The following is a 72089-nucleotide window of genomic DNA, read 5'->3' on the forward strand; positions in this document are numbered from 1 at the left end:
TATGAGGCATTTCCAAGGAGAGCTCTTTTGTCGGAAGTCCCGAGAATTTTCCTACATACCAATTTTGTTGTTATTTCCGAGGAATTTCCTAGGAAATATATTTCCGAGGAATTTCCTAGTACAATACTTTTCTGAGGAATTTCCTAGGAATATATTTCCGAGGAATTTCCTACTACAATACTTTTCCGAGAAATTTCCTAGGAAGTATTTGTTTTGACAGTTTTCGCGACAGTTTTTAGTGACACTATTAGAATAAATTTTCCTAGGCATTTCCGAGGAAATCTAATTTAAAAAAAAAAAAAATCAAAATAAACACAAACAAACCAGATTCTTTTCTGTCCAAAATGTAGAAAAAAAATCTAATACAAATGACCAGATTATGTTTGAAGTTTATGTACAAACACAATAAACATAAATCCAAAATATTCTTCATTACAACATAACTTCTAAACAGAGGTTTGAAAACAAACATAATATAAATGTTGAAACACAAAAATAAGATAATGGTTTTGAAAGGTACTAGCTAGTGTTTACAACAATAATATAAGGATCATTAGGTAGATTGTAAGCTTGTTGCATGGACCAGCCTTGATGTTGGTATAAGTTACAGAACAGCTCCACCAAGAAGTCTATTGCCCTTCAAAACCAAAAAAGAGTTGAAATGGAATGGAATTGGAAAAAAGAGTTGAAATGGAATGGAATTGGATTCCATTCCTTTGTACATTCCTGTTTGGTGGATGTGGAATGTAAATAAAGACAAATGATACCTTGTCAACTAAAGAAGACCATTGCTGCAACTTGATGAATTTGTTGTAGTATTTGTTTCAACTTCAGCTTGTACCTGAGCATATTATAAACAGTTGAATGTTAAAAATGACTGTTTTACCCTTTCGTATCCTATGATTCTTTTCTCCCATGTTTTTTGATCAATTCATTACTAACAACCAACACTACACACTCTTTTGAGCATCTTTCCTGCAAAATTTATTCCTGGATGCTATAAGAAAACACACCTTAAAGAGGTAATTTTTACATTTGCATAAACTATATACAGAAAACTAAATGGATGAAGTTTGGACTGACATCTATACCAATAACACTTCAAGCATAAAAGCAATCCATCCCTTGCTTGGTTGCTGCAACATAAATGGTAGCTTAAGTCATTCACTACCAAATCATTCCTTGATTTAATTTTTACGGCCCATCAGGCAACCAAACTGCTTCAGGTAGTTGATTTTCTATGGGGTTAGAGGTTCTCCATTGAAACTACAAGACAAACCGAGATAAATCAAACTCTTAATTTCCCCCAAATAACATTTCCATACTTAGACAATAAGATAAATGAATATATGAGCTTACAGACCTTACACCGCATCAACTGCAAAAGAAAAAAGAACAAAAAAAAAAAGTCAAAGACCTCAAAAAGTGTTAATGATCATCTCATAAGTGTTTATATATATAATCTCCAAAAGTGGGAATTGATTTTGTGATTCATGTAGTAATCGATTGCTCAAACCTACTGACAGTAAGAAGATGCAGAAAATTGAAGAAGGAAAAGACGCTGCAGAAAATTGAAGGACTTTACCTTCCATGAAGTCCGACAATTCTTAGAGGCGATGATTCCAGTTCAATGCGAAGGAAATATTGGTCAAAATTGAAAACAAAAAACCACAAGAGCAAGAGCTCCTTGTATTATATGCAGAGGGAGGCGACAAGGGCGTTGGCGGACGGAGGCGTCGAGGCGGTGACACGCAGAAAGACGAAGTCACATAAGAAGAGATTGAACATATTGGTGAAGGGTTTGAATGTGGAAGAGTAAAAGTTACTCTTATAGTTGTTGCATCAAGGGTAATTCGGTAAATGGATGGACTGAATATGATATTCCAATATTAAATGTAAAAAACGATGATTCAAGAACAGATGAAAGGCTTACATAAGTTACAATTGATACTAAAGAGCCAACACGTTGGTCTCTTGCAATCAATAAGAAAAAATAGAAGATTTTCGACTAAAAGGTACCACTGTTTTCAATTTTTTTGACTAAAATGACCTTTTGCCCTTGCCCCTTTTTGACATTGTTCTTTCAGATGGTGAAAGTGGGGAAGAATTGATACAAAGTGGGACGAAAAGTAGTGCACATGGATGGCATATTATTGAGTATACCGAAGGGAAGAATGCTTCTAGAAGATTTGGTTTGACACTTTATTGGGGTAAAAATGGAACCCAGGTGCAAAATGGTGACGATGATCTTTTGTTGAAATTAAGGACAGATGTTGATAGATTGACTCCAAAAGTCATTTCTTACATCTACATAAACAATTACAGCAGAAGTGACGGTTTTACCCTTCCTTAATGGCATTTGAATCAAACTTATTGGACTTTGAAGGATGTACATCAAAATTTATGAATTCTGAGAATTCATATCAAGTGAAACATCAAATGGGTTTCTACTAAACTCTTACCAAATTTATCAATGGAGTAGCAGTCAAGATGCAAGAGATCGTAGTTTGTGTTTGGTTGAAGCAGTTCCGGTTGTGTGAAAGACCCACCAGCGACGAAATAGCATGTTCTCCGACCAACAAAGCTCTATTTCGACAAGTGTTAATAGTTAAGGGAAGAACAGAATAGCAAATTGAAAAACAGAGGTCACGATAGGAAGAAATGGAAATAGGGTTTAAGCCATTACCTGAACCGATTCCAGAACTTCAATCAATCAATCTGTGGGCATCCGTTCTAGGTTTTGATGATGTTAGATGAAATCGAGGTGGGTATTTGGAAAAAAGGCAAAGCGTCTCTCTGAAAGTGGTGATGGCCGGTGGAACCCTTAATCATAATTCCATATCAATTAAAACCCAAATGAACGCAACTGATAAGATAAAAAAACCGAATAAAAAAGAAGAGGTGGTGCGGTGGGAAAAGGGGAAATAGAGAAATTACATACTATGGTTCTGTCATTCTTGAAGATTATCGATATCAGTAAAGAAATTATTGACTTCATGCTGAATTGATTCGTTCTTTTTTACCATCTCCCTTCAATAAAAGTTACAACAATAGGATGTTAATCCTTAAACAGAATTCATACATATAATCATCTTTAACTTTAGATTCAGTTGTGTACCTTACCAGTGAGCCACAACCGATCTTCAAAGAAGCTAGGGAACGAAGCACATACCAGCGGACAAGGCCAATTTATAGTCGACAAAGGCTCGTCTAAACGATGGTGAGAGAGTAAAGCAAGGAACGGTGGACATCTGTAAGCAGCTTCAATTGATTTCCCTACAGTGGAGACGATGATGGAGCAGGTAGCAAATGGCGACACTTGTCGGTCGGGATAACCTAGGATAGTGGTGATGAGGTCACAGACGGGTTTAACTAAGCAAAGACTTCTCTAAATCAACGGGAAACACCGGAGACAGCACCACGGACAACACCCAAATATTGAGGTGTCGACGAAGTGGCAGTGACGGAGAGTATTCATACCATCTCTCTTTCTCCATCCATCGACCACCAATTTCATCTGCAGGGAAGAAAAACACCGGTTAAAAACACACACAACAAATTTTGCCCTTTGCTGATGTGGTGCGACAGCTAAGACAGCCAGCTGGTGTATGGAGAAGAACTTTCATCCAAGACGTCGCCGGTGGAGAAAAGCCGAAGGTGACGACAGGAAATCGAGTAGTTGTAGAAGAGACGGGTCTATCAAACGAAAAACGGAGCAGACGGAAAGCGTCTGATTGGCGGACGATGGCGGTGAAAATAGGACCAAAAACGCAGCCACGGAACAGGAAGGAAGAGTGAAGAAGAAAGAGTAAATAAGGAAAAAAAAAAGCTAAAGAAATAGTATTGGAGGAGGAAGGCGGCAAGGTGGAAATCGGTGGATAAGAATGGAAGAGAACAATTGTAAAAGAGAAGTAGTAGTGTGGCGTGAAAATGAAAATAAAAAGGTCTGTGATGAAGTATGGTGTACAAAATAAGAAAAAAAAAAACTTCCGTGTGAATTGATGAAAGAGAAAAAAAGATACTGTTCCCAAGTTTTTAAGCTATGTATATATAAATTATTATCACAAACACTTTTTAGAATTTTATCAATAGATTTAATTAAAATTATTTACATAGTTATTTAAAATGTTATTTTTCGGGGCTTAAACACCCTTTTCGTTTATTTAAATAACACCATTATTAGGATTATTTTTAGTATATATATATATATATATATATATATATATATATATATATATATATATATATATATAATAATAATAATTTTATATCTAAATATGTGTTGAAAGATGTAGATTACAGTATAAAATAGTTAGAAAAATACTAAATAATATTTATTTTCCTCGGAAATGCGTAGGAACTTCCGAGGGATTTCCTAGGAAAATAATTTCTTTTTACATCTTTCAGGGTTCAAACGCCATTTTTTTAGTTTCTTTTTTTTGTACAACTTTGTTACACACATACGCACACAAATATAAATATAGAATAAAAATGAATGTTTTGAGTAATGAATTATGAAGGTGCAAGCGCATGCATGTATGTATGTATCCGATTTAAATGAATAAGATAAAAGTATTTAATGTATAACAAAGTTGTATGAAATATGGAACGAAAAAAAAAAAACAACGTTTAAACCCCGAAAAAACAAAAAATGACTTTTAGTCCTTGGAAATCTCTTAGAAATACCTATGTATTTCCAAGGGACTAGTGACAAATTTTGTATTGTGTAGGAAATTCATCGGTATTTCCTACGCATTTCCAAGCGATTTCCTATTAACATAATCCATTTTTCATTTTGTTATGTTCAAACACCGTTTATTCGTTCTATATTTTATTAAACTTCATTATACATGAATTACTTTTATTCCAACAAGCTATACACGACATATAAATACATACATGTGTGTACACTATCAGAACCCAGTACTCAAAACATTCCTTTACCATTATAAATCGATATGTGTGTATATGTGTATACTATGTATAACTTTGTAAGATGAAAGTATATAATGTATAACAAAGTTGTACAAAATATGAAACAAAAAAAACAACGTTTGAACCTCGAAAAAGTAAAAAACGGGTTTTGGTCTTAGGAAATCCCTTGGAAATATCTATGCATTTCCAATGGATTAGTGACAAAATTTATGTTGTGTAGGAAATCTCTCGGTATTTCTTACATATTTCCAAGAGATTTCCTAGGAACATAATCTATTTTTCATTTTTTTGATGTTTTAACGGTGTTTTTTTCGTTCTATAGTTTTTCCGACTTCATTATACATGAATTACTTTATTTCACCAATTTATACACAATATACACATACATACATATGTGTGCACCATCAGAACCCATTACTTAAAATATTTGTTTACCATTCTAAATCTATATGTATGTGTTCATATGTATGGCTATATATGTGTATAATACGTATGACTCTGTAAGATAAAAGTATTTAGTGTGTAATAAAAGTTGTACATAATATGGAACGAAAAAACACTACGTTGGAACTTTGAAAAAATGAAAAACAAATATTAGTCCTAGGAAATCCCTCGGAAGTACCTACACATTTCCAACGGATTAGTTTTGTTATTTTTAACATTAGGATTATTTTTAGTATGTATGTATGTATATAATAATAATAATAACAACAACAACAATAATAATAATAATAATAATATGAAAATAAAAATAATGATAATATTAATAATAATAATATAAAATGACGGTATTTCCAATTGCCATAAGATTGTTTATATTATCACTTTTAATTATAAATGTAATAATGATAAAAATATGACAATATTAAATATAATTGACGAAAATCGTAATAAAAAACTAAACGGTTTCATATAATTAAAATATAATAGTTATAATATACATAATATTAATAATAATCTTGTTAATAATAACAATAATAATAATAGTAATGGTAAGAATTCTTATGATAACAATTAATAATAATATGATAATAATAATAATTAATAAATATTTTTTATTTGTTTCCTCGGTATTTTCGAGAAATCACCTAGGAATTGTTTAATTGTGTTAACTTTATAAGTTTTTTTTTTTGTGTATTAAATTAATGACTTGGTCCCTAGGATAATTGGTAAAAGTTTGACATGTTTGGTGAGAAATCTTTGTTTGAAAATTCCCTAGAAAATCCCTCAGAATTTCTGAGAAGTTTCCTAGGAACCACTTAAATGAAATACTTCTAACATAAATGTGAGGCTTTTTGCCATATAAAAAAAATGATATCATTTGTTTATAATAATAAAATGGTAAAAAATAAACTACCGAGGAACTACCTAGGAACGTTAAATATACATTTATTTCGTAGGAAAAGCGTAGGAACTTCCGAGAGACTTCCGAGGACGGATAATTCCTCGGTATTTCCTACCAATTACCGAGGAACTTCAAAGAAAATATCAGAAGCACGTTTTCCTCGGAATTTCCTCAGTAATGTTATGAAGTAGCGAGAAATTTTTGGTCCTAGGAAACTTTTGTAGGAAACCCCACCTTTTTCTAATAGCGTGTCCATAGATCGATTTTGCAGTTGCAGAATCAGAAATGAATAAACAAAATCGCAGTCCACTGCAGTATACATCCAACATATTTTTAATTAAAAAACGAAATCAAGTCCACGGATTTAGAAATTACAAACTTACACAAATAGAAACTTTCGATTCTGAAAGATTGAAAAAAATCCAATTGGTTTTGCAGTTAATCTCGAGTCTCGAGTCTCAACTATCAAAAGAAATCCAATTTCCACTAATCTCGATTGCAGCTACTGCTGTTTCAGAAAAATGAAATCATAGATTAGAAGAGAAAGAAAGAGTATTGAGTATTGGGCGGCGACTTCAAAGAATCAGAAAGAGGAGAAGAACTGATTAACTTGAACTGGAAATTGAAGAATATGAACTAACCGTTAGGGCATTGGCATTGGGAGAGATGGACGATGGTGTCGTTTGGGTTTTCCATGGAAGCGGTTCAAGCGAAAGCCAAAAATTGAAGAGATTAAAATGGCCTTGGAAGTCGGAACCGAAGTAGGTCAGTAGGCACGCCGCACACTTACTCCCGCTTTTTCAATTGGATTTGGATCGGCGCTTCATAACTGATAATATTTGGCCCAAACTAGTACATAAGGCTTAAAAAATTTGGGCTGCCACCGATATAACCCAAAAACATGTATAAATATGGGGCCATTTACCATTTGTGGGCCCGGGGCGGTTGCTCAGCTTGCCCAGGCCCATGGGTCGGCCCTGAATAAGTCCTCTAATGCCTAAGTTTTTTTAATAACTTTTTATGAATTTTATTTATTGACCCTTTTCTATTTTAAATGTTCATAAAAATTTTCTTATTTGATTAATTATCTTTAAACATATTATACTTTAACATTAAATATTTTAAATTAAGGTTATCATTAGTAATTAATACATAAATATTTCATAAATTAAAAACTATGATAGAAATAATTAAGTAGTTAAATAAATGAAAAAGGTTTAAAACTAGAATATAATTAAGGGGTAAACATAAAATATGTTAAAAATAGAAGGGGTTAAATGTTTAATGTTTGATACTATATTGACCATTCAATATATATTGAGTGATCAATATAAATACACAAAAAGCAATTCATTCCAATGATGTTAAATGCAAATAAGTCATAAATCAATACAAAAAAGCTATAAAATATGTCTCCATTGGAGATGCTCTTGGTGAATGATATAACCAATGGTCAAATATTATTGCAAGTCAAGGTTAACAAATTTTCAAGAGATTGAGAAATATGTAATTTTTTTTTTTGCTTTATTTTCTTTATTTAACATCAAATATTTTCGTTCTTCAGATTAGTAACTCTATCAATGATCAATACTATTGCCATTTGATAACCATTAGTTTATTTTTTTGGATGTCTGGATTGAGTTTGATTGATGTAATGGTTTTTCATGGGGTGAGAAGATGAAAAGAAACGAAAGACTTATTCGTCTAATTAATAGTGAAATGTTTACTTGCGCCAACCATCTTTTTATTAGGATAAACAAATTGGTTAATTAAACAAATTGGTTGGCTATTGCTAATTGTTTGCCTCTTTGGGAACAAGTGTGGGTCCATCATTGATTCCAAACTTGTAGCTTTAGCAAGAGTGGGTACATCACGTAATTGAATACTAATTAATTTGAGTAATGTTTTTAACGTTTTAGTTTGTTTCCTTTTACTATTTAAGGATTCAAGTAGGAAATGCTACAATGAATTTGAAACCAAACTTCAAAATGAATGATATAAAGTCACCATGTATGATCTCCATTTGAAGAGGAGGTCAAGAAAGAAAAGCTAACATGACACCATCAAATATGGATGCCATACCACGATTGAAGATATGGAAATGGATTTTTGTATACTAGTCAAATGGGTGTTGTTATTGGCACCGGATTTACCTTGATCAAAACTATTTTACAAAGTAAAAACAAGTTTTGACTTGATTTCAACCCCAAATTGAAGTGACGTCTGCTATCACCCTACTACCTTCCCACTTTCTTCACGCACCTTTTTATTTTTGGAAATTATAACGTACTTACTTTCTACAATTATTGATATTAATGCTCCTATGTCATATTTTCTTCGATTAACTAATACTTTTTGGAAATCTATTATTTAGCATTTTTTTTCATTTTCTAATATATATATATATATATATATATATATATATATATATATATATATATATATATATATATATATATATATATATATAGAGAGAGAGAGAGAGAGAGAGAGCTAGGTTCAAATGTTTTTAGCAACTATTGTGTGCATGTGGGTTTATGTTCTTGCATTTATACCACCTAATGTAATTAATTTCACCAAAAAGTCTGGGTTTATTAGTATCGAATACCAATCAGTGGGATAATATATGTGTAAAGTGGGTGAGGTGAGTGCCTGAGTGGGATAAACATCATCACAAGAAATTTATAAAATTCATTTGGTGTGGTGTTTGTGATTTTTTTTGTTTTATTGGTTCTTTTTCTTTTTTAATCCATTTAGGAACAAATGTCAATGATGGTCAACGAACAAAGCGATTTATGATCATCCTAATTGATTTTTCTTTTACTAAGCTACAAATTAAATGAACCATGAAAGCATTCCATGATCATCATGGTGCTTTCATAGATCATCATTTTTCACAACAAAAAACTTGTGAGCCGAAGATGTTTTATATATTTCAAATGTTTTGTTCCTTGGGTATATTCTTGATAATATAAATTCTTTAAGAATATTCAAAACCATTCTGCAAGAATAGTTTATTCTGTAAGAATATTATTGTTGTATTCTGATAGAATTGTAGTTAATTATTTATATGTTTAATGTGCAGTTGTTACAAGTGTATCACTACAAAATATTTGGCAATGAATTTGTGATAGAAATGGCTTGAAGAATGGCTTGAAGACCTGATGGAAAAGGCTTGAAGAATGAATCAAAGAAGAATCACACTCACTGTTTAAGAATGTTGTTATTTTTTAAGAATTACACTTGTTATTCTTTTGGAATGTTGTTATTATTCAATGAATCACAATCATACAGTGTAATTATTTGGTATATTATTAGTTCAATTTTGCGTATTCTTTTAGAATGTATTTAGTAGTTTATGATTGGCATTCTGTCATTCTGACAGAATTAAATCGAAAATATATTTACTAGTTCATGGTTGGCATTCTATCATTCTGATAGAATAAAATCGGATTTTTAAATTTGAATTAATTTAAAATATTCAGATTTTTAAAAATAAAAGAATTAATTATCCCTAAAAATTCGAAAAATTCCTTTTTTAATATAGGTTAATCGACTAAAATGCCCTTATGCTGAAATTAGTATGATTATATGGTACATGTTATCCTATTCTAATATCATAGACCCTCAGATCATAACATTTGATTATATTCCATCCGGTGGTCCAGATCTGTGCATTCTGGCACACAATAATTAGTAAAAACAAAATAACCTAAGCCTATATATATATATATATATATATATATATATATATATATATATATATATATATTATAAAGCATATTAGTCATATCTTGAATTTTAAGAGGTGTAAGTTACAAAGCTTTTTGTACAAATCAGTTATGTATAAATAAATCATTAATACTTGCTACAAGTTTAAAATTTTAAATTATGGAAGGTTATTAAGAAATTCAATTTGAAGCAAAATAGAAATTTTAAAATATTAAATTTATATATATAATTTAATTTACATTTCTTAAACAAGACACTGATATTAATTAATTTAAATCAAAAGTATAAACAGACAATATAAATATAAAATCAAAACATATGTAACGACCCAAAAATTCAGGGTAAAAATTTCATTTTTTTCATTATAGTCAAACACAAATGTTAAACGCGATTTCCCAGAGTTCTACAACTCGAAGAATTAAACTGTTTGGGTTTTTCGAATCCTTGAACTCTACTCTATCATACAACACTTTTGAAAAAAAAATATGTCGAGATTAGGGCACACAAAACTAGAAAGCTTTTTGGGACTTTTTACTAAATGTGACATCACCATTGTCCACCATACTTGCAAAAGATGATAAAAAATCAGCCATGAAACCTCCTACCCCCTGCCCACGTGGGATACCTCATTCCCTTCCCTTCCCTTACTTCTTTGGAGTATTCTCTTCCCTCTAAAGTACAATCATGGTTGTATGTGGAGTGTTAGACTTTCTATGGAAGCATGGGTTGCATGGTGCATGTGAGAGATTGCTAACATTATAAATTGAGCCCTTTGGATCTTCATTTTCACCACCAAAATCAACCAACACCTCTCAAAATCTCCCCTCCCCTCTCTTGTTCTCTTTCTCTGTTTGGAACCCACCACCAAGAACCACCATAAACCGCCACCCTCCTCCCTTGTTCCTCCCATTTCTAATGACCAACTACCACCACCTTGCTGTCCAAGTTTTTGTGTGCTGATTTATGTGGTATTCCAAGTTCTATGTGTAAGTGTTTGGTGTGTGTTTTGTGGGTTTGAATCAAGTACGAACCGGGTAGAAGTCGTTGCTATTTTGGTATCATTTCACGATGCTTCCCGGAAATCACATTATAAACTGAATTCTCGTAACTAAGATGAGTGTTTACGACCCATTTTTATAGTTTTTTATATATTTCGGGGAGGGGGGGGGGGAATACATGTGCTCACATATTTCGTTTATACAAAAACATTCTTGAAAAATATACTACAAAATGGTATGATTTTAAGTGAAAATTTATGGTCCATTCAAGACCTGTTTGCCCATCCTAAACCCTATGGTTTGCAAAACTGCTTTGTATGAAAGTAGTTCATATCGATACATTTTTAGGAACTACACGCACACGTTCATACGATCTTTATAAAATTTATTATGATTTTTTTAAAAAACTGCATCATTGCAATCCTTTTCAAACCAATATGTAAAAACAATCATTTTCACCTTAATTAGGTTTTATATCAGGTCATGGAAAAAATTAGGGACAAAGTAAACTCTATTTCCAAAACCTTGAGAGTTTACCGATCCTAATTTTGGGTCCTGATGATTTTTCTAGAATTTTTTTAAAATAGAGACAAAATCGACATTCAAGATTAATTTTCCTGTTTTGTCTTTCAAATACACATATATATGATATGTGACATTGCCACCTTTGTAATATTTCAAAGACCAAATTTACTTCATGCATGTATATATATATATATATATATATATATATATATATATATATATATATATATATATGTTTAAATACATATGTATATAATTTATAAAGATTATAACTTAGAACATATACATGTACTTATAATCACTACTTTGAAACATACATCTTTATAAAAGCGAATACATTACACTTTTACGTATATGCCAAACAAACTCAGCTTTTATAAACTTTATGCAATTCATTATGCCTAGTGACTTATCGATATATAAGTTATGGTTGAGAGCTATTCACATACCTTAGTTAAGGACTTTATAGTGAGACACTATTCATTTTTTTTGAACAACTAAAAGATGAACTTTATTAAAAAAAACTAGCAAGAAGCTAGAGGAGAAAAATTACAAAACATTACAAAGCAATGGGTTCTGTAACCACATTATCCAAATGAGTCTACTTTTAGAATTCCTATTCGAAAACCAATCAAAAGAATACATTGCAATTTTTTCAAAAATACTACTTCTTTTAATTTTGGACGATTGAAATATTTGATTATTTCGATAAGTCCAAAGCATCCAGATAGCGGTCAATATAATCACCTCCAAAACCTTCCTCTTAAGAGACACTATTCATTAGCTAAGTCTAAACACTTAGCATACCCACACTATTATAACCGTTAATCTTTGGAGCGAGATATATATGTATAGATCTATACGGTGTTGACATCCCCACCTGCGGTTGCTAGCTACAACCTCGACTGATCAATCAAATCGGGTGATAAGTATCTACAATTGTTACTACGACATATAATGAAGCGTTGTAGGGATTACATTCAATCACATAGTTCGGTTATATGAATTACTATAAACATTAACTAGAATCTCTCTCTCTCTCTCTCTCTCTCTCTCTCTCTCTTTCTCTCTTTCACTACAAACTATGGGCTTGGTTTCTCTCAAAACAATTTTAAGTATGGATTTACTTATGCAAAGACACCATTTGGTTTTCAAAGTTTATTCAAAGACTCTTTACACACACAGTTTTAAGTGTGGATTTACTTATGGTTTCTCTCATTACAAAATAGTTTTAAGTATGGTTTTACTTACAATGAAAATACGTTTTTGACTTTTTTAAAGTATCACTGATGTTAGCAGAAAACCTATAACTCTCACAAATCTTGTGTTGACTCTCAAAACTACATGTATTCTCAGGGAATCAATAATCAAGCAATTCAAACGACGGATTAGTCATGGGTTTCAGGCTATCTAGTTTACTAGTTTTTGTTATGTATGCCTACCAGGCAATTCATGTACTATATTATTATCTGTAAGAACCATGTATTTAAACATCAAGATGAAATACATATGTTGTTTTGTTTATTGTTGTACTTGTGCTATATATTCAGTTTACTTATGATCCATGAACTAAGTCGCACATCCCGACATGTTCCGCCGCCTTGGCCGGGGGTGTGACAGATTGGTATCAGAGCTAAATTGGCTATAGAAAACTTGTATCCTCGAAAGAGGAATACAACTATAGCATTATGCTACTAATAAAAGTATTGTTATTAATTACCCTACTTCTTGACTATTTACGGGAGAGGTAACTGGTTTGAAGCATCGCTTGGGTTGTTGGATTTCATAACAGTTATATGCTAAAATGATTCTGCCCTCTGGTGCTTCTTGTCTGGCCCTCATCCATACTTGGAGTCTTGGAGTACAAAACAAAAACTAATAATACTACAAACCTCACCAACAATAATATATAAGAGTTATATATACACTCTGACCCGCGATGAGAGCATTTAATAAGATTCTAACATACCTTCAACTAAAACTATCAACTCAGCCCTTTAGGTCAAACGCCTTAACTAAGGTTAGGACCGTAGATAAGACATACCACAAATAAACCTGGAACATACACCTATGTTATTTATGGTCAGGCCGGTGCACAGTCACCTTGAGCAAGGAGTTTGACAGACTACAATGGTTGAGAGTTTTAGAAATTGAAGGATGTTCTTAAGATTTACTGTAGAAACCTAGTACCTTAGAATCTTTATAAATAACACATACAATTTAAACTCATAAAAATACTTAAAAATCTAGGATAACATTTAGATTTTCCTAGTTCGCCTAAACCCGAAGAAGAACAAAGAACCAATAGCTCTGCTACTGTTGTTGCATAGAAACCCATAGTTCCCAATTGATCATTTTGTAGTCTCCAAACTTCTCTCTCTCTCTCTCTCTCTCTCTCTCGTTTGAAATCGGCAGGATTTCAATTCTTACTCTATAATTTGGAAATCTGTAGGATTTTTGGAATCGATCACCCTTTATAAATTGAAAATCTATAGGATTTCTAGAATCGAGCACTCTCTATAATTTGGAAATTTGTAGGATTTCAGGAACAAGTTACACTAACACACTATCTTATACATACTAGTTTATGACTACATAGTCTAAAATAACCTAACGTATCTGTCTAAACATATTGGGACGGTGCCTCCACAAAAAAGTACGCGAGTTCGTCCATCACCAACTCCCCGAGTCACTCCAAAAGTTGCACCACCAGTAACCCAAACTTTGGGAGAAACTCCGAATTCTGGAGGAACTCCAATCGAAACCCAACCATTTATCAATGCCTCAAACCCACCACTTCAAATAGATCTCACTCTAGTGCAGACCCTACTTGCCTAAAGGATTGTCACGGCCTTAGCGGCATATGAGGCTGCCCGGATCGAAAACTCCCGGAACAATAGAAATGGTAGCGGCACTCCAGTTGTCAACCAAAACAATTCCAAACCTTACTCATACAAGGATTACATGAGCTGCAAACCCCGATCCTTCTTCGACACGGAAAGAGTTGACTCTCATTTTCTTGTTTTTATGTTTAAGGGAAATTTCAAATTTATGATTAACGTGTTCATTTTTTTTGGATAAAATTGAAAATTTAGCTAAATATGTAAATTACTTTGTGGAAAATAACCAAAAAAACCTAAATTACATTTTTAGCCACCAAAATTGGAGATGGATTAAGCCATCTGTGATTTTTCTAAGCCATCTGCTTACGTATAAGTCGTTAAAGCACGGCAGTACGTTCGCAGGTGTTTTTTTTTTTTAGTTTTTTTTATTTTTTCCGCATATACCCCCATCTCTAACAAAAATCGCAGATGAACTAAGTTCATCTGCGATTTCCTCTCATCCCACCTGCAATTTTGCGTTTTTTTAGTTTCTTTTTTAACTACGAAATTAATAGGACTTAACTACGAAACAACATTATTATATATAAAATTTTGCAAAAAAATATCACTTCAGTTGTTATTTCTTTGGAAAATTTGTTTAAAACCTTTCTAATAAAATGAATTCTCCAACAAAAATTTTAAAAAATATTTGAAAAATGAAATCGTTCATAGTGCCTCTAGAGAGAAAGTTCTCCAACAAAAAGTTTGAAAAATGAAAGAAAAAAACTTTACGTTTTTATATCCCTGAAAGAAGGGAAATCACAGATGGACTACGAACGAACAAGTCGCTAAAGAACGGATTTGCTTTAACGACTTGTACGTTCGCAGATAGACAAGTAAAATCGCAGATGGACTGAGTCAATCTACGATTTTGGTGACTATTTTTGTAATTTGAGTTTTTTTTTCACAAAATAATTAAGGAATTAGGCTACATTTGTAATTTTTTTAGTCGAAATAACCAATTTATTAAAAAAAATAAATTAAATTTGGGCGAACGACACCTAAGATCAAATATTTCAAGCCGGCTTCCATGGAAAATTCAGACTTTCTTTTTGATGTTGCGATCACATAAAAACATAAACTTTGAGGCTCCATTGGCCTAAGGGTGTTGATCGGGTAATTTTTTCGGGTTTCGGATAATTCGGGTCGGGTAATTCGGGTTTTTCATGTTAAAAAAAATATCCGTTACCCGACCCAAATTAAATTCGGGTATTTTGGGTTTGGGTAATCGGGTATCGGGTCGGGTTTGGGTAATTCGGGTATTTTATTTATATATATATATATATATATATATATATATATATATATATATATTCGAATTTCACCTGAAAATAAATTTAATGAAATAAATACGTCGTGCTTTATTAGTATTGTTTATATAAACAAATGAGGCATAAATGAAGTTACTCAAGCTTTAAACATTGAGATTTTTTAGTCAATAATACTTGAGATATCAAGTAATTTTTTAACAACTTAATCTAATCTAATAAGATGTTAAAAAAACAAATACTTAAAGATCATAATTTAAAAGTTTAAAATGTTTAAGATAAATGTAGCCATAAGTTTTGCCATGTTCTGAAGTTTCGTTAAGATAATGAGTTTATTAGTTACAATAAAAACTATAATCTAGAAAACAGTTAAGTTTTAAAGAACATGATGATATATAAACAATTACTTGTAATATTGCTAGTGTCATATTGTCATAATAAAAGAGATTCATGTTTATAATAATGATAGTTAGTTTAAGCGTGATCAAATACCTGCTGCAGAGTACAAGCTCTACGAAAAAAAAAAAAAATAATAATTCGGGTATACCCGAAACCCAACAAACGTACCATTTACCCGACCTGAAAAAAAATCAGGTTAACCGATTATCCGAAAAAATTTAGCCGATATCCGATTTACCCGATACCCAAAAAAATCGGACGGGTAATTCGGGTATGGGGTTCGATAGGGCTACATTAGCCCACAAAATGATTCAACCAAATGAAGAAGGTGATATTCCTTTGTTATGGATAGAATTTGCGATCCTTTCTCCACCGCACCAAATTACAACTATGCCCCTGGAGATTGCCCACACGATTCTATTCAAATTCATGATCTCCCAAATGTTAGTGTCTTAATCAATTTCTTGCAATTTCATGGATTAAGATTTCAGACCCATTTTTTGATTAGGAACTCAAAAAATGTCTTCTTTCTCTGCTTTTCGGAGTGTGTATGCAGATTCTATCAACCCTAACTTGTGAAAAAAACACACCAACAAAGATCTGTAAAGCACAAGGGAGATTTTTTCCAGAATCTTCATACGAAAAAAACAATGGCGTACAATTCAATCGATCGAAAACTTGATTGCAACTTATCCGGAGCCTGACGGAATATACAAGGATCAGAGACCCGATTTCCGATGTGGCTTTGCATCAATGCAAACCCTTCAAAACCTCGATTCGATTGTTGCTATAGGTTTGTGTTCTTTCCCTTTCGATCGATAATCGATTTGATGATTTTAACGTCATAAAAGTTAAAAAATAAATTCGTGGACGGCAGGATTCGAACCTGCGCGGGCAAAGCCCACATGATTTCTAGTCATGCCCGATAACCACTCCGGCACGTCCACCGATATGTAATCCTCCAGCAAGTCGTTATTCATCATAAAACCGTATCAAGAAAAGGGGAAAGAGTTGTTGTGTTCGATTGTTCATAGGCGCAATCCGTGTTGAATTTTCATTCATGGTTGGGTGATTGATTGATTGGGTTGATTCATTGAGGTTCGTGTATATAAATATCAAATATCTTGATTTGTGATGCTATTAACAATGTAAATGATCAATATTATCGTCGTTTGGTGATAATTAGGTTGAATTTTTAGATGATTTGTGATACTACAACCACTTCACTATCTCTCCATTATATTTGCTTCATCAATATATTTGTGAAATTTAATCTAATATACAAGCCTTGTTTTTTCAATCCCATCAATAACAAACGCTCAACTCTTGACTAATAAATTGAAACAGTAACATCAGACTTATTGAAGCTGCCGATGTGGGATCAATCTATGAAAGAGAAATTCATAAAAATACACCCTGCAGCCATAAAATTTTGAGGTTGGTTTAATGGTAACTTATGTTTGCCCTCATTTGAAACTTTATGAAGCTACCGATGTGGGAAGAAACTATGAATGAGAAAATTATTAAAAAAACACTTTGGGGCCCCGTAAGTTTGTGGTTGATTTTTTTTGAATATTTAATTGGTAATTTATCTTAAGTTCTTTGCTGTATTGATTTTGAACCAATGAAACCTTTGTTTATTTTATTAAAGATTAGTTGTAATTATGTTGTAAAATAACTACCGTGCTATATAAACTGCAAAATAAATGGTAGGTTCATTGCCTAAAAAAGATAGTGTAAAATTGTTCATTTGGAATATATTTAAAAACTTGTTGCAACTAATTGATAATTTTACCTACGGGTGACAGAAAAAACCAAAACCGAATAACCCACAGGAAACAAATGATATATTTGGGTTATTTGGTTTGATTTTGTAATTCTCAAATTTGTTTACAATATGTGTAGCCAGACTGAAAATGTTTCTCTTATGCTTTACAAATTTATGTTGGTGCATCTTTTTTACAAGTGAAGGTTAAAAGAATCTGCACATGCAATCCAAAAAGGGAGGAAGAAGACAATTCTTAAGTTCTTTACAAAAATTTGAGCTAAATGAAAGAAACAACAAACGTAATTTCATTTATTTGTGTATTATATTACCCACTTTTAGCTCAAAAAATTTCTTTGAATTAAATTAAATTGCTATGATTAGGTAGATTTTTCAAGCTTATAGATCAAGACACTAACACTTGGCAGGTCATGAATTTGAATAGAATCTTGTGGGCAAGTTCCTGGGGCATAGTTGTAATTTCTCAATAACAAACCAATCATCACTTTCATCATTTTGTTATATCCAAATTTGACTGCAACAATACACAAAAGATCATATTTATAACTAAAGCTGCATTTTGTTAAATGGGATAGGACCTTACAAGCTTTGTAAAGCTACTTTTGATGATGAACATGAAGAGGGATCGAATTCACATCTTTTCTACAAACAAGAAAACAAGAGCAATTCTCATCCCACAAAAAACATAATAATAATCGAGTCATTTAGAATATAAATATAAAGCTAATTGTCATCAAATGACGCTCTTAATTTGGTTTATAATATCCGTACTTAACATGAATGACACCTAGGAACAAACATAATGAGAAGTGTTTCCTTTTCCTTGATAAGTTTTAACAACCAAACAACTTTAAAATCATGATCTATACAAAAAGATGGATGTTCATTTGAGACAGCCTAGCGGATTATACAGAGCCATGTGGAGCCCCGACTTGTTATCCTTCCACTGTCATAAGCGGGAGGTTTTCACACAGCTCTGTGAAGCCGGCCTAATGCAGTGCCCTCTTCTCTAGGAGCCAAGTGAGCAGCCAAGTGAGCCAAGCCTTCGCTCGAGCCACATGGTTCAACTCATAACTTGGAACGGGCAAGCCAGTTTGCGCACCAACAGGACCAACCGAGCCAGGCCATGTCACAGTCCAACCATCTTTGATACCCTCACTTGAGTTATAGGCAAGCGCTATAAAGAGCTTGAAACTTTCTGAAGCTACCGATGTGGGAACAAACTATAAACAAGGAACTTTTAGTTTGTGGTGGATATGCACATTGGATTCTTGTGGAATTATTTAATTACCTTATTAATTGTCTTGAGTTCTTTATTATAATAAGTTTGAAACACGAAATCGTTGTTTATTTTATTATGAATCAAAATTTGTAGTCGTAAGATAACTACCATGGTTGATGTAACTTTGTTTTTTTTTTTTTTTTTTGTAAAAACAGTTTTTTGTTTTATTTCATTTTTTGAGAAGTTTTACGACGCATTTTTTATTTTGTATATTAGTTAATGATATAACCAATGGTCAAATATTATTGCAAGTCAAGGTTAACAAATTTTCAAGAGATTGAGAAATATGCATTATTTTTTGTTTTATTTTCTTTATTTAACATCAAATATTTTCGTTCTTCAGATTAGTAACTCTATCAATGATCAATAGTATTGTCATTTGATAACCATTAGTTTATTTTTTGGATGTCTGGATTGAGTTTTATTGATGGAATGGTTTTTCATGGGGTGAGAAGATGAAAAGAAACGAAGGACTTATTCGTCTAATTAATAGTGAAATGTTTACTTGCGCCAACCATCTTTTTATTAGGATAAACAAATTAGTTGGCTATTTCTAATTGTTTGCCTCTTTGGGATCAAGTGTGGGTCCATCATTGATTCCAAACTTGTAGCTTTAGCAAGAGTGGGTACATCACGTAATTGAATACAAATTAATTTGAGTATTGTTTTTAACGTTTTAGTTTGTTTCCTTTAACTATTGAAGGATTCAAGTAGGAAACGCTACAATGAATTTGAAACCAAACTTCCAAATGAATGGTATAAAGCCACCATGTATGATCTCCATTTGAAGAGGAGGCCAAGAAAGAAAAGATAACATGACATCATCAAATATGGATGCCATACCACGATTGAAGATATGGAAAATGAAATGGCTTTTTGTATACTAGTCAAATATGCAAATTGAAGTTGTAGTTGTTCTAATCGAGTTGGAAAAAAATGAAGTCAAAGTTAGTGACTTGTAGATGTTCTTTAGTTATCATTTTGATTGTATTGGTAATGGAGATTTTGGTTAATGGAAAATGACATTGTTATGACACTTAAACGAATAAACTATGAAAACTTAACATGGATGACAACCTAGGAACGAATTCACATAATGAGAAGTATTCCCTTTTCCTTGGTAAGTTTTAACTATCTAGACAACTTTAAAATCGTCATATATGTTACAAAGGTTAAAGAATACAAGTATATTGCAATCTTAACCTGGTTTGCATTGATGAAAGAAGAAGACAATCCTTGAGTGCCAATGGTCAAATAACCAATGGTCAAATGTTGTTGTGAGTCGAGGTTAAAAAAATCTCAAGATATTGAGAAATATGTAGTCTTTTTAATTTTAAAGAGTACACGTTTTTTGGGTTGTTTTATTTGCTTTATATAACAATTACATTTAATAACAAACAATTTCATTCTTCATATACATAACACTTTCAATGATCAATTTTATCGTCATTTGATAGCCATTAGTATTAGTTATTGATGTTGTCGTTTTTCGTGGGGATGAGAGGATGAAAAGAAACGAAGGACTTATTCGTCTAATATTGAAATATCTGAAAATATATATTAATTAGTACTTGTACAAACAATATAATTGAGTTTAAAGAACCACTTTAATATGATAAACAAATTGGCTGGCTGCTACTATCTTTCCTGATTTTTAATTTAGTTGTTTTTCTTACTGAAATGAGAATATTGCTAAATGTTTGCCTCTTTGGGGAACAAGTGTGGGTTGTGGGTCCATCATTGATTCTAAGCTTGTAGCTTTAGCAAGAGTGGGTACATCACATGATTAAATAAATAAATACAATTAATCGGACAGATAACAATTTGGTTTTACAAAACAATTAGATGCAAAGACGCATTAAACTTTCAGAAAAGAATGTTAATATCAAATAAGAATTTCATTCAAAATATTCAATTAATCAAATACATCACATGATTAAATAAATAAATACAATTAAAGTGTTTTCTGCATATTTATTAAAATAACGACAGCTACATAACATAAAAACAGAAGTGAGAAAAGGAAACTGTTGCTACCTAGAAAACAGGAAAATACTATGAAAACAAACTACCCACTAATTCAACAAAGCAATTACTGAAACATAAGACTACTAGGTGTGGGCAACATGTTATTACATGTTATCACATCCAAATTGTCCACCTCATCATCCTAGTCACAATTTGGTGTTATAACACCCAATGTGGAAATGGGCAACATCTAATAACATGTGATAACACCAATTATTTTCTATTTTATTTTTTATTTTTTTTGATGTTTTTTTTTTCTATATTTCGAATTTGTTTTTTTTATTTATTTATATTTGAAAAGTAAAAATAAAATTTTAATAAAACTTAAATTAAAAACAACATTAAAAAAATTACAACAAAACACAAAAACATTTAAAAACCTAAAAAGCCAAAAAAAAAAAAAAGATGATAAAACCTACATTTTTTGGCCTAAAACTATTCATCTTCATCTTCGTGACCAACATAAATGTAATCCGCCAAGTCTTCACGGAGTTGCTTGTGTTTTCGCTGATGTTGAATATCAACCACTCTATGTAAATATTCCGATGTCCCTGGTTGAAATTGCACATATTTTGGCTCTGTAGGCGAATACGTTGCAATATTGCGTCCTTTATCTTCGATAACCATGTTATGCATTATGATACATGCATACATGATATATCGTAGAGTATCTAACTCATAAGGTCTCGCCGCATGTTCAACTATGTGCCATTTTGATTTCAAAACCCCAAAAGCACGTTCAACGTCCTTACGTGCTCCTTCTTGTCGTCTCTTGAAATATTTGTCCCTTGGATCTATTGGGTGTCGAAACGCCTTCACAAACGTGGAATATTGTGGATATATTCCGTCTGTAAGGTAATACCCAAACTTATATTCATTTCCATTCACTGTGAAAGGAGCATCCGAGGCTTTTCCTGACAAAAGATCGTCAAATATTGGTGATTGACCGAGAACGTTGGCGTCGTTGTTAGAACCCGCAACCCCGAAAAAAGCATGTCAAATCCATAAATCTTGTGAAGCAACAACCTCTAATACCAACGAAGGCGCTCCATGATGACCGCTCGAATACTGTCCTTTCCACGCCACGGGGCAATTTCTCCATTTCCAGTGTGTGCAGTCAATGCTCCCAAGCATACCCGGAAAACCATGTCTTTCTTCATGCGCCACATATAGTTGTTGCATATCATGCAACGAAGGTTTGCGCAAGTATTGGTCACCGAAGGTTTCGACAACACCTCTTGCCAATAAATACAAACTTTCTCGTGCGGTCTTCTCAGACATTCTCATATAATCATCAACAGAATCGGGGGACTCCCCCATTGCCATAAGTTTAATTGCAGCAACACATTTTTGCAACCCTGTGAAGCCTCGTTTGCCTCTAGCGTCATATCTCATTTGGAAAAATTCATACCTAAATAAATATTAAACATGTAAAAATTGTATTTATTTTATCTAAAAGTGACATTTTGTAAATTATAAAAGTTGAATCAAACGATACCTTGCTTCCATAGCATTGGCTATCCTTTCAAATACATTTTTTCGCAAACGAAATCTTCTTTTGAAATCGCTTGGCTGGTAGACACAATTTTCCGCAAAGTAATCGTTAACTAGCCGTCTATGCCCTTCCTCACGATCTCTATTTAACGCCGCACGTCGCGTGAGTAGTGGAGCTGGATCTGGCTGTAGTAGGTTGTCTGTGTAATACCGGTACATCATACTCACGAACAAATCGTCTTCGTCGTTATCATCGTTGTACGGATGGGCCGGATCAAATTCATCCATAGTTGGTTGATTTTTGTGTTTGTGTTTTGAGTGATATAGAAATAGAGATAGATATAGAGAAATATGTGTAGTAAAAAGAATGAGGTATATATAATAATGAAAATGTAATTAGTAAAAAAAAATTTTATTAAAGTTACCGTTTTTAAACGGTTTGATTTTACAAACGTTCGATTTTCTACGCGTTAACATACGTTACCATCATCGCGCGAGATAACATAACGTGTAATAACGGGAGGGGGGCGGTGTTCCCCCGTTATGGCGCCGTTATGGCGCTGCTACATCGGATAACGCCATACGGGCGTTGCCCACACCCGCCCCTCTAAAGAAAATAACTGAAGGACAAAAGGAGGCATGTACGTGACTGGTTGACCAAGTTGATGTTGTTCTCTTTTAACATTCCCTCTCAAGATCAACTTCTACCATACCCATCTTGTCACCAAATTCAACCAGTTTTGCACTTGATAAACTCTTTGTAAGCAGGTCTGCTACCTGATCAACAGTGTTCACATATTTAAGGTCAATTTCCCCTTTTAAGACCTTTTCTTTGATAAAATGATAATGAACTTCAATGTGCTTGGTACGTGCATGAAAAGTAGGATTCTGAGCAAGCTTGATTGATGACATATTATCACAAAGCAGCGGAATACTATAGTTAACTTCTTTGTTCAGATCCTTTAAAAGTTGCACAAGCCACACACATTCCTGAGATGCTACTGCAGCAGCTCTATATTCAACTTCAGTTGTGGAAAGAGAGACTGTGGGTTGACGCTTGCTACACCAAGATACTATACTTGATCCAAGCATGAAATCACCAGCATAATCATCATCACAAAATCCCATTAGCTTACATTCAGATTCCCTCTTAAACCGGATTCCATAATTGAGAGTAGTCTTAATATACCTTAACACCCTTCTGGCAGCCCCAAGGTGGGGGTTTCTTGGACTCTGCATGTAACGACTTAACACACCAACTACAAATGCAATGTCTGGTCTTGTTAAAGTGAGATATATAAGACTACCCACCAACTTTCTATACATTGTTGCATCATCTAACTCCTTACCCATGTTAGCACACAACTTAGCATTGTTATCTATGGGTGTTACAACTCCCTTGCAATCAACCATTTTGAACCTCTTTAATAGATCATTACAGTACTTATGTTGGTGCAGAATTAAACCATCATCATCATAGCTGATTTCTAACCCCAGAAAGTGTTTCAATTTCCCTAGGTCCTTCATGAAGAACCGAGTACACAAGTTCTGTTTTAGCTGAGCTATCATGTCATCCAAATCACCTATAATTATTAAGTCATCGACATATACAAGCACCATCACTACCTTGCTTCCAACTTTCTTCACAAACAGGCTAGCATCTGCAGATGTACTTGTGTATCCATTGTGTTCAAGAAATTCACCAATTTTTCCAAACCACGCCCTAGGAGACTGTTTAAGCCCGTACAACGCCTTCTTGAGTTTACATACATAATCAGGATGTTGTTTGCTTTTGAATCCAAGAGGTTGTTCCATGTGAATGACATGATCCAAGTTTCCATATAGGAATGCATTACTTACATCCATTTGCCAAAGTTTCCATCCCTTTCTAGCTGCTAAAGCCAACAAAACCCTGATTGTATTTAACTTCGCCACTGGGCTAAAAGTGTCCTCGTAGTCCAGCCCATATTGTTGTGAGAAGCCACGAGATACCAAACGGGCCTTAAATCTTTCGACTGACCCATCTACATTACATTTCACTTTATACACCCATTTACACGAGATGGGTTTCACTTCAGTAGGTTTTGGAACTAGTTCCCACGTCTGGTTCCTCATTAAGGCAACTACTTCTTCTTCCATTGCTATAACCCATTCTCGTTTAGTGGCAGCTTGATCATAAGTTTCTAGTTCAAACACATCTTCTTTTACTAAAGCAGCATTGACATATCTGGGATTAGGTTTTCTAAGTCTTGTAGACTTTCTGACACTTGTGGCTTCATGGTTCTCACTATCATTGCTGATTTCATTGTTATCATTGTCTTGGATATCTTCATTATCAATAATGACTTCATCATTATTCAGGTGTACTCTTACTCTAGAGGATTGTACTTCATCTCTTAGGTTTTCAGAATTAGGAAGAGCTTTGTGATCAGTTGACCACCATGATGAAGTTTCATCAAATACCACATTCCTTGATACATAGCATCTACCAGAGGTAGGATCACAACACTTCCAGCCCTTCCTTTCCTGGTCATAACCCACAAAGATACACCGAACAGCCTTCTTATCCATCTTGCTGCGTAGATGGTTGGGTATGAACACATAACACACACACCCAAAGACACGAAGATGACTAACATTCGGCTTCAACCTCTTAAGCTTTTCAAAAGGAGACAAATAACCAAGACTTTGTTGAGGAATTCGGTTAATCACATAAGTTGCTGTCTTCATAGCTTCTGCCCAAAACTGACCTGGTACATTCTTGTCATGAATCATGCTTCTACAGATCTCGCCCAGGTGTCTATTATTTCTTTCGGATACTCCATTCTGTTGTGGAGTGTTTGGACATGTAAGTTGACGCTTGATCTTGTGCACCTTAAGAAAGTCACTGAATTCAGAGGTCAGATATTCCCCACCATTATCTGATCTTAAACAACCAATATTATACCAAGTCTCTCTTTCAACTTCATTCTTGAATTCTTGAAACTTGGAGAACACTTCAGACTTCTCCTTCATGAAATACACCCACACGTATCTTGTATAATCGTCTATAAAGGTCACCATGTATTGCAAACCTTTGATAGATGGTTTCTTAACAGGTCCAAATACATCAGAATGTACAAGTTCTAGAGGCAACTTAGACTTGTACTTTCAGTGTTCAAATGGTTGTTGATGAGCCTTTCCAAATTGGCACCCGGCACACACTAAATCCTTTTTGACTTCAAGTTGAGGGAGACCTTTCACCATCTGCTTTTTGATCATAAAATCAAGCTTGTCATAGCTAACATGACTCAACCGCATGTGCCAAAGATCCACATTTTCATTCCTTTTTGTCTTCTCTACATAAGCTGTTTTGGCAGACATCACATAAATTGAGTCTGATCTTCGTCCTTTTAGAATTGGCTTTGATGGAGTCACAAATTCTTTGTAAATCTTCACATCATCAGGGCCAAACAATACATAGTGGCCAACAGAAGCAAGTTGAGAGACTGAAAGAAGATTCTTTTTCATACCTGGTACATGGTACACACCTTCAAGTTTTAGTTCCCTGTTATTGTCTTCTGGGCAAAACACAACATTGCCAATGTGAGCAATCGACAACTTGGAATTATCAGCTATCACTACTACTTTACCGCCTTCATAATTTCTGGATTCTTGCAACTTTTCATGCTTTCCAGTCATGTGATTAGAGCATCCAGAATCTACTATCCATTCTTCGAATTTGTTGCCACGACTCTCTACTGTTGCGTTAAATGCCACCTATTCTTGGTCTTGAGCATAAAAAGCTTCTGTATCCCATGTTTCTTCTACTTGAGAAGTTGCAGCATTTCCTTCCTCAATGTTTTCTGAACGACAATCGCGTGCCATGTGACCCCTACGCTCGTAATTATTACACCTGAAAGGAAATCTTTTGTGGGGATGGTTACTCTTTGTCTTATCTTCAGACGATTCTCCTTTATCAAACTTACGACTCGTCTTTCTATGTTCATAGTGTTTACTCTTGTCTGAATTCTTTTTAGACTGTGATTTATACTTCCCTTTACTTTTCTCTGCGTAAAGTGCTTCATCATCAGTCCTAACTGTGGCACCTCCCATCTGCTTCACTAAGGCTTCCTGTCCCGCCAAGAGATTCTCAAACTCAACTAGTGAGGGTTGAGTTGCTCAACCTTGAATTGCTGTTATGAAGCTTCTAAACTCTTGTTTGAGACCATGTATAATGATCCTTTTCATCCTCGTCTCACTGATTTGAGACTGAGGATCAAGCTCCGTAATTTCTCTACAAGTAGACTTCACCTTGTGGAAAAACTGAGGAATTGTCATGTCTCGTTGAGACACAGACAAGAGTTCATTCTCGAGTAACTGTAGCTTTGTATCGTTCTTCTTAGAGAATAGGGCTAACAACGTATCCCATGCCTCTTTTGGTGTCGATATATCCCTGATATGCTCGAGTATATCTTCTTGAACGGTTGTCTTTAAGACGAACATTGCCTTGCCTGCCTTGATCTTCCACTTTCGTAGGTTTCCATTGTTATCTTCTGCCTCAGGTTGTTTTGTTTCGGTCCCTTTCACAACTTCCCACAGATCATGTCCTTGCATATAAGACATGATGCAAGTTGACCATGTGTTATAGTTCTGATTGTTAAGCTTCTTTACTCCACCAACAACTTGTAAATCAGCCATTGACAACGAGGCTCTGATACCACTTTTTTAGCCTTTAGTAAAGACAAAAACACCTTTTTATACAGTAGGTTTCAAGCAGAGCAAGTTTTAGAAGAAAATGGTAACTGACACATTAAAGTGTTTTCTGCATATCTATTAAAATAACGACAACTACATAACATAAAAACAGAAGTGAGAAAGGGAAAGTGTTGCTACCTAGGAAACAGGAAAAGGCTATGAAAACAAACTACCCACTAGCTTGACTAATTCAACAAAGCAATTACTGAAACATAAAGAAAATAACTGAAGGACAAAAGGAGGCCTGCACGTGACTGGTTGACCAAGTTGATGTTGTTCTCTTTTAACAATACATAACAAAAAACAGAATGAATTATTGTATGGTATCCCTAATATAAATGGTTTCTCAAGACAATTGCACATGATGAACGTTAGAACTTAAAACTATGTACTTTGTTCATTTATAAAGTAGAAACCTATTTTTATTATCGATATATATTTTTGATGGGCTACAATTGATAACTGATAGCATTATGTCTTTTAGTATTTTTTATTAACTAATATACAAAATAAATGTCTTTCAAATAATGTCATCGGTTTTTCATTATGTCATTTCTAGTGAATTATATCGAATAAACTTAATAGTTTCTGAAAGTTTTACGTAGATGAACTCGTTGATTCGTGACATGGTCTTTCTTCATACGAAAAGAGATGGTTGATGGCATTTGGGCTAATCATTTTATGAGTAAGATCATTTGTTTAAGAATAACTGTATTTGGGTACTGGAGCGGTAAACAATGATGTTTTTCATTATGAATTATGCGTAAGGTATAATTTTTATCATCAAATATCGTTGCTATGTATTATCATCTTTATTACATGGAAAGGAAAAAATGTCTTTTATAAATTTCCATAGCTGATTCTAACTATGAGAGCGACTATGAGGTATGGGGTATGCCTAATGTGAAGGTTGGTGATATTTATTAGATGTAATGTATCTTAGTAAAATAACCAAATTCACGTGTATTCATTGTTGGATAATATTCAAAATACGACCATTTAAGTTTTCACTTCATGGATATTCGTCATTAGGTAAATATTGAATAACCGGTTCAAATCTTATGTTAGTCCACCTAAAGTATTTGTAGGTTTCTGAATAGGCATAATGGTATGGCTTGATGTGTGACGAAAATTTATATAAAACATTATAGTTATAAATGTTTCACTCAAACATTATATGAAACTCAAGAGCAACACAAATAGTACGATATGTGATTCATTCCTCCAAATTGTTGGAGTTTTGTATCAGTTGGGGCATCCTGATTAAAGAATGAAATATGAGCATATAGACACACCTAAATGATTTTGTGTATCTCATTCATTCAGAGATCAAGAAACCATTTATGGACATTGATAATGATTTAATCAATTTCTCATGCATGTTCATAAATGAACAAATACTTAGGGTATAATCATTTAGAAGTTAAATGGATTATTTATGGAGATAAGGTTGCGCGTAAGCTAAGGGACAATGACGTGGTATTAGATAATTACCATTGTCTTTATCGGTACGTACTAGTGTGGCTTGCTCAAATATGTTGTTGGATGTAACATCATGTTTATTAAATAAATAAATAGATAAAATTGATGAACGAATAGTCGCCCTAAATCCATATTATTTAGTGGGGTGTTGGTTTTGGGAAGCCAAATGTTATAAATCGGATTATTCGGGGATTAAAAAGTAATTTTGGGATTTATTTTGAAAAGATTTTGGAGGCTAAGGGGCTATTTGGTAAGTATTAGACTTAATTTGTATAGGATTTCAGGAGGTTGGGTTAAAAAGGTAAATTCGGACTTAAGTTGAAAGAAAATAGAGGGAGAGGGACCATTTAGGTCATTATGGGTCGAAGTTTGAAGGAACGGGTATATAACCGTCCACCACCCTCTAAACCCTAACCCTAAATGTGATATCGGCCGTCAGCCCACTCCCTCTTCATCCTCCAGCCGCCACTCCTAACTTCCGGCCGCCACCACCATTGTTAAGGTCCCAAATCTATAAATCCGACCATCGTGCCTCCTCCTACTGCCCGAGAGATCCATTGGTGACCAAAGTCGGGGTGAAGAACGTCGACAGGAGGGCTGTGGAACCTCTTCAGTCACCGCCCAGCCGAGATCGTCCGCCGCTGCGCTGCCAAGCCCGCTGCCGCCGCCATCTATGTTGGAACCGAAAGACCGCTGTCAAGCTGAAAACCACCAATAAGGCATCGTTATGTCGCGGATGTCGCTGGTTTCTCGTGGATAACCCAATCGGAGGTGCTGTCGTGTTCGTGTGGTGTCATCCCACCGTGAGCTGCTGCCAAATGTTATGACCGTCGTCGTGTACCGCCGCAAGCCGCTGTGAAGGACGACTGGAATTGGGTTTTGCCATCAGGGGTGTATGTTGGTTGTTGTTGTTAGTCGAGTTGTGTGGGTGTGTTTTCAGTTGGCCAGAAAACCCCGAGAAGACCACCATGGCTGGCAGCCATGGTGGTTTCCGCCTCTATTTTTGTTCTGCCGCCATGTACCACCGCCGGCCACCACTAGGGCGGCTGTGTGCGTGTATGTTTATATTAGTGTGTGTGTGTGTGTTATTGAGTTGTAAATTGTAAATGGTGCCCGAAATAATAATAAAAGAAACTCGTAACCACCACCGTGAGCCGCCATGAGCCGTCGTTGAACACCATTACCCGAGGTGGTAATGGGTGGTGTCTGCCTTATGAAACCCTAATGGGCCTAGCGAAACCCTAATGGGCCTAGTGAAACCCTAATGGGCCTAATGAATCCTAATTGATCAAAAGACCTAGCTATTGGGCCTATTGGGCTATGATCGGGTTGGAAACCCTAATTAGGGTTTGGAAAACCCTAATTTTGGGATTATTGGTTTGGACTTATCGGGACCCGCATTTTGGACCATTCGAGTGAAGTGATGACTCAAGCCCGATTTCATTATATGTTTGGACTTAATTGATTAAGTCCTTAATGGATTAAGTCCTTAATGGGTTAAGTAGGAACACTTAACCCTAATCATCATTTTATGTGAAAAACCCTAATTGGGTTTGGATGCTTGTGGGGCCACTTATTGGACTAAGCTGTTGTGGGCCTTTGTGCGCCAATTGGGAATATATTTATGGACTAAGGAAATTATTGGGCTTTAGGATAAGGCCCATTGGAAAGGCTTAGGCCCAATTTGGAAAATTGGGCCATAAGTGGTTCATAATTGGGCCTTGAGGATTATTAGCTATTGGGCCATCAGAATGCCAATTGTTTGGGCTAGAATAATTGGTTGGGCCTTAAAGTTGTTGGATTAGTGTCTAAGCCCGTAACTATATTTGGTATGTACTTGACCCGGTTATGCATGGTCCTTTTGGGTTGCCTTCACCAAAGCAACTTGACAAGGTAATTTGATATGAGAGAGAGAGGATATTATGGTTTATTAATATATTATAAGAATAATATATTAAAGGAGAAATCATATTTATTTAATTAGTATTATTCATAAATTAATTAGGAATTAATTTGGTGACTAAAAGAGATTAATTAAATAAAGGGGTATAAACTGTCAAATGTGTGATAGTTGAGTTTTGGGCTGGGAAACCTAATGGACTAAGGGGAAACAAAATTATGATGAAGGATCATCATATTTTCGTCCAAGGGCCTTATTCCAGAAGGTTCCTTGGGCTACTTGGTGGCTAAGGTATTCATTAGGGTTTAGACTGAAACCCTAGCAGCTTGCACTATAAATAAGACCCCAAGGCTCCAATTTTCGGCCACTTGCTTCCAAGAGAAACCCTAGGGCCGAAAATTAGCATCCTCCCTCCTCCCTCAAAGTTTCCTTCTTGCTTGAGGTGTTTGTGATCCATTAGAGGAGTTACAATTGTGACTCTAAGCTCAAGAGAAGAAGATAAGAAGATCTAAGCCAATCTTTAAAAAGGTAAACATCTAGATCTGATGTATTAAGTTAATTTTCGAATTATGTATGCTAGATTAGGGTTTGCAAGTCTTGGATTCAATGCATGTACAATAGAGAAACCTAGATCCAAGCATTAGGGTTTGTATGAGCACATATGATTGTTCTTATGCATAAAACCTATCAGTGGTATCAGAGCCTTGATTGGTTTCTGTTGTATGTGATGCAATTGTCGAATTCTTGCTGAAAAACGATTTTCTTGCCTCTGCCCGAACCAACTCGGCGAGTCAGTATCTGGACTCGGCGAGTTGGCCCTACTCGGCGAATTCAGATTGCTACTCGGCGAGTTTGGGACTCAGACAGAGGATATCTCGGGATTTCTTGCTGTTTTGGTGAAGAATAATTGCCTTATATGTTTTTAACTGATAAAATTCGAATTTTATTGTTATTGAAAGATTATCCTTGCCAAAACACAAGATAATTACCAATTGATTAGATAATAAATTCCTTATATGATTAAAATTGATTATTTGAATTAATTGGGTAACTTATCTTGCAAGAAATTGAATTAGGTCAAATATAGATAATCACTAAATTAATTGGTTGATTTATATTATTTGTTATTTGATCCCTTGTGTTTTGAAAAGTTCAAAACTTGTCCTCAAGTTTTGAAATTTAAATTTTACGATTAAAAGTTTAATTTTGAATGATTTAAATTTGAAATCCTTAGAATTTTACAAGTTTAAAATCCAACCCTATACTATTATATTATTACAAAATTAATTAATATATATGTATAAGAATAAGCTAGTCTTATCGCTAGTAGGGCTCATTCACGAAGTCAGTCTATAAGGTGGGTATAAGGTTGCTGCCTATAAAATGGCGCTTAATGGGTGTACACTCACACCTACCGCTTGCTTGACTGGTGGAGGGTTGTTAGCCGAACGGATAGGATACGACACTTAATTCCTCATTATAAGTATAATGGAAATATTAAAGTAACTACATTGTTTTATAAATTCCCAATCTTAGTTACTTTAGGGTAAAATGTGAAAATGATGTTATTCCATGGAATTACACTTTGTACCCCTGTCAAATGTTAGTGGAGCATGCGTGGCTAACCGACACACTAATTTGGGATTGACATTGGTGACAAAGGGTGGCTCGATATTTTATCATAGATCAATGGAGCGTGCGTGGCTAACCAGCACATTGATTAGGTGATGAAGACATTGAGTGCACCATGTTGATTCGCATGGTTATTCACAAACTTGTTTGCGATCCTCGACATCCCAGTCGCAAATTTGAAGTGCATATCGAGATTTAAACATGCCATTGAAATGTTCAATGAATCTCAAAAGAAATCTAGGAATTTTCATATACATTTAAAACTTAATTTCTTTTCGTTTTTCATGGTGATCCTCTTCGGATAATTCGTCCAATCCAAGAAGTGAATCGTCATTCACTTACCTTCAAATTATTTACTTTTAGATTATGGCATCCCTTTTCTAAGTTGTAAATAACGTTGTTGGATCCTAGCCCTAATTTCTCATTTGGGTGTTTAATTGGGGATTCATTTCTGATCAAACTTTGTTCCTTTCTATTTCAGATGTCTAACGCAAACGCAAACAACAACACTTCTGGGTCATTCTCGTTGATGAACCTATGTCAAAAGGTGACATTTGATGGCTCGAACTTCAACGAGTGGATGAGATACATTCGCATGATAACTCGCTACGAGGACAAAGAATATGTCCTCGACGGGAACCAAGAAAAGATCAACCCAGAAGAAGCTACTCCTGAAGAGATGGCCGCCTTTGAGGCCCACGAGCGTGATGCAACGAAATTTCATTGCATCATGTTGGCCACCATGAACCTCGAACTCCAAAAGTCCTATGAGGACATGTATCCATATGAGATGCACCAAGATTTGCTGGACAGGTACCACCAGAGCGCGAGACAAGAGCGCTATGAGATCATCACCAACATGATCACAACTAGGATGGGGAGTGGAGAATCCCTAACTGCTCATTTGCAAAGAATGCAAAGGTATGTTGATCGTCTTCTCAAACTTAATGTTAAGTTTGATGAGGATTTGGCTATCGACATCATCCTCCACTCCTTGCCTTCCTGCTACAACCAGTTCAGAATGACCTACCATATGAACAAAGAAGAGGTCACCCTGAGTAAACTTCAAGGGCTCCTGAGGACAGCTGAGAGCAACCTCAAGGACAAATCTATTGCATCATCCTCTACTGTAGCTGCTCCTGTGTTGGCAATTGGCCAAGGAAAGGGAAAGAAGAGGAAGGCTCCTTCTAAGAGCCACCATAAGGGTAAGACCCAAGATGGTTCCTCTTCTAGTGGGACCAAAGCAGGTTCTGTTAAGCCCTCGTCTGACCCCAAGGAAGCAAAGTGCTTCTATTGCCACCAGAAGGGCCACTAGAAACGAAGCTGCCCTAAATATCCGCAGGATATTAAGGATGGGAAGATAAAGCCCACCTTTGCAGGTATGTATTTAATTAAATCTAATAACTCATCACTTGCTACTTCATGGGTCCTTGATACTGGATGTGGTTACCACATTTGTTCTGATTTGAAGGGGCTAAGAAAAAGTAGGGAAGTGGAGCATGGAAGGATAAACTTGATCATGGGAAACAAGAAGTCTTCACCAGTAACCAAGATCATAGTTTATTCCTTAGTGTTGAGTAATGGGTTAGGGCTAGATTTAAATAATTGTTGCTATTCGCCAGATATGGCAAGGAACATCATTTCTTTTCATGGATTGTTTAGACAAGGTTTCAGATATTCGTTTGATAATAGTAATGGTTCTATTAATGCTTATTTGAATGGTGTCTTTTATTTCAATGCATTACCTTGTAATGGGATTTATGAATCTGTGTTAGTTATAGATAATTTAGGAAATGATGTTTTGAATATTGATTCGTCCACAAGTTTGGACAAAGCATACTTGTGGCATTGTCGCCTTGGCCATGTTAACAAGAAACGCATAGCCCAACTCCAAAAGGATGGAGTCTTGGAGTCATTCGACCTTAGGGATGATGACGTGTGTGGATCTTGTTTACTTGGGAAGATGACCAAGTCACCCTTTACTGGTACGTGTGAAAGGGGTGAGGGTGTATTGGATCTCATACATACAGATGTATGTGGACCCTTTAGATCCACCACAAGGGATGCTTGTCGCTTCTACGTGACTTTTACAGACGATTATAACAGATATGGATATATCTACTTGATCAAGCAAAAGTCAGAAACCTTTGAAAAGTTCAAAGAGTTTAAGAATGAAGTGGAGAATCAGCTGGGCAGGAAAATCAAGATGCTTCGATCTGATCGAGGAGGAGAGTACCTAAGTCTTGAGTTTCACGACTATCTAAAAGAATGTGGAATAGTTTCGCAATTGACGCCTCCTAGAACGCCACAATTGAATGGTGTGGCTGAGAGACGTAATCGAACCTTGTTGGACATGGTTCGTTCTATGATGAGTCGTGCTTCGTTACCAATCTCATTCTGGGGGTATGCCTTAGAGACTGCCGCCTATATCCTTAACTTAGTTCCCACCAAGAAGGTTGCCAAGACACCTCACGAGATGTGGACAGGGAAAGCTCCTTCATTAGCACATATCAAGGTTTGGGGTTGTGAAGCTTTCGTAAGACGAGAGACTCATGACAAGCTAGAACCTCGTAGTGAGAAGTGTTATTTCATCGGCTATCCACAGAAGTCTTTTGGCTATCTCTTCTATAGACCAAGTGACAATGTTGTCTTTGTTGCTAGGAGAGGAGTTTTCAGAGAGAGAGAGAACTCATAAGTCAAGGAGACAGTAGGAGTCAGATTGAATCGTGTCCCAATAGCTTCGGATATAGGATCGATTACATGTGCTATATTCATCCTTTCTAAAATTTTCCAAATGTCTGGGGCATTATGAAGGGAAAAGGTCTAGAATTGGATATGACTAAAATGATTAAGCAATTGTCGAGGACAATCTAAGGTTTACCAAAGATTGGTTGCTCAAGGACAGTTGGAAGTATAATGTTAATTCTGGAAGGACCATATTGACATAATCTGTAAGGAGGCAACTCTTGTTCAGAAGTGATAGTCAAAATGGAATATGGAAATGTTTCAAAGTTAGAAATTATTCAATCTGTGTAAGATTAGGAAACTTAATGAAAGAAGGATGTTTCCAAGGAGCTGATCTCCTTTGGAATGCTCTGTAATGATTGTTGTCAAGTCTTTCTGACTTCGTGCATAATCATTAAGAGGATCAATGCATATAAGTTTAGAATCTAACAGATTTCAGTAAATGGCATGAATTTGGAATTCTTGCATTTGCAGTAAGGATTTGGGACTATGAAAAAAGGATCATTGGAGTGATGTTCAATTGATCTATTTTACAAAGTAAAGATCATAGACAAACATAGTATGCATACTTGGTGTATGGCATGACTAGTGTTTAGAAAACATAGTGTACATGCTTGGAGCATGGGACAACTATTGTTTTAAATTCAAGTATAAAGTTGATAAAACCGAAACAATGAATAATGAGTAATCAGTATGGTGATAAATAAAAGTGTTTATTTATATTCATAGGGTTTGATACCATATTTGATTAATTTATTCTTGTGTTTCACTTTGCATGTTTTGCTTCCAGAATAACTAAGTCGCTCTTCCTGAATGATTAAGTTATTCAAACCATCCACAGTCGGTCATATGTTGGAAGTAGATATGAATCAAGACTGTCATGGGTTGGTTTGTAGAGGTCCAAGTTGGTGGACAAAGTGGTGCTACAACACTCATGAGTGCTCATAAGTTCTGAGTATTGGATTCAACCCGTGCTCATTTGAATCACTTCATGGATTTTATCACGAGTGATCATGAGACGATAATATCTTATATTCTTCAAACCTAGAGATATGAGTTGTTACTATGAGTTGGTTATACATTGATTGCACGAAAACGCATTGGTAACTCGATGTTATAAAACGTGCCTTTGTGTATGATTCAACAAGTAGTAGAACAAGCCATATGAGTCGAAGTTTGTCCATTCCTTTTACCTTCGGGATAAAAGCGATATCTGTTGGAGCACATGAAGACTTTACAAGCCATATGAGTCGAAGTTTATAAACTTGCTACAAGGTGTTGAAGCAAGTTGGAGCACATGAAGACTTTACAGGATAAAGGTCTCTTATGTCCCTTTAGGAATGGACTTGATAATTTTGTGATGGCTCACACAATTATTACTAGTTAATGGCTTGGTTTATGCACATATATTATAATTGTTATGCATGCTTGTGATGTTTTATGTTTATGTTATTATTATTATGTTATAGTTGATAAATTATATTTTCAAATGCAAAATAATATTTGAACATAAATAAACTTCACAAAGATTTTGGTTTTAATGAAATTTACCTTTTAACATAAGATGCTAAAATAGTTTTACAATAAAATAAGCTTTATCGTTAAAACTAGTAACTGGTAAAATTTCGGGATTAAAATTGTATAAGTTTAAAATATAGATTTGTAAACTTATCAAACTCCAAACCTTATTTTATAAAAGGAAGTTTTATTAAAAGGTTTACAAATGTTCTAAAGCGCTCAAACGATATAACTTAATACTAGTTATTAATTTAAAACTTTGATCGTGTCATTTGTAACGCCCGTAGATCCGGGCTAGTCAATTTAGGGACGATAAGCATCAAAAATAACTTTTTGATAGAAGATTATTTAGAATTAATAATCTTAACTAAGTTGTTGTATATGTTACAAGGATTCCGTACATATAAAGAACACTGAAATCCGAGTTATAACGAACAAGTTATGACATGTCGAAGTTTCGCGACATAACCGACACAACGCTGTGTGACGTAAAAGTGAATTTACGATAAAGTGCTTTTTAGCCTTAGTGATCTAAACAAAAGTTGTAGAGTTCGTTAAACCGAGAGCGTGCATAAAAAGAACGCCCAAATCTGACTTCGTATGAAGAAGTTATGATTTTCCGAAGTTTCAGCTTAGCGGTATGCAGCCCGAATACTCGATTTGAGATCGAGCGGTTTTTAGCCGAAACAATCTAAACGAGAATCGAAGATCTCGTCAATAGTAGTGCAACGGTAAAAAGACAGACGAAAACGGACGTCAGATGAAGAAGTTATGATTTTATAACGGAGTTTTCCTGTCCCGGCCTACTAAAAATAATATAATAAAAATAAAGTCAAAATTAGCCAACCGAGTCTAAATGAAAGTTGTAGAGCCTAGTCTCACCTACGCGTGGATATAAAGAACGTCGAAAACGGAGCTCGTATGCGAAAGTTATGAATTTTTGAAGATCGTGGCATGCATACCAAAGCTTATCCGAAGCGTACGCCCAGCGTAGCGCTTAGTACGCCCAACGTACTCCGAAATTACGCCCAGCGTAATCCCAGTTTCAGCACCCTATAAATAGATGTTGAGGGCTGCCGAATTTATTTGCTCAAATCTTCCTTTCTCTCTCATTTTTCCATCGTTTTGCGTGCAAGAAATATCCCGAAGCCCCGGTATTAATCCCGAGCCCCGAAGCAAGTTCCGAAGCCCCGAAGATCCCGAGAATTGAAATTCCCGAGCCGAAGCTCTGCTCGCGAGAAGCCCGGTTTTTGTGAAGATCTCCCGGTTTCACCGAAGAATACTACTTCTACAAGCCGTAGTGTTGTCCAATCATCTTCTGATCAAGTGAGTGTATAGTTACTTTCTTCTAACACATAAATATGAAGTATTTGCTATGAAATACGTACTATGTGTTAATAAATTGTTTGTTTATCTGAGATGGTGTTGAATGCAATGTTTGGTACAGGTTTTAAATAAGTTAAACTGTATATGCATTTTATATCTACGAATATGTTGGGTAAAACATGGGTAGATAAATGATGAGGTATGAAAGATAATTAAGAATAATATTGGCAGATGCACTAAATAGAGAATCTCAAAGTACTAGCAGATGCGCCTAAGAATAAAATTGGTAGATGCACCAAATAGTAAATGTCGTAATCCTGGCAGATGCGCTTAAAGGATAATGTTGGCAGATGCGCCTAATAGTGAATGTCGTAATCCTGGCAGAGACGCTTAAAGGATAAAGTTGGCAGATGCGCCTTACGCAGTAATGGACTTTGTGCCAATTCCTTAGGTCAATCCTTAGGAACGAATGAATGAATGATAGTGGATTCTTAAGGTAAGAACTTAAGAAATAAAGAAGATAATGGGGATGGGTAATTGGATTGTTTGTTTGATGATCAAATATAAAAAATATATTATTATAGGTTGAAAACCCTATATGCTCACCAGGCTCCCAAGCCTGACCCACTCAGTTTTCTTTGCATTACAGGTAAAGGCACAAGAGCATAAGTTGGTTGACTTGACGAGAGATTCTGGATTATAGACCAGTAGTTGTAAATAACTGTTGTAAGGTCTATTTTGATCTGTTTATGCTTTTGGTCTGTATCGAAACATGACATCCCGAGATTTTATTATTTAATGAAAAGTACATTCTCTTTGAGAAATGTTTTGATAAAGTTTTATCATATCTTGTTTGGAACAAATTCCGCAACCTTTTTCTTTAAAAGATTACACTCTGATTTATAAAACAAAGCATAAACAAATCGGTCTTTTCTGGCCGTGATTTTGGGGATGTCACAGTTGGTATCAGAGCATTGGTTTAAGCGAACTAGGAATTTGTAGGATTTGTAGACTTAAACTTAGAATGTTAAGTGATGATTGTGAGATGAATGTCTACCATATTTTAGACACGAGCACTAGTATATTTTAGGAAAGATGCCTAAAATGCTTTTATGTGCTAAATGCTATATGTTTGCTATATATGATATTGTTTGTTTGGATCTATGGTCTGTTGCCGACCGGATCTGGACACCTTATGTGTTTAGGATTCTAAGCGTGTGACGACCGTATTAGAACTAGCATATAAACGTTTCGGAGTGATTTGGATAATCATCTATCGTGAAGGAGGATCTAAATTCACCTTGTTCGGTGTATAGATCAACGATGGCAAGAACAAGAAGTGGCGCTGGAAACGTGAACAAAAACAGGAATCAACCACCTGTAATCGAGCAAATTCCTATTGTAGCAGCAGCACCTGAGCCGATAACGATGGCTGGTGTACAAGCAATGATGCAGGCGATGTTGGATCGTCAAATGGAGGAGACCAGGCGGTTGCTTCGACAGAATCGTGAAGAACTGTCAATTCAAGTGGAAGAGCCCGAAGTAAATGGAGGGCATTCGGAAGGAGGGAGCTACAGTGGGACCATTGGTCAAGCCAACCCACCAATAGTTCGCCGAAACAACCAGGATGGAGGAAATGACGGACGTGGATGCAAGTACAAAGATTTCATGGCATCCAAACCACTGTGTCTATCCGGAAGCCCGACGCCGATGCAAGTTATGGATTGGATGACGATGTTTGAAAGGTGCGAATGCAGCAACAGGCAGAAGACCGCTTTTGCGATCCCTTTGTTAAAATCTGGAGTGCTGAGCTGGTGGAAGCTACTAGCTGGTTCGATGCCCAAGGGAGAAGCTAGCAAGATATCTTGGGAAGATTTTGTGGTGCAACTGAAAATTCAATACTGCTCTGAGCAGGATCTTCTGGAAATCAATAATGAGTTTCAGAATTTGAAGAAGGGAAAAATGAGTGTCACTGAATACGCTACTAGTTTTACGGAGAAAATGAAGCTTGTTCCCTACCTACTTCCAACGGAACTTTCCAAGGTCAACAAGTTTGCCAATGGATTACCAGCGGACTTTGGTCCAATGGTTAAGCAAGCAACCACTTTGAAAGCTGCCATCTGGGCTGCTAAGAACGTGGAGACCCAGATAAGGGAAAAGAATATGGAGAGGGCCGATGTGGGCGAGAAAAGAAGGTTTGAAGGACCCTCAAGGTCCAATGAGAAAAGGAAATTCTCGAAGTCTGGAGGGGGAGGAGGGGATGAAGCAATATGGTGCGAAAAGTGCAAGAAGCACTCGGGAAAATGTGGCGCGGAGGTGACATGTTTCAAGTGTGGAAAGCATGGGCACTACGCCGATGATTGTATATTCAACAAAAATGTATGGTACGAATGTAATGAAGAGGGGCACTTCAAGCAAGACTGCCCAAAAAGGGAAGGAGCTACGAAGCAAAATGCACCTCCAAAGCCAAGGGTATTCCACATGATCCTCGATAAAGCAGACAATAACGCGAGGAATCAGGAATAAGGATTTCATATCCAAAGATCAAATTATCAAGTAACAATGTGAATAGTAACTTATGGTGTAGCCTATTAGAGGCATAGTATAGGGTGAACTTGAACTTTTGTGTAATAATTTCAAGAATTAATATAAACCCTGGTTTTGTTATCTGATGTGTTGAATGATTGTGTGATTTTTGTATGGGGACTTAGAGAACTGCGAGATAATACTTGGGACGAGTATGAGTAGGTGTGCATGGTAGTAGAGGCCTATACTACCGGAAGCATAGGACTCGCACTTGGATCAGGGAAAAGTCACAAGGTTACCAAGAAGCCAGTAATTGATTCCGTTTTATTCAAATATGTCATTACCATTGTTTCGGTAATGACTAGTAGGATGATTGTTATTCCGACCCTAGTGGTCATATCAAATTGAGTCCGACTACGATGAGTTTGTTACGTGGTTCCGAGAACCGAGTTCGATGTAGAATTTGACTGAAGTCAGAAGATTGAAATCAATGCGATCATTGGTAACGCGCTCGTTATTAATGAAGTTTGTAGCTGGAAATGCTACATGTTAAAGTGTGGTTATATCCCATTAGAATATGAAGGAAGGTATATTCCATTCTGGAAATTGACTCTAAGAGACTTGAGTCTAGCATTGCATCATACTGTTGGATTAATGTTTAAGTCCATAACTATAATTGGTAAGACTTGACCCGACCCGGCATGGTCCATTTGGGTTGCATGGCATCATGCATTTGGATAGACTATAATGAGAGAAATAACACTTAAGGTTGGTTAATATATTATAAGTTCTAATATATTAATAAGGTTATTTAATTAGTATTGATCAAGAATTAATTTGGAATTAATTAAGTGATCAAAAGGAGACTAATTAAATATATGGGTTGATTGTGTAAATCATTCATTCTTATATATGTGGGCTTGTGATCCAAGATTCCTTATGTTGGACTAAGTCCATGGGGTGACCCATGGATACTCCATGGAGGTTAAAATCCATGGATCATAAGGAATGGGTAAAGTTATGAGTTACATGGTGTAACCCTAATAGCCACCATATAAAAGAATCCCATGGCTCAAGAAATCGTGCACTAATGTGTGAGTGTGAGGGCTAGACGATTTCAAGGAGTGTTCAAGTTTCTCTCAAGTTATTCCAAGTGTATTTGGTGTTGTGTGAACCATTTGAGGTGTCATACTTGGGGCACTAGGCACTCAAGCTTCATGAAGACATTCTACATCAAAGAGGTATGTATTCTATCTTGTTATATTTATTATTTTGTATGCTAGATTAGGATAATACCTTGGATGTTCATAATTGTATGTATAATAGAGAAAACATGGATCCAAGGTATTTAGGGTTGCATGTACACTTAGGAGTGTTAGAATGCTCATAACCCAACAGTGGTATCAGAGCCTAAGCTTGTTTTCTTGTTATACTTGCAAAAGTAGCTGAAAAATCGAGTTGGATGCATATATTCGATTGTTTTGGCTAGAATTGGACTAGGAACATTACCCTAAGATGTTTTTGGACTTATAAACTTGTTTTTGATGTGGTAATGTTCATGCTAATCCAATTTCTAAGATAATTGTCATAATTTCAAGATTTGTATTAGTTTGTATGTTCATGCTAATTTCTTGAAGATTGATGATTTGAATTATCTTGTTCTTATGAGGTTCTTAGATTAATAGAAAAGTTGTGTGAAATAGTTGTTTTCAATCCATTTTAATCTAAGAGTTGATTCCAAAGTGTGTTTTTGTAACTTGTCCTCAAGTTATATGAAAAGTCACATTTAAGAATCATAAAACTCATAAAAGTTGGCAAAGGTTACAAAATGAAGAGTCTAGTTCTAATTAAATGGTTTTATGACTCCATAACTTGTCCTCAAGTTATGGAGGTTCAAGAGTCTCTTCATTAAATTAAATTAAAAAAAAAAGTGTAACCTTAATTAGTTCCATAAGTTACAATAAAAAAAAAGTTATTTTTTTTATTAATTAGTTTAAAGTCTTCCATAACTTGTCCTCAAGTTATGGAACTTGAAGAGTTTTTTTTTTTAATTAAAACTACTTTAAACTCATAAGTTATGGAATTAATTAGTTTTGAATAGTTTCAAAACTTGCCCTCAAGTTTTGGAATTTGAAAAGTTTTCACTTATGAATACTTTAATTCCAAGTTAGCCCTTAGAATTTTAAAAGTTAAAATTCAACCCTAATACTTTATAATATTATAAGTTAATAATATTTATATATATGTATAAGAGTAAAGTGAGTCTTACCGTTAGTAGGCCTCATTCACGAAGCCGGTCTATAAGGGGGGTATAAGGTTACTGCCTATAAAATGGCAGTTTAATGGGTGTCCACTCTCACCCACCGCTTCCTTGACTGGTGGAGGGTCGTTAGCCGAACGGGTAGGACAAGGACTATAATTCTCCTTTCATTAAAAATATTAATGATAAATACTAAGTAACTAAACTCTTATTAATACCCAATCTTAGTTACTTAGGAAAATGTGAATTTGGTGCTAACCCATGAAATTACACTTTGCACTTTGCTTAAGTCGTTAGTGGAGCGTGTGTGGTTAACCGGCACACTAACTTGGACTTAACAAGGTAGGCAAAGGGTAACTTAATATTTATCATAGTATCGGTGGAGCGTGTGTGGTTAACCGGCACACTGATTAAGGGGTAAATATTAAGGGTACCAAGTATATTTGCATGGTTATTCACACCTTGTTTTGTGATCCTCGGCATCCCAGTCACAAAACCTGAAGGGCACACTCGATATTGAAACATGCCTTTGAACAGTTCAATGAATCTCAAAGATCTAGGACTTTCAAATCCAATTAAAACCTAATAAATTATTTCGTTTTTCATTGTGGAAATTGGTGAATCGTCATTCACCTACCTTCAAATATTTTATAGCTTGGATTACGGCATCCCTCTTCTAAGTTATAAAATAGTTTGTTGGGTCCTAGCCTTAATATTTCATATTGGGTGTCATATTAAGGACTTTAAATCAACTATCTTGAATATCTCCCAAAAAGATGTCTGGTCTAGACATGTATGATCTTCCCAAATCTCTTGAAACAAGCTTTCCTAAATGAAGATGATGTCCCATGGATATCATACTTCTTTCACCTCCTCCAATTATTCTCCCTAACCCACAAGTTCCTAAAAAGTTTAAGGTCACTCAAGCCCTATTGGCAAGGCAAGGTCTAGGTGTAATCACATCTTGGAGATGTAGTCACATATTGACAAGCCGGGAGAGTTGGGTGTCAAAGTCTTGAGAAAGTTGGTGGCTCAACTACTTTCTAAGTCACATAGTGAGTTCTTTTGGGAATCCTATGAAACAGACTACGACAAGACCCTTAATGATCTTATCTATTTGCTAAGATCAACTTCCTAAAACGCTATGGACATTGACAATGATGACATTGGATATCCAGTAAAGCTCTCTCTTCCCAATGGAAAGGGATCGGCCATAGTCAACTCGGTTGACCCAATGGTAAAGAGAGAGGCGAAGTCTGAGATAGTCCCATTATCAAGGGTCCATAGGTAACTATTGCCAAAGGAAGGGGCATTGGTTACGAAGCTGCCAAATTTACCTAAGGATGTTAAAGTCAATAAGTTTGGCTCTACTTCAGGTAAAGTCCATTGTCTAACTCTATTAAGTACATGCTGATTCTGATCGCGAAGATGGATTTCAATCGCATGGTTCGGTGATCAGAATTTTGGGCTATTACTTAAGAGTTATGATATTTATATTGCTTAGGAATAGATAACAACAAGGTTTTCATATGGATTGTAAGGATAAGTTTTTCCGCAAAGTTTTAAAATAAAAGAAAAAGGTTTTGATTTTATTTATTTTAAGTATCCTTACAATGGCATTTGTGAAAAGTTGTTGCTTATAAGATTCCATTGATAGCAATATTGGAAAAATGGATTTGATTCTTTCGGTTGTGGTAGTGTCTAATATTACCAAATAAGGAAAGATTCTCATCACCCAAGGTTCAATTGGACCGAAACTTGGAATCATGCAAGTTGTATAGTATGATGAATGAGAACTTTCAGCTTGGAAAATTAAGACTAATTCCTTATGTGAATAAGGAAAGGACTAAGGGATCGAGTACAGATTCTTGTGCACTGGTCAAGTCCACCACAAAAGATCAAGAGGACTATTCGTCATGATTTACTTAAGTTCAGTAAATATGGTTATACTTATAAGTTTAAGTATAAGTCTGTAGCATTGGAGAAGTTTCAATGTGAGACAGAACGAATAAGAAGAATCAAAGTATGGCAGAAAGATAAAAGTTTCTCAAATCTGAAAAGATCGGAGAGTACTTTAGTATCATGTTTATGATCATCTTAATGATTAAGATACCATATCACAATTGGTCCTCTAAAGTCATCTTAGTGCATTCTGATGACTAAGAAGAGGAGTCATGAATTGTTGAAATGGTTAAATCAAAAAGATGAGTCATACTTCGTTCCAAAACAATTCTTAGAGTCATACTCCAAGATTGTAACTTGAGTGACATATCTTAAAGAGGGTTTGTTAACACTAGTCAAATGTAAGAGTAAAAGGTTATCTACTCTTGTAAATTTGAAATTGGTAAGTTGTGATGTTTTGGATAAAACAGAGACCAACTTAGGCCAATTGTGTAAAGTGTTAGTCTTGATAAAGAATCCGCACTATCTCTTGAATATTTGACAAGGGAGTCTTATATGTCAAGAGGACAGTGGGAGTCTTAAAGCTCTTGAAAGTTTCAAGACTTAATCAAGAATAAAACCTAAAGTCCTTCACTAGCACACGATTTGAGGTTTATAACCTATCGTGTTGAAATTTTTGTGCCTATTCAAGTTGGCTTTGCATAGGAGTTATGAGAGTTCTCAATTGGTTGCACAACTACTTGGAAGCAATGGCAAGCACCTCAGCTGCCAAATGGCAAGAATTTAAGATTGCACAAGTTTAATCAATATGAGTTTGGATTTGTCACTAACCTTGTCTTGTGATTATGGTTTTGACAAATTCACATGGATAAGAACACATACACTATTAAATCTAAATGTCATAAGGTTTCTCTCCGATTCATGAAAATGATGGTGAGGAAACACTTTCACTAAGTAGATTTTAGCTAGATAGCAATTGTGATATTTGCATTCTCAAAGTCATTAGTGGAGCGTGTGTGGTTTACCGACACACTAACATGGACTTGTGAGAAGTGGCAAAGGTCTAAACAATTGAGACTATGATTACGGCATCCCTTTTCATAGTTCTAAAATTGTTTAGACACACATGTGAGCTATCTAAGAGAGGTGAATGATTTTGATAAAGTTTTATCAAAACAATCTAGTATCAGAAATCTGAACTTTGGTAAGAAAGTCAGCTGATTTCTGAGTACATGTCAAAGCTAGTGGGAGCATAAGTGTTATGCTAATAATCATCATGTTAGTGGGAGCATGATAATTATGACAAAGGTTGCAAGTTAGCAATGTTAATTATAGAAAACAAAAGTTTCAATTCGTGAGGTTGCAGGGGTTGAAAAAGTTGTTTTGCTATAATTAAGGGAGAGGAAATTATACTTCATTTCAATTCTAAAAGCTTAGATTGAGATTTTAATCGTATTTAATCAAGGATATATATATATATATATATATATATATATATATATATATATATATATATGAATTTCATGTTGGAATGGCTCAACATAAGGAAATTCTATATATGGTTCCATTATTTGCGTTTCAATTCTAAAAGCTTAGATTGAGATTTTAATCGTATTTAATCAAGGATATATATATGAATTTCATGTTGGAATGGCTCAACATAAGGAAATTCTATATATGGGTCCATTATTTGCGTTCTAAAATTCGATTATGATTACGGCATCCCTTTTCATAATCTGAATTTTGAGACATCATGAATCGTGTCCCATATGCTTCAGATATAGGATCGATTACATGTGCTATATTCATCCTTTCTAAAATTTTCCAAATGCCTGGGGCATTATGAAGGGAAAAGGTCTAGAATTGGATATGACTAAAATGATTAAGCAATTGTCGAGGACAATCTAAGGTTTACCAAAGATTGGTTGCTCAAGGACAGTTGGAAGTATAATGTTAATTCTGGAAGGACCATATTGACATAATCTGTAAGGAGGCAACTCTTGTTCAGAAGTGATAGTCAAAATGGAATATGGAAATGTTTCAAAGTTAGAAATTATTCAATCTGTGTAAGATTAGGAAACTTAATGAAAGAAGGATGTTTCCAAGGAGCTGATCTCCTTTGGAATGCTCTGTAATGATTGTTGTCAAGTCTTTCTGACTTCATGCATAATCATTAAGAGGATCAATGCATATAAGTTTAGAATCTAACAGATTTCAGTAAATGGCATGAATTTGGAATTCTTGCATTTGCAGTAAGGATTTGGGACTGTAAAAAAAAGGATCATTGGAGTGATGTTCAATTGATCTATTTTACAAAGTAAAGATCATAGACAAACATAGTATGCATACTTGGTGTATGGCATGACTAGTGTTTAGAAAACATAGTGTACATGCTTGGAGCATGGGACAACTATTGTTTTAAATTCAAGTATAAAGTTGATAAAACCGAAACAATGAATAATGAGTAATCAGTATGGTGATAAATAAAAGTGTTTATTTATATTCATAGGGTTTGATACCATATTTGATTCATTTATTCTTGTGTTTCACTTTGCATGTTTTGACTTCCAGAATAACTAAGTCGCTCTTCCTGAATGATTAAGTTATTCAAACCATCCACAGTCGGTCATATGTTGGAAGTAGATATGAATCAAGACTGTCATGGGTTGGTTTGTAGAGGTCCAAGTTGGTGGACAAAGTGGTGCTACAACACTCATGAGTGCTCATAAGTTCTGAGTATTGGATTCAACCCGCGCTCATTTGAATCACTTCATGGATTTTATCACGAGTGATCATGAGACGATAATATCTTATATTCTTCAAACCTAGAGATATGAGTTGTTACTATGAGTTGGTTATACATTGATTGCACGAAAACGCATTGGTAACTCGATGTTATAAAACGTGCCTTTGTGTATGATTCAACAAGTAGTAGAACAAGCCATATGAGTCGAAGTTTATCCATTCCTTTTACCTTTGGGATAAAAGCGATATCTGTGGGCCCCTCGATGATTTAAAGATGATACATGTGAGTGCTTGGCCAAGCCAGGACTGATTTGATTTGTTCAATCAGTCAGTCATCATGAATCGGAAATCGGGAAACAACAAATGGACAGAGAGAATGATTGATAATCCATGTCTCAGTCCATATGATATCTAGAATGGAGGAATATATGATCCCTTATCTAATGGACAAGTCATTGATAAAGGTCAGAGTTCATCGACAAGGTCAGAGTTTGACAGAAGCTTTTAAGAGCTACGATTGCTGATCGGTTCCTGAAGTCATACGCAATAATAGTTTTAGACTTATCCAAGTGGGAGACTGTTGGATTAATGTCTAAGTCCATAACTATAATTGGTAAGACTTGACCCGACCCGGCATGGTCCATTTGGGTTGCATGGCATCATGCCTTTGGATAGACTATAATGAGAGAAATAACACTTAAGGTTGGTTAATATATTATAAGTCTAATATATTAATAAGGTTATTTAATTAGTATTGATCAAGAATTAATTTGGAATTAATTAAGTGATCAAAAGGAGACTAATTAAATATATGGGTTGATTGTGTAAATCATTCATTCTTATATATGTGGGCTTGTGATCCAAGATTCCTTATGTTGGACTAAGTCCATGGGGTGACCCATGGATACTCCATGGAGGTTAAAATCCATGGAGCATAAGGAATGGGTAAAGTTATGAGTTACATGGTGTAACCCTAATAGCCACCATATAAAAGAATCCCATGGCTCAAGAAATCGTGGACTATGTGTGAGTGTGAGGGCTAGACGATTTCAAGGAGTGTTCAAGTTTCTCTCAAGTTATTCCAAGTGTATTTGGTGTTGTGTGAACCATTTGAGGTGTCACACTTGGGGCACTAGGCACTCAAGCTTCATGAAGACATTCTACATCAAAGAGGTATGTATTCTATCTTGTTATATTTATTATTTTGTATGCTAGATTAGGATAATACCTTGGATGTTCATAATTGTATGTATAATAGAGAAAACATAGATCCAAGGTATTTAGGGTTGCATGTACACTTAGGAGTGTTAGAATGCTCATAACCCAACACCTCTGACACTGGCGTTCAACCTGAGGAGGAAACTCCTGTTGAACCAATTGACCAGTCCTTACCTCTTAGACGTTCGAGTAGAGTTATTGTTCCACCCCAGTTTTATGGTTTCCATATTACTACTGACGGGGATACGTTTATTAGTGATAGTACACTAGTAAATCTGGACGAACCTAATAGCTACAAGGAAGCCATGGCAGGCCCAGAGTCTGCTAAATGGAAAGAGGCGATGGACAGCGAGATTCAGTCCATGTATGACAACCAAGTTTGGAATTTTGTTGATAATGTACCGGGTCGTAAGACAGTCGGATGCAAGTGGATCTTCAAGAAGAAGACAGACATGGATGGGAAAGTGCATACTTATAAAGCGCGATTGGTCGCGAAGGGCTTTACTCAAACTCCTGGAGTTGACTATGATGAGACCTTCTCGCCAGTTGCCAAGATAAAGTCTATTAGGGTAATGCTCGCAATAGCTGCATTTCATGATTATGAAATCTGGCAGATGGACGTAAAAACCGCTTTCCTAAATGCAAAGTTGGCTGAGGATGTTTACATGAATCAGCCAGAGGGTTTTGTCGATGCGAAGCATCCAAATAGAGTGTGCAAGCTTGAGAAATCCATTTATGGATTAAAGCAAGCATCTCGCAGATGGAATCTTTGTTTTGACGAGAAGGTCAAAGAGTTTGGTTTTCTGCGAAACGAAGATGAGTCATGTATGTATGTCAAGGCCAGTGGGAGTATAGTGAGCTTCCTCGTATTGTATGTCGATGACATGTTACTCATAGGAAACGACATTCCAACCTTGCAGGAGGTCAAATCCTGGCTTGGGAAGTGTTTCGCTATGAAGGACCTCGGAGAAGCTGCATATATACTGGGAATAAGGATAGTGAGAGACAGAAGTAAGAGACTGATAGGACTCAGTCAGGATACATACTTGGAAAAGGTACTAAAACGTTTTAGTATGGAAAATTCCAAGAAAGGGGAGTTACCAATCCAATGCAATACCAAACTGAGTAAGACTCAGAGCCCAAGTACGGAGGCAGAGATAGCTGATATGAGTCGAGTACCTTACGCTTCCGCAGTTGGCTCGATTATGTACGCTATGACCTGTACTCGCCCTGATGTGGCCTTCGCTTTGAGCATGGTCAGCAGATATCAAGGGAACCCTGGTAGGGCGCATTGGATTGCTGTCAAGAATATTCTTAAGTACCTACGAAGGACCAAGAAATGGTTTCTAGTCCTCGGTGGGAGTGATGACTTAAGGGTGCGAGGGTACAGTGACACTAGTTTTCAGACGGATCGGGATAATTACCGATCGCAGTCAGGCTGGGTCTTTACCCTGAACGGAGGAGCAGTGACTTGGAAAAGTTCCAAGCAAGAGACCGTGGCTGATTCTGATGGGTTTTGAGCATTCTAACACTTCCTAAGTGTACATGCAACCCTAATAACCTTGGATCTATGTTTGTCTAATAATCATGCAAAGTTGAATTCCAAGGTTATATTCCTATCTAGCATACATGGGGAACATTTTTAACTTGAATGAAAGATAGAATAACTTACCTTGTTGTTGATCATGATCCTTGAAACCTTGTGAGCCTAGCACCCCAAGTGTGATGCCTCAAATGCTTCACACAACACCAAATGCAAAAGAGTAAACTTTGAGAGAATCTTACACTTGCAAAATTGGCTCTAGCCCTCTTGTTTCTTAGTGTCGCCAATTTTGGTGGAGAATAGGTTTCTTATATAGTGTTGACACATCTAGGGTTACACCATGTAAACCCTAATGTGTCATGACTCTTCATTTCCATGACCCATGGGTTTGTAACTCCCATGGAGCATCCATGGAGCATCCTATGGGTGGAACCCAACTTGATAATCCATGGAGCCTCTTAGCCCACTATATAAGATATGGAAGATTTACATAATCTACCCATATATTTAATTAGTTATCTTTTGATCACTTAATTAATTCTAAATTAATTCTTGATCAAACTAATTAAATAATATTATTAATATATTAGAACTTATAATATATTAATAAACCATAAGTGTTATTTCTCTCATTTTAGTTTATCCAATTGCATGGTGCCATGCAACCCAAATGGACCATGCCGGGTCGGGTCAAGTACATACCAGAAATAGTTATGGACTTAGACACCTTATCCAACAGTCTCCCACTTGGATAAGTCTAATAACTATAACTGCAATACTTCAAGAACCGATCGGCAATCGTAGCTCTTTCAAGGTCTCTCGGAACTGAGAAGATGATGATACGCCATTTAAGATAAGTGATCATATAATCCTCTGTTCTAGATATCAGCCGGACAAATACATGGAACAGTGTCTTACTTTGTGTCCAGCAGTTTGTTTCCCGATTTCCGATTTGTTTGACAAAGAACTTAATTGAACACATCAACTTAGTTCTGACCGGGCCCGGTACATAGGTCAAAACAAAATCATCGAGGGGCCCAGATATAAGCTTCTAATCCAAGAAGGAACAGATAAACTTCGACTCATATGTTTGTTCTACTACTCATTGAATTATACACAAGAGCACGTTTTATAACATCGAGTTACCAATGCGTTTTCGTACAATCAATGCATAACCAACTCATAAGTAACAAATCATATATCTAGGTTTGAAGACTTATATGATATTACCGTCTCACGATCACTCGAGATAAATTCCATGAAGTGATTCTAGTGAGCGTGGGTTGAGTCTAATGCTCAGAACTTATGAGCACTCATGAGTTTTGTAGCCATGTCCAACAACTTAGACCTCTGCAACCAATCATGACAGTCTTGATTCATACCTACTTCCGACATATGACCGACTGTGGAGGTTCGAATAATATGATATACCAAACATAATTATTCTGGAAGTCAAAACATGCAAAAGAAATATAGTAAACGATCGACAAGAGATAGCAACACTTTACTCATAAATAAAACACCTTTTATTCATCATCTAATGTCAATTACACTTTACAAATTTCAAGGTTATCTAACTACTAAATCTAATATCATCCTTCAGCCATATGCTCCGAGCATGCTGGAGATGCTTAACCCGAGTCAGTCCCTTCGTGAGGGGATCTGCTGGATTCTCATCCGATGATACCCTCTTTGCCACGAGGAGTCCTTCTTCTATTCGATGTCTGATGAAATGGTATTTTCTGTCGATGTGTCTGGATCTCCCGTGATCCCTTGGTTCCTTGGCTAAGGCAACTGCACTTTCACTATCACAGAAAATTTCCATTGGCTCTTTAATAGCTGGTACAACTCCAAGGTCTTCAATGAAGTTCTTCAGCCATATCGCCTCCTTTGCTGCCTCGCTAGCTGCTATATACTCTGATTCGCAAGTTGAATCAGCCACTGTCTCTTGCTTGGAACTCTTCCAAGAAATTGCTCCTCCATTTAAGGTAAAGACCCAGCCTGACTGAGAGCGGAAATTATCTCTATCAGTCTGAAAGCTAGCATCACTATACCCTACAACTCTCAAGTCTTCACTCCCACCGAGGGTAAGGACCCAGTCCTTAGTCCTCCGTAGGTACTTGAGGATATTCTTTACCGCAGTCCAGTGTGCCTTGCTAGGGTTCCCCTGATACCTGCTAACCATGCTCAAAGCAAAGGCTACATCAGGTCGAGTACACGTCATAGCATACATGATCGATCCTACAGCCGAAGCATAAGGTATTCGACTCATTTCTGCTATCTCAGCCTCAGTACTAGGGCTTTGTGTCTTACTCAATCTGGCATTACTCTGGATGGGTAACTCTCCTTTCTTGGAGTCCTGCATGCCGAATCTCTTCAACACCTTATCCAAGTAAGTACTCTGACTAAGTCCAATTAGTCTTTTACTCCGGTCTCTCAAGATCCTTATCCCTAAAATATAGGCAGCTTCTCCTAGGTCCTTCATAGAGAAACACTTCCCAAGCCAGGACTTAACTTCCTGCAGAGTTGGGATGTCATTTCCTATGAGTAGTATGTCATCCACATACAATACCAAAAAGCTAACTATACTCCCACTAGCCTTGACATATACACAAGATTCATCTTCACTCCTAGAAAAGCCAAATTCTTTGACTTTCTCATCAAAGGAAAGATTCCATCTGCGAGGTGCTTGCTTTAACCCATAAATGGATTTCTCAAGCTTACACACTCTATTAGGGTACTCTGTATTGACAAAACCCTCTGGCTGACTCATGTAAACATCCTCAGCCAACTTTCCATTAAGGAAAGCGGTTTTGACATCCATTTGCCATATTTCATAGTCATGAAATGCAGCTATGGCTAACAGAACCCTAATAGACTTAATCTTGGCCACTGGAGAAAAGATCTCATCATAATCAACTCCCGGAGTTTGTGAGAAACCCTTTGCAACCAGTCGTGCCTTATAAGTGTGTACATTACCATCCATGTCGGTCTTCTTCTTGAAGATCCATTTGCACCCTACAGTCTTACGACCTGGTACATTCTCAACCAAGTTCCAAACTTGATTGTCATACATGGACTGTATCTCGCTGTCCATTGCCTCTTTCCACTTGGCTGACTCAGGGCCTGCCATGGCTTCCGCGTAACTGTTAGGTTCATCCAGACCTATCAGTGTCTCATCACTGATAAGTGTATCACCTTCCGCAGTAATATGGAATCCATAGTAATGCTCAGGTGCATTCCTAACCCTTGTGGAACGCCTCAGAGGTACAGACTTGTCAATTGGCTCAACAGGAGTTTCCTCCTCAAGTTGAGTGCTAGGGTTTGAAGTTCCTTCACCACTTGACTCTTGAATTTCTTCAAGGTCAACTTGTCTCCCACTGTCTCCTTGGCTTATGAACTCTCTCTCTCGAAAGAAAGCTCTCCTAGCTACAAAGACCACATTTTCACTAGGTCTGTAGAAGAGGTAACCAAAGGATTTCTGTGGGTAGCCGATGAAAATACACCTCTCACTTCGAGGTTCGAGCTTATCATGAGTCTCGCGTCTCACGAAAGCCTCGCAACCCCAAATCTTAATGTGGTCTAGTTTGGGTACTTTACCAGTCCACATCTCATGAGGAGTTTTGGCAACTTTCTTTGTGGGGACTAGATTAAGGATATGGGCGGCAGTCTCTAAGGCATACCCCCAAAATGAGATTGGTAGCGAAGCTCGACTCATCATGGAACGAACCATATCCAACAAGGTTCGATTACGCCTCTCAGCTACACCATTCAACTGCGGTGTCCTGGGAGGTGTCAATTGTGAGACAATCCCACATTCCCTAAGATAGTCGAGGAACTCTGAACTAAGATACTCACCACCTCGATCGGATCGAAGCATCTTAATGTTCCTGCCCAATTGATTCTCGACTTCCTGTTTAAACTCTTTAAACCTCTCAAAAGTCTCTGACTTATGCTTGATTAAGTAGACATATCCATATCTACTGTAATCGTCAGTAAAAGTCAAATAATAACGATTAGCATCCCTTGTGGCATGTTTGAAGGGCCCACACACATCCGTGTGTATAAGATCCAACAAACCTTCACCCCTCTCACAAGAACCTGTGAAGGGTGACTTTGTCATTTTTCCAAGTAAGCATGATTCGCAACTATCATCTGACTTTAGGTCAAATGACTCCAATACTCCATCCTTTTGGAGTTGGCCTATGCGTTTCTTGCTTATATGTCCAAGACGACAATGCCATAATGATGCTTTATCCAAGTTATTATCATTAACAGAATCAATACACAATACATTATTTCCTAAGTTATCAACCACAGATACAGTTTCATACACACCATCACAAGGTAATGCTTTAAAATAAAGAACATTATTAAAGAAAGCATTAATCGAACCAACTTCATTATCAAATGAAAAGGTGAAACCTTGTTTATACAATGCATGAAAGGAAATAATATTTCTTGCCATTTCTGGCGAATGACAACATTTATTCAAATCTAAACTAAACCCACTACTTAGCGATAAAGTATAAACTCCAATCTTGGTGACAGGTAAAGCTTTCCTATTCCCCATGATTAAGTTTATTCTTCCATGCTCCACATTCTCACTTCTTCTTAGTCCCTGCAAATCAGAACAGATATGAATACCACAACCGGTATCAAGGACCCAAGAGTTAGAATGGGGTGAGTTATTAGATAAGATAGTGTAAATACCTGCATGGTTGGGTTTAACTTTCCCATCCTTCACATCTTGCTGGTACTTTGGGCAGTTCCGCTTCCAATGTGACTTTTCATGGCAATAGAAGCATTCAGCCTCTTTAGGGTCAGAAGAAGGAGTGACAAAACCTTTCTTGGTTCCACTTGAAGAAGAGCCATCAAGGGTCCTAGCCTTGGTACCCTTCGAAGAGCTCTTCCTCTTCTTCCCTCTACCTTTCCCGATTGCCAAAACCGGGGCGGAGTTTGGAGTAGGAGTGTTAACAACCGACTTACCCTTAAGACCTGTTTCTGCGGTCTTGAGGAGTCCCTGAAGTTTGCTGAGTGTGACCTCTTCCTTATTCATGTGATATGTCATGCGGAATTGATCATAGCATGATGGTAAGGAGTGCAAAATGATATCTATTGCAAGCTCCTCAGGGAAGTTCACATTAAGCTTCAGCAACCGATCCACATACCTTTGCATTTTCTGCATGTGGCTCGTGACGGATTCCCCGTCCTTCATCATGGTTGTTATGATAGAGCATATGATTTCATACCTCTCATGTCGTGCACTTTGATGGTATCTTTCCATCAGATCTTGGTGCATTTCAAAAGGGTAGAAGTCCTCATAGGACTTTTGGAGTTCCACTGTCATGGAGGCCAACATGATGCATGCCACTTTTGTAGCATCCCTTTCATGTGCCCGGAAGCCAGCGATCTCCTGGGGAGTTGCAGTGGTCTCATCAATCTCCTTAAGCTCCTTGTCAAGGACATATTCTTTGTCCTCGTAGCGGGTAATCATCCTGATGTTTCTGATCCATTCATTGAAGTTGGATCCATCAAAAGTGACTTTCCAACACAAGTTCATAAGGGTAAAGGAGCCATTAGGATTAGAGCCAGAAGCAACATTGTTTGAAGACATCTGAAAGAAGAGAACAAGATTAGTTTAGATATTAAGAGAGTCCTTAATAAAACACCCAAATGTAATATTAAGGCTAGGATCCAATCACAATATATTATAACTTAGAAGAGGTATGCCGTAATCCAAGCTATAACATATTTGAAAGGTAGGTGAATGACGATTCACCAATTTCCACCATGAAAAACGAAATATAAATATTAGGTTTTTAATTGGTTCTTAGAAATTCCTAGATTCTTTTGAGATTCAATGAACTTTTCAAAGGCATGTTTCAATCTCGAGTGTGCCCTCCAAGTTTTGTGACTGGGATACCGAGGATCACAAAACGAGGTGTGAAGTAACCATGCAAATCACTTGGTACCCTCAAGGTTTATCACTCAATCGATGTGCCGGTAAACCACACACGCTCCACCGATGCTATGGTAAACCTTAAGTCACCCTTTACCTACCTTGTTAAGTCCAAGTTAGTGTGCCGGTTAACCACACACGCTCCACCAACGACTTAAACAAAGTGTAAAGTGTAATTTCATGGATTAGCACCTTATTCACATTTTCCTAAAGTAACTAAGATTGGGAATTTAATAAAAGCATTTAGTTACTTTATAATATTCATCATACTTTTAATGAGAATTTATAAGTCCTTGTCTTACCCGTTCGGCTAACGACCCTCCACCGATCAAGGAAGCGGTGGGTGAGAGTGGACACCCATTAAGTTGCCATTTTATAGGCAACAACCTTATACCCCCTTATAGACCGGCTTCATGAATGAGGCGTACTAGCGGTAAGACGACTTGACGTTATACATATATATATTAGTAACTTATAATATTATAAAGTATAAGGGTTGAATTTTAACTTTTAAAATTCTAAGGGTTGGAACTAAAGTTTTAATCAAGACTTTACATGTTCCAAAACTTAAGGGCAAGTTTTGTAAACTTCCAAAACTTTTCATTTCTTATAACTTATGAATTAATTGAGTAATAAAAATGAAGACTCTTCATTTTTATAACTCTTGTGTTCTTTTAATGGCTTTAATAAAAGTGAGACTTTTGGTTTTCCATAACTTGAGGACAAGTTATGGATTCCATTAAAACATATTATGATCATGAATTAAACTACCATGAAGGTTACAAACAATTCCTATGATCATCTAATCTTCATAAGTTCAAGAACATGAATATGAACACTTTCAAGAATCAAAAATTACACTTAAAAAAAAACTTGTAATTTTAATAATTGCCATTGTAAATGGATTAGCATAAACATTACACCATATAAAACAAGCTTTAAAACATCAAAACAGTTTAGGGTAATGTTTCTAGTCCATTTCCAGCAACAAATGTGCAAACTTTCATACGAGCAGAAAACATAAAAACGATTTTTTTTCAAGCTGTTTGCACAAAAAAAAACAACAAACGAACCTAGGCTCTGATACCATTGATGGGTTTTGAGCATTCTAACACTTCCTAAGTGTACATGCAACCCTAATAACCTTGGATCTATGTTTGTCTAATAATCATGCAAAGTTGAATTCCAAGGTTATATTCCTATCTAGCATACATGGGGAACATTTTTAACTTGAATGAAAGATATAAATAACTTACCTTGTTGTTGATCATGATCCTTGAAACCTTGTGAGCCTAGCACCCCAAGTGTGATGCCTCAAATGCTTCACACAACACCAAATGCAAAGGAGTAAACTTTGAGAGAATCTTACACTTGCAAAATCGGCTCTAGCCCTCTTGTTTCTTAGTGTCGCCAATTTTGGTGGAGAATGGGTTTCTTATATAGTGTTGACACATCTAGGGTTACACCATGTAAACCCTAATGTGTCATGACTCTTCATTTCCATGACCCATGGGTTTGTAACTCCCATGGAGCATCCTATGGGTGGAACCCAACTTGATAATCCATGGAGCCTCTTAGCCCACTATATAAGATATGGAAGATTTACATATCCTACCAATATATTTAATTAGTTATCTTTTGATCACTTAATTAATTCTAAATTAATTCTTGATCAAACTAATTAAATAATATTATTAATATATTAGAACTTATAATATATTAATAAACCATAAGTGTTATTTCTCTCATTTTAGTTTATCCAATTGCATGGTGCCATGCAACCCAAATGGACCATGCCGGGTCGGGTCAAGTACATACCAGAAATAGTTATGGACTTAGACACCTTATCCAACAGATTCAACATGCGAATAAACCCGCACTTGCTAGTATCACTTCATGAAAGTTACCATAAGTGATCGCAAGATGATAATATCATATAATCTTTAAACCTAGAGATATGGTTGTTGTTTGCTAGTTGATTATGCATTGATAATGCGAAAACGCATCAGTAACTTGATGTTATAAAACGCATTATTGTGTGTGACTTAGCTAGTAAATGATAAAAGCATATAAGTCGAAGTTTTTCTGTACCTTTTATTCTAAGAGAATAAAAGCGATATCTTGGCCACTCGATAATTTAGTTTGACTTATGTGCCGGGCCCGGTCAGAATGAAGTTGATGTGTTCAACTAAATTCTATGTCGAATAAATCAGAGATCGAGAAACAAAATGCTGGATAATAAGTATTGTCAGCATGATATCTAGAACAGAGGATTATACGATCCCTTATCTGAAGGACATGATTTTGATCAGAGTTGACAGAAGCGTATAAGAGCTACGATTGCTAACCAGATCCTGAAGTCGTATGTGAGATATAGTTACTAGACTTATCCAAGTGGGAGACTGTTGGATTAGTGTCTAAGCCCGTGACTATATTTGGTATGTACTTGACCCGGTTATGCATGGTCCTTTTGGGTTGCCTTCACCAAAGCAACTTGACAAGGTAATTTGATATGAGAGAGAGAGGATATTATGGTTTATTAATATATTATAAGAATAATATATTAAAGGAGAAATCATATTTATTTAATTAGTATTAGTCATAAATTAATTAGGAATTAATTTGGTGACTAAAAGAGATTAATTAAATAAAGGGGTATAAACTGTCAAATGTGTGATAGTTGAGTTTTGGGCTGGGAAACCTAATGGACTAAGGGGAAACGAAATTATGATGAAGGATCATCATATTTTCGTCCAAGGGCCTTATTCCAGAAGGTTCCTTGGGCTACTTGGTGGCTAAGGTATTCATTAGGGTTTAGACTGAAACCCTAGCAGCTTGCACTATAAATAAGACCCCAAGGCTCCAATTTTCGGCCACTTGCTTCCAAGAGAAACCTTAGGGCCGAAAATTAGCATCCTCCCTCCTCCCTCAAAGTTTCCTTCTTGCTTGAGGTGTTTGTGATCCATTAGAGAAGTTACAATTGTGACTCTAAGCTCAAGAGAAGAAGATAAGAAGATCTAAGCCAATCTTTAAAGAGGTAAACATCTAGATCTGATGTATTAAGTTAATTTTCGAATTATGTATGCTAGATTAGGGTTTGCAAGTCTTGGATTCAATGCATGTACAATAGAGAAACCTAGATCCAAGCATTAGGGTTTGTATGAGCACATAGGATTGTTCTTATGCATAAAACCTATCAAAAGTAAGTCCATGTAGAGGTTTGGGCCCAATTTGGAAAATCGGGCCATATGTTGGGCTTTGGCCCATTACTTGTCTATTGGGCCTTTTGGAGCGTAATTTGGACCTTGGGCTTGGAAACCAATTATTAATTGGGTGTCATTTTGATGTTGACAGTTCGGGAATCTGTCAACCAGCAATGGGAGTTTTATTCGTGGGACTTCAACAGTGCCAAGTGAGTCTCCTCACCATACCAATGTGTCTAAGGCACCAAGGGCGACCCATTTTATGATATGTGATATGCTAGATGATTATGTATTATGTTAGTATGACATTGCATGGAAGACCTCGGGGGGTTCCTGAGGCAGTAGACTAAGACCATGTAGGGGTTCCCATGGCAATTAGTTATATGTGTTATATGGTATGCTAGCTATTATGTGATATGCGGTATGTTAGATATTTCTGTGTTGCTTGTATGGAAGACCTCGGGGGGTTCCCGGGGCAGTTGGATATAAGACCATGTGGGGGTTCCCATGGCATTCCAGGCTAAGACCATGTGGGGGTTCCCATGGCAGTGATCTAAGACCATGTGGGGTTCCCATGGCTTTCCTAGTTAAGACCATGCGGGGGTTCCCATGGTAGTGGGCTAAGACCACATGGGGGTTCCAGTGGCACCCGGTGTAAGACCTTGGAGGGTTTCCATGGCTTCCCTATATGTTTATATGTATGGCTTGTGTAGTTGACATGATTTACGTGAGTTTGTGAATAAGACCTTGGAGGGTTTCCATGGCATCTTTATATGTGTATATGCATGCTTATGCGATTGTTATGGTTTATGTAGCTGTTATAGCTCATGTGGATTGTGTGGGGTATGCTCCGGGGAACTCACCAAGCTTCTTGCTTATGGTTTATAGTTTTGGTTTCTGGTATCATTGATTTTGAATGGAAGGGATCAGATTGATCGCAGTGTACACACCTATGATTTGCACAATGAATGATTTTGGGATGAACTCTGATAAATGTTTTACTTAATGATGATTTGAAATGTTTGAATTAAATGGTATCAATGTTTTAACTATATTAAAAATGAAATTTTTACCCTTGATTTTTGGGTCGTTACATTGGAATTAATGTGCAATGAAAAATAATGATGTTGCTTGTATGTGTATCTAATAGACACTTAAGAGCATAAATGGGATAAATAAATAATTTTTAGATTATAAATTTTATTTTACTAATTTGAATAAATAAAAGTAAATATTTTTTATCTATTGATCATACTTAGTATTTAATTTATTAAAGCTTTATTAAGTAGGAATTGGTTAAAATAGGTTTGTGGACTTTTATTATTTTTGGTAAGTAAGATTTTGAGAAAGCTCATCTATCTAAGTCAAAAAAATCTAAAAACTAAAAAAAACCCGATAGCCTCTCACACAACATGTATAGGTGCCCCCCATTCTCTCTCTCTCTCTCTCTCTCTCTCTCTCTCTCTCTCCAAGGATGAAGAAGCAAATTGGTGTCGATTTGTTGGAAGTCTAACAACTATTTGTTCATGTATTGTGTAGATCAACTCTAAGGTATATACTCCTTGTAACTAGTCTTCAGACATTGAGGATGGTATAATAAATATGTGACAACCCGAACCATTTTCAGTCAACGAAAGTCAAATCCGCTAAATAAAAATTTCGAATTTTATTTATTTTGTTAAACTTGTAAGGATTGAGAACAACTTAGAGTATATGAACCTAATATATATATATATGTGTCGGGACTAAAATCAAGTTTTTCATCAAAAATCAGCTAAGTCTCGTGCATTCCGGAGTTTACGGCCGCAAACGGTTCACGACCGTAAACCGTTCACGGCCGGGTGGACCCCACCACCGACCATGAACCCAGCCTATATATGTGTTCCTACCCTCATTTATACTTTTCTGGCCGAAAACCTACTTTCTCTCTCTAAAACCATCAACCGAAAACTCAAGTTTTCTCTTCATCTATCACCCAATTCACCTTGGAACTCGTTTTGGAGCATCAAACATTCACCTTTCATCAAAATCAAGCATTCCTTGTTCTTGAGTTCACGGCCGTAAACCCTTCAAATCTTCAAATCTTCAAGGGCCGAAATCAGTTCATGGCCGTAAACCCTTCAAAGACCGTAAACCCTTCACGGCCGGGAACAGTTCACGGCCGAGAACAGTTCACGGCCGAAAAACCCTTCACGGCCACAATCAGCCCTACATCGTGAATCTCGGTAACATTCCTTAACCAAAAACAAGTGCTTTTCTAACACTTTAACTAATGGATTCGCTAATTTAAATACAAATATGTGTTTAATTTTTATTAGGATTCCGTTAAACTTCGCATACAACAACTCGAGGGTCCTCAATTCCAGTCTCGTTGTCCGGCAGATACACGCATCCAACAGTGAGTTCATACCCCTACACTTTTACTGTTTTTAACGTTTTTAGAGGGAAGATACAAGCAGGACACAAATACATTTTATGATTATATATAAAGGATTTAAACATAATAAAAACTTACGCGATTGATACAACCAAAAGATTATTACATTTTATAAAACACTTAGATATTTTATCCCTTTTGTAAAATGTTGAGCATAAGGGAAGTTTTCAACATAATTGTAGAGTTTTCAGTGTAAAACACGAATTGAATACATTAACAAACATATAAACTATAATAGGTATAGTTTATGGAACAATTATCCTATCAATGCACGAAACATAGATTCAATGCGAACAAACATATAAACTATATAGAGTAAAGTTTATGGGTTATACAAACAGTCATGTAAATTTAAAGGATTCATTTTATTCTACGCTTAATCGTTAGTATAGCATTTTATGAGTGAGCATCTTCGCGTACTTACCTAAGTACTAACAAAAGTCATGAGATTATAACCAGAGTCTCCTGGAGGTAGAACGTGAGTTTGTGTATAGATCGATATGGGACTGAGAATCCCGCAGCACAACTGTTAGCTACAGTTAGGCCGGCAGGCCTAGGTGACAAAGTCATTTCGATTCCGACACCTGAAGAATGTCGTTTAGGCAATTCAATGATCAAGTATGGTTATAACAACTCATAAATTTGGTACTAAATAATACGATTAATGTATGAATGGTAACAACCTCAATTGGTTTTATTTTAATGTAATAGAACTACTATACATACTGGAGGATTCCAGGGTTTTCAAACAGAACAATGCTTAAACAACATAAGTATGGAATAATAATTGTACTTTTCAGTTTTGGAATAGTTAAGACAACAATTCACACTTAGGGAAAATATAGGATTTTCCAGGACAAATATCAATACTTTACAAACAATCGGTTTATCATTTAACTAACGAACATTCATTGTCAATTCTATGATTCCTTAGCTTATGAATCTAGGCTATGCATGAAGAATATCCGATAGGCCATGGAATGTGTGGTTTCCGCCTCATTTCCTGTTCCTTGTTTGGTTGTGGGCTTAGGGTAGATCCACATAATCAACTGTCTGTTCGATATTGGTTTATACATAGCTAATATGATCTAAGTGGTCATAGAAGGAACTGGTATTATCATACTTTTACTAAGAAAATATTGGATTTTCTTGAGAACATGTAAACATTTTAACAGACTCACAGTCAGGTTTTCATTTCAAAAACATATTTATGAACTCACCAGCTTTAATGTTGATACTCTTTCAAAACCGCCTGTATTATCAGGAAATCAGTAGACAGGTACTCCCGCAAACTTTTGAGAAGACGGAGCTTATAGTGTCTCGTCTTTTATACTTTTGTTATACTTTTGCTGTATACAAACTATGTATCAAACAGATGTAAATATTTTACTTATTCAATGTAATGGTTATGTTTACTTTGATTACTATGATACAATTGTTGTGATACTGTACATGACGTCCTCCACCCCCGAACGTTTCCGCCGTTCCGGTTTGGGGGTGTGACAGATTGGTATCAGTGCTATTGTCTATAGTGAACTAAATATACCGAACCTTACATGGTATACAACTATAAACACTAAAGGGGCCGAAGCGCTTTGAAACTAAAAGTATACTTTTAAAAATCTAAGTATTTTATAAGAAGTATACAAGTATACATACATACCATAACTAGTATCACAAGAAGAACAAAACAAAAGTATTTAGATGTTGGACACTACTGTTAAACCTGGACAGTTATGTAATCATATCTGGAATAAATATAGCCTGATCAACTATATTTATTTGAGATACGACCAACATGTGTTTGGGAGTGATGGTGGTGTTGCGACAAGTCTAAAACTTACCAAACTCCATACAAAAGAGAACAAAAGAACAGAACACACAACCTAAAATACTATAGGAGTATTTTGTCTAGAGCCAAAAACATTGTAGACATTTCATTCCAAGTGTTGCTATTTATCTTTCTAGCGATTGTTTACTTGTGTTAGTAGACTTCTTATGTAAAATCGCTTAATAGAACACTTTATTTATCAGGTTGAGATATATCTTGTACTATATCACCTGACTTCTGGCAACTATAGAGGACTTATCTTCGTTTCTCTCATTAATTATTTTAGAGAAAGATGCCCACGAAGAGGAAGTCCAGCCGAAGGAACAACGATCCTCCACCACTGCCGCCTCCTCAGTTCGATCCCGTTATGTTCCAAGCAGCGGTTACAGCCGCTGTGGCTGCCGCAATCTCGCAGATCAATTCTGGCGGCACTAGCGGATCGGGAAGTGGACCCCACCCCCGTAATCTTGATGGTGGCCAAGGACATCCGAAGGAGTGTTCCTACAAGTACTTTATGAACGCAAGGCCCAAATCCTTTGACGGCAATTGAGGTGTCATTGCCATAACTTGTTGGTTCGAGAGAATCAAATCAATTTTCGAGATCTGTGCGTGCCCCGAAGCAAGCAAGGTGAAGTTTGCCGCCTGCACCTTCACCGATAGAGCACTGACTTGGTGGAATAGCTGAGTCAAATCCCTAACTCTGCCGGTAGTCAATGCCATGAGTTGGGAGAATTTGAAAGAATTGATGCTTGCAGAGTATTGCCCACGGGGCGAGATGCAAAAACTGGAGCACGCACTTTGGAACCTGAAAATGAAGGGTTTCGACATTGCTGCGTACACTGCTAGGTTCAGTGACCTGGCTCTTCTGTGTCCCGGGATGGTCACCCCGGAAAGCAAGAAAATTGAGAGGTACATATGGGGATTGACACCCCCAACTCAAGAGAATGTCTTGGCTGCTAAACCTCTCACATTTGACAGCGCCAAGTGTCTGGCGCAGACTCTGATAGATCACAGGGTTAATCATGAACCCGTAGCAGCCATACCTGAAACACCTAAGGAAAGTGGTGGGAAGAAAAAGTTTTGGAATAAACGCAAGGGCCAGTTTTCGCAGGAGCCCTCCAAGAAGCAACAGATAGTAGTAGTCTACGCTGCTACCGTTCCTGCTACTGTTCCTACTACTCCAACAAATCCCAGCTGTTATGCTGGAAACCTGCCTCTGTGTAGCAAATGCAACTTCCATCACTTGGGAGTTTGTAGAGAAATGCAATGCGACAGATGTGGCAGAAAGGGACACACAGCTCGTTTCTGCAAGACACCAGCCCAACCAACCAATCAAGCCTCTGGAGCTGGAGTAGGCCAAGCCTGCTATGGTTGTGGAGAGATCGGGCACTTCAAGAGAAATTGCCCCGAGGCAAAAACTGCTGGCAACACAGGGAAGGTGCTAGCAATGGGCCAGGAGGAGGCAGTTGCTGGTCCCACTGTAGTTACGGGTACGTTCCTCCTCGACAACTCTTATGCATGCATTCCTTTCGATAATGATGCGGAGAGGAGTTTTGTTAGTCATGCATTTAAACATCTGCTCAAACATAAATCCCAACCTTTAACCGAAACATTCACCGTCTAGATGGCTAACGGAAAGAAAGAGAGCACTAACGACGTATTCATAGGCTGTACCCTTACCCTAAACGACCATTCTTTTCCAATCGACCTCATGCCAGTTTCCATAAAAAGTTTCGATGTCATCATCGGCATGGATTGGTTGAGCCTCAATCGTGCTGATATTCTTTGTAATGAAAAGGCCATTCGCCTCAATCTGCCATCTGGCGAAGCCCTCATTATCTATGGTGATAAACTCAGCTCAAGCCTTCGTATCATTTCGTGTATCAAAGCCCAAAAATATTTGTGAAAGGAAACTGCCATCTGGCGAAGCCCTCATTTTAATGGATTTTTCTTGTCCCGGCCTACTAAAAATATAATATTAAAAACTTAATCAAAATTAGCCGACAGAGTCTAAACGAAAGTTGTAGAGCATAATCTCACCTATGCGTGGATATAAAGAACGTCGAAATCGGAGCTCGTATGCGAGAGATATTAATTTCTGAAGTTCGGGGCACACACACCAACCTTATCCGAAGACTCACGACGTGAGCAAGAGACTCACGACGTGACTCTATGACTGATGTGTGCCAGGGCTAGACGACCAGGCGTCGCGTCTACGGGCCAAGCTCACGACGTGAGCCATCCCATTCTCACGACGCGAGTCCCGAAAGTTCACCCTATAAATAAGATATGAGGGTTCCAACTTCCCTTGCTCAATTCCCTCTTCTCTCTCACTTCTACTCTTCGGTTAGCACCCCGAGACGACCCCGACACCCCGGTTACGTATCCAAGTTCCGACGAAGGTCCGAAGCTCCGAGAATCCCGAGAAACTTACCACTTCCCGGTCGAAGTGCTACCCGAGTAAAGTCTCGTTTTCATTAAATCATCACACTTTCCAGGTGAGTTCATACCCCTACATTTTCTCGTCTTTTACATGTTTTAGGGGGGGGGGGAAATACAAGTGAAACACGAGAAAACTTTATGTTAAAATACGCATCGTTACATATGGTTTCGAATAATTTACCTACGTTTTGTTCATAAATGTTAAACTACATTAATACCAACGTTACACTTTACATGCAAAGTTGATATTACATCGAGTTTTTATCACCAAATGAAACACACTTTCGAAAAAATATAATGGGTATAGTTTACGAGTTATTCATAGCATCTTTACATAAACACTGTATAAAGGAAATACTTTCATCTACGAGAAATGTAGACTTTTCATTCCGTAAATCTTTTGATACTAAGTTTTGTGAGACATTCATCTTCAACGTACCCTCAAGTACGCATTTCAAGTCCTGTATTATAAACCATAATCTCGTGGAGGGAGAGCGTGACACTTGTGTATAGATCTATACGGGATTGACAATCCCGCACCTAAACTGTTAGCTACAGTTAGACCGGCAGGTCTGGGGTGACAAATATCATAACACTACAATGCCTGAAGAACGTTGTTACAGGCAGTCTGGGTCAATAGCATGGTTATAAAACTCACATGGTGTATCAAAATACCTTCGATTTACGAGACTATTAAATGCATTCATTAATTACAATATATATGTATAAATCCACTTTCATCTTTTTAGCACGAAAGATACTATTGCATTCCAGTCTTTGGAACTTTTTCATACTACCACACATACATTGAAAATATTGGATTTTCTGGAAACACGCTCAGTCATTTTTACCAAAGGACATACAAATTTTTGTACAAAAACTCTTATGAACTCACCAACTTAATTGTTGACGCTTTTTCAAAACTACTTATATTTCTCAGGGAATCAGTAATGCAGGTAAATCATCAGCTTTTGGAGAAGGAACGCTAAGGTGTCAGTTATCAAAACATTTTAAATCATCATATTTGTAATATTCTTTTGAAACATGTATCACATGCAACAATGTAACTTTTAAAATTATATTTATGATTGTTGTGTTTACTTTCTTTACGAATATTCAACTGTTATGATACTACGTGAAGTCATCCACCCCCGAATGTTTCCGCCATTCTGGTTTGGGGGTGTGACAGATTGGTGTCAGAGCATTGTTTATAGTGAACTAAGTATATCGAACCACATAAGATATACAAACTATAAATGCAAAGGGACTAAAACCCTCTGACAAAACGTTTTCACAAAAGTATTAAGGCAAGTTGCGACGCTACGATTAGGCCTCGGGGTATGTAATCAGATCGAGAATAAATATAGCCTGATCAACTATATTTATCCTAGATGTGACCAACGTATGTCGAGGAATGGTCGTAGTGAGCAACAAGTCAAAAACTTACCAAAAGAAAATACTAGAATCAAACTTACAAATTTGAAATACTATAGGAGTATTTTATAAAACTATAAGAACTGTAATAATCGTGCGAACCTCGATATTTAGTTAAAAATTAGGAATCGTCAAATAAATAAAAATTTCACTTATTAAAAAAAATTATTTTTTTGTTACTCCCAAGTTTTATATATAATTCTCGTACCTCTATTCTCGATCAGACGAAATGGCAGGATTTCACATTCCCGGGGATCCCTACTACCCTAACCAGGGTAATGGAGGCTGGATTGAGGAGGACCCAGAGGAAGATCCCGAAGAAATTCCCGAGGAAGAACCCAGACGAGGATTCAGAAGAGGAAGGAGATGGTGGGAGCACTGACTCAGAACCAGAGGTCTACAATTCTCCCCGAGAAGCAGCAATTCCCCGACGGGACTTTCAGGGCCTGGCGCCCCGCTGGGCTGTGGACCTGAAACGGTGGAGCAAGGAACACGGACAATGACCACCTTACGGCATGGGACGAGGCTTTTATAACCTCAGCGGGGGTTCGGATGACAGGGCACTCCCTGTCATGGTTCGTCGCATTGCCAACCAAGGAGAGCAAACAAGAGTGAATGCCAGCCAACTCTTGGACATTGGGGCCACCGCTGCTATCACTGCGGTACGTCTTCGTCGTCTGGACGAAGAACATGAGCGAACAATAGAGCACACCTTTTACCTTCAGAAAGACATTACTGCTGCTAGAGCCGAAGTAAGAGAGTTCCGTAAAAGCCAAGCCGCAATGGAGAGGCGCATCATCGAGGCCGAACGTCAAGTAGCTCGAGCTCAGACTTCCACATACCATGGTCCGCAGCGTACCACCCGTTCAGAGTAGAGCACATACTTCTGGCACTATGTATACTTATCGACTAAGTGTTGGTGTTACTCTTTCTTTTTAAATGTAAACCCGACGGATTGTGAGTGCACAATTCGGGGGTCCGAGTGCTGTCAAAATTTTCCCACTTTCATTGATGTACCCTAGACCTATGTAAAGGTCAAATTTTCCTGATCGTTGTATCAAATATTAATATCAATGAGATTGACACGCATTTATTATTTCTTTGAGTATTCCATTAAGTTCTTAAAATACTAAAGAAATCATACACTTATTTTTGTGAGTTTCCATTAACTTACAAAATTCAGTAATGTTCAGAACGCAAAACATATAATACTAAGACTTTCCATAACCATTTCTGAAGACTTATCAAGAATTCGTCTCCTAACTTATGGCAGAATCATGCCGCCAAGAAGGAATCCTCGACGCTTCAATACTACAGGAACACCAACACCACCTCCATCGATGGACGCTGCTACTTTTCAGGCTGCTGTAACAGCTGCCGTAACCGCAACAATGGCACAAATGAGTAACAACGGATCGGGAAGAGGGATAAATAGCTCTACTAATGACCAAAACCAGGGACGTTCCGGGGAATGTACTTACAAGGACTTCACCAACAGCAAACCCATCCCCTTTAATGGAATCGGGGGAGTAATGGCTCTATCCCAATGGATAGAGAAAATGGAAGCCGTATTCGAGATTTGCTCATGCCCTGAAGAGAGCAAAGTAAAATTTGCTGCCTGTACTTTCTCCGAAAGAGCCCTGACGTGGTGGAATGGCCACGTCAAGTCACTAACTTTGGTGGTGGCAAACTCCATGGGTTGGGAGAACCTGAAGCAAATGCTACTGCGAGAGTACTGCCTAAGGGGCGAGATTCAGAAGCTTGAACAGGAGCTTTGGGGCCTCACTATGGTGGGCTCGTACATCACAACCTATACGAATAGGTTCAGTGACTTGACGATACTTTGCCCAGGAATGATGGACCTAGAAAGTAAGAAGGTGGAAAGATATATCTGGGGACTGTCGCCTCAACTTCGAGGAAGTGTGCTAGCTTCCAAAACCACGACGTGCGACAGTGCCAAAGAACTGGCACAATCCCTCGTTGATCATGGAGTCTGCCAAGATGTCATGACCGTCGTCCCAGAACCAACCAGAGGAAGCAACAACAATAACAGCAATGCCAACAACAACAACAAGAAGGAGATTTGGAACAAGAGGAAAGGTCAATCTTCGCAAGGACCTTCGAAGAAACAACAGATAGTGGCGGTCCATGCCGCTACTGCCCCCACTGCTGTCCCTGTTTCCTCTACGCCAGTAAAGCAATATGCTAGGAAATTACCAAAGTGCAACAAATGAAATTACCATCACCACGGAAATTGCCGGGAGATGCACTGTAAAAACTGCGACAGGAAAGGGCACACTGCCCGTTTCTGTAAGGCACCGGCGCGACCAATCACCCAAGTTCCTGGTGCTGGAGTAAGCCAGGCATGTTATGGGTGTGGGGAAACTGGGCACTACAAGAGGGATTGCCCTAAGGCAAAGAATGTTGGCGGCGTAGGAAGAGTGCTGGCAATAGGGCAGAACGAGGCAATAGCCGATCCCACAGTGGTTACGGGTACGTTTCTCCTCAACAACATTTATGCATGCATACTCTTTGACTGTGGTGCGGAGAGAAGTTTCGTGAGTCATAAGTTCAAACACTTACTTAATCAAAAACCCCAAGCACTCAATAAGATATTTACAGTAGAAATGACAAACGGTAAAACAGAAAGCACAAACGATTTGTATGTAGGTTGCACACTAGCTCTAAATGAACACTTTTTTCCAAATCGATCTAATGCCGATCACCATAAGAAGCTTTGATGTCATCATCGGTATGGACTGGTTAAGCCTTCACCATGACGATATTCTGTGTCACGAAAGGGCTGTTCGCCTAAATCTGCCAAGTGGCGAAACTCTTGTCATTTATGGTGACAAACCCGATACCAATTTACAAATCATCTCTTGCGTCAAAGCCCGAAAATACCTGCGCAAAGAATATCATGCCTTCCTAGCCCACGTGGTAGAAAAGAAACGAGAAGTGAAAGACATTAAAGACATTCCGGAAGTCTGCAATTTCCCCGACATTTTCCCTGAAGATCTTCCAGGAGTCCCACCAGAACGTCAAGTCGAGTTCAGAATCGACTTGATCCCCGGAGCTACCCCCGTAGCAAAATCGCCGTACCGTCTAGCACCGGCAGAAATGCAGGAATTATCCAGCCAGCTGAACGAGCTTCTAAGCAAAGGATTCATCAGACCGAGCTTCTCACCTTGGGGAGCACCGGTTCTGTTCGTAAAGAAGAAGGACAGATCTTTTCGCATGTGCATCGATTACCGGGAACTCAACAAACTCACGATCAAGAACCGATATCCCTTACCACGCACAGACAATCTGTTCGACCAACTACAAGGAGCGAGCTACTTCTCAAAGATCGATTTAAGATCTGGGTATCATCAGCTGCGAGTTCTAGAAGGAGACGTCCCCAAAACGGCATTCCGAACTCGCTATGGTCACTACGAGTTTGTAGTAATGCCCTTCGGATTAACAAATGCACCGACGGTGTTCATGGACTTGATGAACCGAGTATGTCGTCCTTTCCTGGACAAATTTGTGACCGTGTTCATAGATGATATACTCATCTATTCAAGGAGCAAAAAGGAACATAGCCAGCACCTCCGACAGGTCTTGGAAACATTAAGGACAGAGAAGCTATACGCAAAATTCTCAAAGTGCGAATTTTGGATTCGGAAAGTAGATTTCCTAGGTCACGTGGTCAGCAAGGAGGGGATACACGTGGATCCTTCGAAAATCAAGGCAATCGAGAACTGTTCAACTCCAAGGACTCCAACGGAAATCCGACAATTCTTGGGCCTTGCCGGGTATTACCGGAGGTTCATACAAAACTTCTCGAAGATTGCTAAGCCACTTACCACCCTGACTCAGAAGGGTGTAACCTTCAGCTGGGGAGAAAAACAAGACGTTGCATTCCAAACACTAAAGCGAGCCCTATGCAGCGCACCTATATTATCTTTGCCAGAAGGAACATAAGACTTTGTGGTCTACTGTGATGCGTCAAACCAGGGACTTGGATGTGTCCTAATGCAACGAGGGAAGGTCATCGCATACGCCTCAAGACAACTCAAGACGCACGAGATCAACTATACCACGCACGATCTCGAACTAGGAGCAGTCGTTTTCACTCTAAAGATCTGGAGACACTATCTCTACGACACAAAATATACAATCTTCACCGATCATAAAAGCCTTCAACACATCCTCAATCAAAAGGAACTCAACATGAGACAAAGGTGGTGGGTAGAACTACTAAACGATTACGAATGCGAAATTCGTTATCATTCCGGGAAAGCTAATGTAGTAGCTGATGCCCTCAGCCGAAAGGAATACTCGGCTCGCCGAGTGAAATCCTTAACCATGACAATCCATTCACACCTGTCCACACAAATCAAGGAAGCTCAAATAGAAGCCTTGAAATCCGAAAATATGGAAAGTGAGGCCTTAAGAGGAATGGATAAGAATCTTGAAGTCAAGGATGACGGAGTTCGTTACTTCATGAATCGGATCTGGACGCCGAAGTTTGGCGGATTCAGAGATGTTGTCATGAATGAAGCCCATAAGACTCGATACTATGTACAT

At 36.9% G+C, this 72089-nt stretch overlaps 2 protein-coding genes, 2 long non-coding RNA genes and 1 other non-coding gene across 16 annotated transcripts; 1 reads left to right on the forward strand and 4 right to left on the reverse strand.

The window, feature by feature from the left end:
* Nucleotides 1-412: 412 nt before the first annotated feature.
* LOC145109113 (uncharacterized) lies at nucleotides 413-3911 on the reverse strand. Of its 11 annotated transcripts, none has more exons than XR_013708773.1 (8): nucleotides 3119-3905; nucleotides 2942-3030; nucleotides 2687-2823; nucleotides 2463-2586; nucleotides 1364-1378; nucleotides 1092-1266; nucleotides 768-975; nucleotides 413-637 (listed from the first exon to the last, which is right to left on the reverse strand). It is a non-coding gene; the product is annotated as an uncharacterized LOC145109113 (long non-coding RNA). The 11 variants fall into 11 exon arrangements; XR_013708772.1 differs by having other exon boundaries at nucleotides 1084-1266; XR_013708774.1 differs by having other exon boundaries at nucleotides 768-841; nucleotides 3119-3902.
* A 12622-nt stretch (nucleotides 3912-16533) lies between these two features.
* On the forward strand, nucleotides 16534-17754 carry LOC145109114 (uncharacterized). 2 transcript variants are annotated; one of them, XR_013708782.1, is made up of 3 exons: nucleotides 16534-16877; nucleotides 16962-17182; nucleotides 17432-17754. It is a non-coding gene; the product is annotated as an uncharacterized LOC145109114 (long non-coding RNA). The 2 variants fall into 2 exon arrangements; XR_013708781.1 differs by lacking the exon at nucleotides 17432-17754 and having other exon boundaries at nucleotides 16962-17287.
* Nucleotides 16950-17031, reverse strand: TRNAS-AGA (transfer RNA serine (anticodon AGA)). The gene has a single exon. It is a non-coding gene; the product is annotated as a tRNA-Ser (tRNA).
* A 3861-nt stretch (nucleotides 17755-21615) lies between the features above and the next one.
* LOC145106742 (uncharacterized) lies at nucleotides 21616-22962 on the reverse strand. The gene is made up of 3 exons (XM_079043674.1): nucleotides 22679-22962; nucleotides 22317-22591; nucleotides 21616-22094 (listed from the first exon to the last, which is right to left on the reverse strand). The coding sequence occupies exons 1-3, from the start codon at nucleotides 22960-22962 to the stop codon at nucleotides 21616-21618; spliced, it is 1038 nt and encodes a 345-aa protein (XP_078899800.1).
* A 3873-nt stretch (nucleotides 22963-26835) lies between these two features.
* LOC145106744 (uncharacterized) lies at nucleotides 26836-27354 on the reverse strand. Its single transcript, XM_079043675.1, has one exon. It carries the CDS (start codon nucleotides 27352-27354, stop codon nucleotides 26836-26838), a length of 519 nt encoding a protein of 172 aa, XP_078899801.1.
* Between the last annotated feature and the right edge of the window lie 44735 nt (nucleotides 27355-72089).

Source organism: Lactuca virosa, chromosome 4 (genome assembly GCF_052849685.1).
Source record: "Lactuca virosa cultivar CGN04683 chromosome 4, Lactuca_virosa_CGN04683_v6, whole genome shotgun sequence".
Taxonomy (NCBI): Eukaryota; Viridiplantae; Streptophyta; class Magnoliopsida; order Asterales; family Asteraceae; genus Lactuca; species Lactuca virosa.

Bases quoted from the DNA above. Each gene is read 5' to 3' on its own strand.
- LOC145106742 (XM_079043674.1), bottom strand. From the start codon at position 22,962: ATGGATGAATTTGATCCGGCCCATCCGTACAACGATGATAACGACGAA. The intron at 22,592-22,678 runs GTATCGTTTGAT...ATATTTATTTAG, and splicing joins GCCAATGCTATGGAAGCAAG to GTATGAATTTTTCCAAATGA. The intron at 22,095-22,316 runs GTATGCTTGGGA...ATCTTTTGTCAG, and splicing joins AGAAAGACATGGTTTTCCGG to GAAAAGCCTCGGATGCTCCT.
- LOC145106744 (XM_079043675.1), bottom strand. From the start codon at position 27,354: ATGGCTGATTTACAAGTTGTTGGTGGAGTAAAGAAGCTTAACAATCAG.